The 72089-nt window shown below is 42.0% G+C and overlaps 2 protein-coding genes across 2 annotated transcripts; one reads left to right on the top strand and one right to left on the bottom strand.

The window, feature by feature from the left end:
- Positions 1-51584: 51584 nt before the first annotated feature.
- Positions 51585-57668, bottom strand: med10 (mediator complex subunit 10). The gene is made up of 4 exons (XM_078268113.1): positions 57407-57668; positions 57234-57317; positions 53308-53410; positions 51585-52424 (listed from the first exon to the last, which is right to left on the bottom strand). The coding sequence occupies exons 1-4, from the start codon at positions 57526-57528 to the stop codon at positions 52329-52331; spliced, it is 405 nt and encodes a 134-aa protein (XP_078124239.1). The 5' UTR covers positions 57529-57668; the 3' UTR covers positions 51585-52328.
- A 1196-nt stretch (positions 57669-58864) lies between these two features.
- On the top strand, positions 58865-71701 carry ube2ql1 (ubiquitin conjugating enzyme E2 QL1). The gene is made up of 3 exons (XM_078267983.1): positions 58865-59082; positions 59786-60701; positions 68967-71701. Exons 2-3 carry the CDS (start codon positions 59994-59996, stop codon positions 69096-69098), a joined length of 840 nt encoding a protein of 279 aa, XP_078124109.1. The 5' UTR covers positions 58865-59082; positions 59786-59993; the 3' UTR covers positions 69099-71701.
- The last annotated feature ends 388 nt before the right edge of the window (positions 71702-72089 follow it).

Below are 72089 nucleotides of genomic sequence, written 5' to 3'. Positions count from 1 at the left end.
GCACAAACACGTTCTCAGTTGTTTTTGTACGTCATTTTTTCCCTCCCTCCTTTTTGTTTTATCTGTCCTTGTTCTATCATTTCTTTTTACTGCTGACTTCCCTTTGTTTCAATTCTCTCACATGCTTTGGCCACACTGAAAGCAGAGAAAATAGACATCTCCAGAGCTTTTTCCCCCTTTTTCTTTTTCTCTCGCTCCAGAGTGCTGTAAAATAGGACAAAATAGACATCAATTCACTCTGCGCTGTCATCGTTCAGCATTTACGCTCACAGAAGGCTACTTTTCAAGGTCTGAGCTGTGTTTATAGAGACTGTAATGATGAGCTAGTGAGTGCTTTAGCTCCGCTACCTGCTCTGTCAAAATGGGGACAAAGGGGGAAAACACACACACACACACACACACACACACACACACACATATAGAGGCAATAGTCCTGGTGTGACCTTTATCTGCCCCTACAATAGAAGTGTGGATTGCAGATGGGGGCATTTTTCACGGTGCATGAGCACACAAACCAAACACACACACTGGGTTTGCTCTCAGTAGGAGAGCTGCTGGTCAAATACGTCCAGCTGAGGAAGTCACCCCACTACCATATGTCACACTCAAACCCCCCCAATCCCGGATCCTCATTAGTCATCCAACCTTTCCCTTCCCTCGAATCCAAACCATCCTCGTCCCTCATTCGCCCAACCATCCCGCTCCCACTTATGCTCCCAGCTTTATAAAACTACTCACTGAAGTGGTGAAATCATCCCTGTGCAACCTGACACTGCACTGCAGCATGACTGCTCTGTGCATAAGTAACCCGAGTGGCCGATTGTCTGCGACACTGACACCCAAAACATGGGCGGACATGTGACTCAACTTCCCATTTACTCATTGTTGGTGGAGATGGGACCACCAACAGCCTACAGTAATGTGAGTCAAGTCCTCTGACTGTTCTTAAATTTAGCAGAAGTGAAAAGGGTAAAAGGTCATTAAGTAACTATGAGTAATAACCTAATTAAATATTAAAACTAAATGCCAATTGAGAGTTGCTTGAAATGGTAATGTTAAAGGCTTAGAGTAAAGGCCAAAGAAATCAGTGTCTTATGAATGGTTGGGTTATCTACCATCAAACGGGCTGGTAGATTTTTGTTTATTTACTGTAAAATAAAACACAAGTACCATCAACACAATCAGAATAAGAAAAATAAATTATCAGTTTTATGTAGCCTACAACTTAAAGGAGAATTCCGGCCAACGCGAGTACTTTCGACCCGAAAACCCCGACCCGAATCAGTGCAGGTAACACGGAGGAATTGCAGCTACATGTACAAGCGTCCCCTGAGCTAAAACGGCAGTTGTCGGGGCAAGTTTTAGAGTGCCTTTGTGCCTCTTAACAGCCACAAAATGCAACTAATATGTCTGTGCCACATGAACAGGGCCCTTACGTGTCAACAAGATGCATTTTCAACTCAGACATTGTTTAAATTCACCTACCCTGGTCCCTGTCTCGATCCTGCCGGTAGCTAGCTTGCCCTGCTAGCTGATAGCCATTGGCTGCTAGCTGCCCTCCGGTGAGTGTATTCAGACAGGCTTCTGTGATAATCATCCCAATAACAATCCATGGAGCAGCGGTGGTCTGGTGGATGTCCTGCATAGGACAGATCATGCCTTCGCAGCGAGACGTTTAGATTATTTACTAGATTATATATTATTAGATACACACTCACCGGAGGGCAGCTAGCAGCTAACAGCTACTACCGCACTACTGTTTTTTTTAGGGGGAATAAACTTCAAGACGTGATATGACCTGTCCTCTGGAGGACATAGCCACACCACTGCCGCTCCGTGGATTGTTATTGGGATGATTATCACAGAAGCCTGTCTGAATACACTCACCGGACAGCAGCTAGCAGCTAACGGCTAACTGCTATCAGCTAGCAGGGCAAGCTAGCTACCGGGCAGGATCAAGACCAGGGTAGGTGAATTTAAACACTGTCTGAGTTGAAAACGCATCTTGTTGACACGTAAGGGCCCTGTTCATGTGGCACAGACATATTCATTGTGTCTGGTAAGAGGCACAAAGGCACTCTAAAACTTGCCCCAACCACTGCTGTTTTAGCTCAGGGGACGCTTGTAGTACGTAGCTGCAGCTTCTCCGTGTTACCTGCACTGATTCGGGTCGGGGTTTTTTCTATCGAAAGTACTCGCGTAGCAATAGCGATCAAGATTAACGTAAAAATTGGCCGGAATTCTCCTTTAATATTTTGGATACTAAAGCATAAATTGCATTCTAATGCCTAATACTGAAATACCCCCCAAAAATGGCAAGTTTGATATATTTAGAGGTCCAAACCCAGCTATGATGAGGCAACATAACACTGGAATTTTTGACAATTTTAAAGGTGTTCTAAGCGATGTTGGTTGACATTACTTCTTGTTGACGTTCGGAGTATTTTAAACAAAACGGAGGCTAGCTCACCCCTTCCTCCTCCTCATCCCGTCCCCTCCCCCTCCCTTCCATGCTTCCTTGCACTAACCCCCCAACCCCCACCCCCAAAATCCTTCATGTTGTTTCTTGTCTGGAACGCTGGAACACTGTTTGTTATGTTTGGTGGTGCAGGTTGGCGCAGTTTGTTTTTGTTGCCGTTTGTGGAGCCTGGGTTGTCTACAGAGACCGCGTTTTTTTTTACAGTGTGTTCAGGGGACAGGCAGCTAGCGGATAATGAGGAGATGTTTGCTGTATGTGACAAAAAATGTTGTAGCCTAAAAAACGCGTGACATCGCTTAGAGCACCTTTAAGATTAAAAAACCCATTGTAGTTGAAATGTTAACTATGTACATGGTTTTCCACAAGTAACCTTTTTAGATAGTCCTGAAGAAGACTGTTTGAAATGCACTGCAAAACAAAAATGACAAAACCAAGTATTTTATCTTCCAACAATACAGATAACCTTGTTACTTGCAAATGTCTTGAAATAACCTTTAGAAGAGGCTAAAATCTCTTTTGCAAATATTACAGTTACTGAAATTTCTAGAGGGCTTACAGCAGAATTACCTTAATAGGACTTTATTGCATCTTATTACATCATTTTTACAAGAACGACGAGAGACTGGAAAGTTCAAACATGGTCCTAATGATTTGTAAACCATGTTCCTTTTGGTTCAGATCAAATGGGTACATCCATCAAGACACTCTAACAAGCGGATGGCATTGATGTCTACACCATGTTTCAGTCATTTATCCCTCATAATTTCAATCAAATTCTGCCTTCCAGCACCTTCCAGCACAAGAATAATGGTATTGGTTGATGATATGTATGTACATGCAGAAAAGGTTCTGCGGGCTAATTCCTTGAAGGCCAGTGGAGTGTGGCAATGATTGGGCTAAAGTGAGCATTTACAAGTACAGGGCAGAGTGGGACTGAAGTGCCATACTTCCTTCTCTCCTCTTTCCCATTTATGACCATAATTCATTTCAGCATCACTATGGAAACTGAGAGGCCATAATCAGTGAGTGGCGTCCTAAGTGGTGCCTGAACAAAAAGATAATAATGAAAGTAAAGGCCGCAAAATCAGTTGAGTTCGGTGGGAGATGGGGAATGAAGAAAAAAACCCTGCAAGCGATGATTTTGAATAGTTCATAGTGAATGATTGGATAAATTAAGTATTGAATTTGAGTTCAATTTAAGTCCTTGATAATTTGAGAGTTATTATCCTCGAGACAATAAACAAGAGGCAATCAGTCATCCCTAATGAGGTGTGATTGGGAGCACTTGAACAAACACAGTTAAACACAGCAGCTTTGTGAAGGCTTAAATGTCTTTTCATTGGCCGGGTTGATTCTAACAGAGCCTGTGTCGCTTTGTGTACAGCTTTTAAAGCACATTGTGTATTGTGAAGACAAAAACTGTCAGCAATAAGACACACACATAGCCTGACAAGCCAGACCCACATCAAGATGTTGGGTCTGGGAACACTATTGACAGGGCTCAATCCGAGGGGCGGGATAAACGGTTGTCTTTCAAATTCCCTCTGCACGCAATAGTATAGCGCTACAACCAACCAGAGCAACGCTAGTTGATAGATTAAACGTATCTGGTCGGCAAAACTCCGAATACATCTTCCTTTTTTAAGAATGACTTCAGTGCCGTTCTTTGTTCTTTTCTCAAAGAAAAGCTTAACTCCAAGTCTTCCAGAGTCGCGGCCAAAGCCGATTCGAAAGACCGCTGTTCCCCAGCAGCAGCCATTGTCTTTGTAAGTAGAAGGGAATTCATGCGGAACCGTCATAACTCTGCCGTCATTATGTTAAGCCCGCCCACCAACTCTATACACAATGTGACTGGCCCGGCTAGAGTTTGGTTCTTCCAGCTCACAAGCCAACGGAGAGTTGCTAGACCCCCTGGCTGCAAATTACATTTGCTGCCGCTAGGGTGCGTCTAGATTTCTAGGCTAACACACACACACACACACACACACTTAAACACTGCCTGCACAGCTACGCTCGCACCTTTCAAATGGGAGGATGCTGTCAGCACATCATGTGGTATTAGAAGGAGGGCGTTTTAATAATGAGGCATAAACCCGTGTTGAATAAATGTATTATTTTGACTTTAGGGTAGTCTTTCAGGGTTTGATTATTCAGGATACATGTTATTTACTATCTTACATTATACTGATATAAACTGTAGGGGTGGAAATTACATAGTACCTCACGATTCGATACACGATACATGGCTCACGATTCCAATAATATCACAATACAACAATTCTGTGACAATCAATATATTGCGAGACAATCCTATAATGGTACATCACGATATTGATCTGACTGTGAATAGAAAATGCCTGTGAAAAGGGTCCAGACGTTGGACTTAAGCATGGCTGGGGCATCTGTTGAAATCCTCTTCCTCTTCGGCTAGTTAACTTCTGTTCAAGTTCCCCACATTCATGTGTTGAGCACCACCTCGAGGAGCCATGAAGTAGTGATGCTGGAAGTAGGGAAATCTATTTAGAGCGCCTTATTTGATTCATTAAAAAATCGATGTTTGGCGCCAGCGTTTCGATTCTCATATCGCACGAGGACAACGATATATTGCCGTATCGATATTTTTCTCCCACCCCTAATGAACAGACAAGGTGCTATAAACTGATACAAACAGCATCCAAATTTCTGCAGTAATATTTATTTCTATTGACAGTTTGCCCAAATGTTGCATCACATCTTTTCAGAGTCAGAACTAACTAAAAACATGCCAGCATCATAAACGCACTGGAAAAAGTAACCCAGTGATTAATGAACAGCTACTGCTTAGTAGCTATGAATTCCTATGATGCAGATTTGCCTAAATGCAAACAAGTGGTGAAAAACACAGAGGGTTCGTTTTAACTTTGATGTTGAGATATTCAGCGATGTTAATCCTTGCTAACTTTTTCACCAGATTTGTTGTGCAGTGCAGGATAAAGTTTGACTCGTGATTCACATTCTTGATTTAATATTGAATGCGGCAATTTGCTCTACTTGAAGGTAGATGGGAACTGATGAGCTGAAGTTTGTGACCTTCCTAAAATTGCAGATTTCTGTTGGTAGCTTTCCCTCTTTTTTTCATAGACAATTCAGACCAACCTTCTCTGGACCTCCTCTCCATTGCATGGACAACCACCATTTTTCCAAAACACATTGAGCTATTATGGACAGTTTTTAGCCTATAGGGAATGCAATGTTGGTCTGTCAATCGGTCCACCACTTCCAGTTCCAGACTGAAATATCTCAACAGCTATTGGATCTCAACATATGGATTACTTTGAAACTTTGAACATACATTCATGATCACAAGAGGATGAATTTCCCATTAAAAAGAGAAAAAAATCCTTCATCCCCACTGCCATCACCACACTCACTCGCCATTCACAGACAACATCAACAGCTTCTTCTTCTTCTTGCACTGTTTTTGCATTTTTCACGTTTGTACAGTCAATGTTATTACACTGTTTCTATATGTATATTTATGTTCTTAAATGTATTTTTGTCATTTGAGCTTGCCCCGTCAAAGACAAATTTGTGGTTTTCAGTGAAATGTCTCAATAACTAATTGGATGGATAGCCATAACATGTGGTACACATATTCATATTCCTCTTAGCATGGATTGTAATAACTTTGGCCATCCCTTAACTTTTTTATAACTCCATCTTTAAAATTGTCCAATATTTTGGTTAACAAGTAAAAACCTGCAAAACTAATTAAATTCCCATCTCCATTCCCAATTAGCATTCTCAAATGCCAAACTAACACGGCGATCATGGTAAAAATCTGCTACGATTATAACCCGTTGCTGAGAATTATTGGTTAACACATTTTTTGCATTACAAACCATCAACTTAATCTCTCATATTATTTACACTCACGGTAATGACCACACCCAAACTGGCATCCCAGGTCAACAGTGGGTTGCCAGATAACCAGAAATTCACCCTCACAGCTGAGTGGGCAGAGTGATAAAACATGGACAGACGCCCCCTCACCTTGGTGAGCAGATCGGTACCACAGCAGGACAGAGCCATGTCCAACGCATCCTGGGGAGGTGTGTGTGTGTGTGTGTGTGTGCGCGCGTGTGTGTGCGGGTGTGTGCGCGTGTGTGTGCGGGTGTGTGTGTTGAGCGTTCATGCTTGGCCATGTGTGTATGTGTGTGTGTGCACTCACGAGCAAGACAGACTGGCAGCCTTGAGCCCCCTATAGAGAAAGAAGATCGAAGAAAGAGCCAGAGAGAAAAGTAAGAGTGGGTGAGGGGCTGACAGTAGGGAGAGAGGCACCTAGAGAGGAGGAGTGAGACAGAGGATCCAGAAAGATGATGGAGGGGGGAGAAACTCTGCGATGAGACAGGGTCTGCTGTGAAAGAGAGGCAGATGAAAACAGAATTAAGGCAATGGGTGAGAGGAAGATGAAAGAAAGATGAAAGAGACGCTGTACTGTAGGGAGAAGGGAATAAAGAAACAAAAGGGAGAGGGATGTGTAATTGTGTGGACGGCTGGATGAGGGGGTTTAGTTATAGGGACAACTCTGAAGAAAACTTCTCCCCCTCATCTGTGCTTTTGTCTGGGTAAGGACATCATCACTGAAGAACTCTCTGTTGAATTATGAATCCAGACACGCACCGTAATTACAAAGTCAAGCATGCACAAAGTCAGTTTACCCACCTTCTTAGGGCTGATGTGAATCATTGATGACTTAAATTGTGAGATGCAGATGCAGATTTGAGGTCGTTTAAGGGAACACATACTGTATGTGAAGAATTGCTTTTTGACAACAATATATGGATTATTTTGTTCATACTGAAAGGTTTGTGTCTTGTTATGATACCAAAGCAGAGGTTTACATCATACACATACACACTACGCACACTCATCCATCTGACCTCAGAAAGCCACTGCGGGACAATGACCTTATGTTCCTATCACACACCCTTTAGGTCCAGATAGCCTTTATGGCCAAATGTCATTTTTCTTGCATCCTGTGTGTGTTTTGTTGTACTACTCTGACCTTCTGTGCCCATTTGTTTTGCTATCCACATGTCAGTGTTGACTCCGAGATGTATTATCACAGTAATATTATCATCCTGTCGCCACAGATCCACTCCCAGGGCTTTGCTATCACCACATAGACCTTAGGGCTCCTGAACACTGCCTGCATGGCGTGAGCGTGTCAGCTGCGTGGTGTGTCCAGTTTTTTTCCAGCTCCCATGTAAACAGGTTAGAGCTTGCCGAAAACACGTGCATGCTAGAAATAGGACAGACGCCTATTTTTCACGCGACACACAAGCATGTTGGAAGCGTTTAAATGACATTTTGATGTTTGAAAGTCTCTAGGTTTTGACATAAATGCAGATATAAATGTAATTAAAAAAAAATAATAATAAATAATTAGCGATTTTCAAATATTGCACCTGTCAATACAGAACGAAATATTCTGTAGCCTATTTTGCCGTCAATACTGTCGACGTTGTCTTCGCCGTAATCAAATCAGTATATATTATTTTATCAATGGGAAACATACATGTGTACAGACAAGGCTAGTAGCAGCAGCGCCGCGTCAGACACGTTTCTGGTGTGCAAAGACATAGAAAACGCCACGCAGCCGCCACACATCTGACACACAACAGAAATGCCACGCTCACGCCACGCAGGCAGTGTGCAGGAGGGCTTAGTGTTTGATGTCTTCATAACCTTATAGTCTTATTACACATTAAATATATTTTAGCATTGATGAGGGTATGAGGAATTTTCAGTGGTCACAAGTGAGCCAATCCGACACGCTGAATTGCATAAAATCCAGCATAAAGCATTTGTGAGCCAGAAGAATTTCAATCTAGATGTTCTATTCCTCATGTTACATGTGGAACTGTGACCGCATGTTTATGATCACGTAATTTTATGTGTGACTGATGTTTTTTTGATTGGTAGTGATTAACAAGCAAAGCGAGCATGGTATCTGTGATCATATTGTTCCTGACGCCAACCACCTCCTACCACACTGGCAGGAGTCCCTCCACTGTAGCTTGTAACGAAGAAGCATTACAGCAATTAAAACACACACACACACACACACACAAAGTGTTTGTGTGTGTGTGTGTGTGTGTGTGTGTGTGTTTTAATTGCTGTTTTAATTTTAATTTTTGTTTAATAATTGTTTTAATTGCTGCTGAGTTGTTTACATTTCTTTAAAGCAATCACAATCGCCTTGGTTGGCGCTAAGCTCCGGTTGCAAACACGGTGGCTCTGCAAAATGGACTCAAGAAGGAACTTGTTTTGGTGGAACATTTGCACCCCGCAAAAGAAAGAATACCACATACAATGTTAAGTGAAGTTAACTGTGAGCTATTTAAATTAGCTGGATACATGGTTAAACATAATTTGCTCTTACCAGTGTATCGCTGTGTGTATTTTGTCCGCAGCAAATCCCCACCAATCGGTACTAAAACGTCCCAGTTAGAGAGTAAATGCCGTAAACATATTCTTTGTAAATCTTTACAATCATTCCCCGAAAGAACCAAGCAGGCCTGCCTTGTTGCACAATGCAAATTGTCTTCAAAACTTGACATTTTCAGCATATAGCTTGCTAGCTCAAAGGTTGTCGTTTCCCCAAACGCACAGAGTTCTGCAAGGCGAGGGACATCCGGCGGAACATCCAGCAGTGCTTATTTACTGGTGATTAACCAGTAAAGGAACAGTCGTGGATCCAGACTACTCCCGTTATGATTACTACAACCACTGGAGGAAGCCCTGCACGTGCAAAACTGACGCTGCAGGGGTTTGACACGTAGGGCCACTGACCAAGCTGCCGTATTTGACAAGTTGGGAATGAGAACGGGTTGAATACACCCAACCCGGTCTGTGTGTGTGCTACCACCGGGTGAAAGTCCTGTATTGTTTGACCCATCCACCACCCCGACCAACCTCCCTACGCGGATTTTCTGCTTTTCATACTACTCCCTACCGTTGTCGTGCTGTGATTACGAAACATGCTTCCCATTTAAATACATTAAATTAAAATTCGTAATCACCACACGAAAACAACGACATAATCTTGTCCTGTTCACGAATCAATAGATTCAATAACGTAACCATTTCACGAACTGCCATGCGACTGGGCTGATATACCAGTGCCCATACCTACATACTGTCACAGTGAAGCGCTGTTCACTGGTCCCTTGAAATAAAATACACTTTCAACCATTTCATTACAACTAAGGACAATGAAATAGATTTTCTTGCCTTCAGAAAATGTTTGAAGCAGACCTGGATGTAATATAGTGGTCTGGATGTAATATAGTGTTGAATTATAGACATCAGTCAGGCGTAGTTTCCTGCTGCTGCACAAACACACACATCTACACACCTACACACACATGACATGGTGGGATGGTGTTACACTGTACACGGAGAACCTTTTACACCTTTTTGCCTTTCTTGGCTCAGTTAATGGTCTTCAGTGGAGGTGTGTGTGTGTGTGTGTGTGTGTGTGTGTGTGTGTGTGTGTGTGTGTGTGCGTGTGTGTGTGTGTGTGTGTGTGTGTGTGTGTGTGTGTGTGTGTGTGCGTGTGTGTGTGTGTGTGTGTGTGTGTGTGTGTGTGTGTGTGCTACCACTGTAACAAGGTTGAGTCTGCTTAGATTGCTCTGATCAATAATGCAGTGAGAGAGAGAGGGAGAGAAAGAGAGCATAATCTCTGATTCAGATGACTCACAAGGATAAGCTGGAACCAGGAACAAAAGACAGAAGAGGAGAAAGAGAACGAGGACAGGAGAAGAGAGCTCAAAGGTGAGAGGACTGAGCGCACGGGAATCACTGAAACACAGTTAGTGTCAATATATTTAGTATTCACAATAAGCTGAATATCACGGTAATGACTCTATATCATCATTGTGTGAAATGCTGCTAAATAAGGTTTTTTTTCTGGATGCACACACTCACACAATTCATTTTGATAGTGTATGGTATCGCCACATGGGGACACAAATTACTACCAGAATTTTTTTGCTTCATGCCCAAGGAAAAGAATCATTTGGAAATCATTTGGAAAATTCAAACGTTCTCACCTGTTGTCATCTGAAGAAGGCCCAATGATGATGATGATGATGGTACTACACAGAGCACATAGTGCACTCTGCCTCCTCCGCAACCCCCTCTGTCAATTGTCCGCTGTTTATTTTAAGGATTTTAAAATAATATTTCACCCCTAATCTCACCAAAACACTCACTCCCATAGGTGTTGCTGTGAAATGTTTTCTCATTAACAGAGAACACCAGCTGAAGTCAGCTTGGATTCATGACAATCTTTATGCGTGGTCCAATGATGATTGCAAGCAGGTGCATTGGCTTGCACGCATCATAGCACCAGTGTTTTTTTGTCAACATTTTAACATTCATTGGTTTGAATTATTATTGTAGTTTAGGCTCAGGTATGTCACATAAAAATGCCAAACAAGTACATCCTCTATAAATGAAACATTAGCCTTGTGTGACAGATTTAAAACCAAATGAAAGTTTCCTCCCTTGACTTGTTATTACAAAAATCACAAAATGCATGTGAGGGTTTAAAAAGTTTCTATGGGCTTGAAAACCATGAAAAAAAGCCTTGACAGTTGCAGTCCATTGTACACTTAATCTAAGCTGACCACAGTCATTGTTGTCCACAAAATAAATCTCTTTCAAGCCTACAGGGTTGAGTGTTTCATACTCAAACAGATTTTGGATGATGTGTTACTTTAAACCCTTGAAAAACTCAGCAAGAGTTTGCTAGATGTGAATGTGCAGGAGGCAGAGTTCCCCTTCAACACACCACAGAAAAAAAATGCAAAAGTTGATATTTAAACAGCTTTGGGAATTGTTTTCGTATGCTTTCATAGTGATTTGTAGGTCCTAAAGTGATGAGGGAAGCAGCTGTGGTTTTCTTTCATTTTGGTGTGACGTTATCACCATTGCTAAAGGCAATCATTCCAACTATTCATAAGCATTTGCTGATTTCTGTCACAGCAGCACATCATTGTGGTAATGATGAGCACTGGCTCCTGGACATTTTGCCCATCATTTTCTTTTCATCCATAAGCCAAGGGGCTTGAGGACTATGTTGTGAATCTTTACAAACAATGGATTCAGACACACAGTTTGCATCTAAAATCCTGCTGGATTTCTGCAGACATGCCACACATCCTGGACTGTTGAAAAGCCTTGTATTCTACTAGAAGTGTATCACAGGAGCGCTGAGCTCTGTCCAGCCTGCCAGGCCAGAAGTGGACAGTTACAGAGATTCATACATTTACACACAAGCACCAAGAACACTTGTGAGTCACTCTGCTCCTCTGTCCATCACCCTGACCCAGATACAGTAGCAGAGGGGGCCAGGGGATCTGCACCTACACAAGAGGAACAAGAATCTATCTGGGTTGTGTATTTTATCATGGTGTCTGAATTTCATTTCATGACTGGCTGCATTGACACTTGTTCCCTTTTACTGAAGCCGCTTCTATGTGGTAGATTTATCACCGTACAGGTATGTGTAAGGCTGGAAATATACTTGCATTATAACCAGATGCGTCGTGAATGGAGTTGTTTACATACTTGCCTATGTACTATGCGGGTTGCTGGAGGATTCCACTAGAGAGCACACCAGATAACTCAGACCGTATAGAGCTTCTGGAAGCATATTTGTCACTGTGCAGCAGCGATGACACATCGGTCTATTAGCTCGCTTTCAAAACTTTCCGCCATTGTTGCTGACGCTGCTGACTTGCCTACTGACCCCTGACCCTGTCACATCACCATACTGCCCCCAACATTTATGTGCGTATTGCGGACGCATAGTGTCGATTTCTACGGATGTGCATAACCAACGCTCCATACGGACGCAGGATATGCGAGGCAGCCATCATGCTCACTAGTAGCTAAAAGCAAGTTTATCTCCGGTTTTAGTGTGTCACCTGCTTTGAAGTTCATGTGGGGACTACTCGTAGGAAGTAGTTGGCAAACTACTGGCTCACCGCTGCAATAGCTTGTCAAGCTTCTTTCATTAAATGAAGAGTAACTGAGGAGCTAGCTAGTTTGTTAACTGTCAATTAGCAAGCTCACTAGCTTGGTCAATAAGTCCAACAAAACCGACAATTCAACGTTTTGGGAAGGGGGAGACTTCCTGGAGTCTCCACTGGATGCCTGGCAACTGCAACAGTGCCAAGTAATAGTCCTATGGCATGACAAAGCCAGGAGAGCAGTTTCTCCCTGTTTCCAGCCTTTATGCTTAGTTAAGTTGACCGGCTGCTTGCTGTAGCCTTGTATTTAACAGACAGAGGCAGGCACACCGTATTTCCCAATTTCATTAAACATATTTACCAGTTGCTGCAGTTGTCGGCACTGCAGACCAACAGATAGTTGAATTCCTTCATTCCTGCTGCCATTATAGGCCCTTACATGCTGCTGATGGCGGCAACTTGTAACATCCAGAGCTTGTAATTCTTTGGCAACCAGTGTGTGCTTTGCTGCTCTTGCCTGGGTTACCCATTTGTTGACCTGCTGCTACTGACATATTGATTGCGATGGTGTTTACTCTGCTCTGTTTTTTTTTTATGTGACTGGTTGACTGCAAAATTGAATTGCCCCGTAGGGATGAATTAAGTTGTTTGAATTGAATTGAAGAAGACCAAGTGGAGGATCCATCTCTTTAAACAAGAAGAGACGTCAAAACAGCGAGGTGTAAAAACTTGAAAGTGCAGAGGGAGAGCATTCTCCTTAGAGAAATGGTACATGACTCAGACATCCAACCACATAGAACAGACAAGATTTTAGAATGCTGGGTAAGTAAGGGGTTAACATTATACTCACAACTATTCAATAATAACTCCATAGAATCATATGAAACGCTGGTGACTAGATATTTAGAACAAAAACAGTTTTTTAAATACTTGCAAGTAAGGAGTTATGTTAAACAGAATAAAGAGGGGGAGCTAGACAACTATATATTAAAATTCATAGCAGAAAATAGAATTAAAAGCACCCTAAAATTAGCAAGTATCTATTCAATCCTGCAAAATGCAACAGCTATGGAAATTAAGAAAAAGACACAATGGGGGAAAGAGTTATGTATAGACATTCCAGATGAAGAGTGAAGAGAATCCAAAGATATTTCATTACTCCAGCTAGATGTAAAACAAACAGCAAAAGAGGGAACAAGCCGCTGGAGAGGATGCGGTGAGAAAAAAGCAAATCATATATATATATATATTTTATTTTTTTCTTTTCACACGTTTTCTATACACTTGTACATAGCGCAACAGTGCTGCCATGTACATGAATACACAAATATACAGCACAATATACATTATCTACACAAACGTCTTCTACCCACTCCCCACCCTCCTCATAACCTATCCGTACAAGTATACATTTGGAGTAAAGTGAGCCTACATTTTGCCGCCCACAAACAAAAAGAGAAGGTAGGGTATATCCTACACACAGACAAAATGATACATAAAGAAGCATAAGTAAAGAAAAAAAAGGAAAGAAAAAAAACAAATAAAAAGGAAAAAAAGAAAAAAAGTTTAAAATAAAAATATAAAATGAAAAAGTTAAATAAAAAAAGAAATAATTACATACAGGTAAGTGATTTAGTTATCCTCAAGGTAGCACTACTCCTCTTCCCAGTCTACTGCAGAAACCTCATCAAAATAGTCCATGAAAGAACCCCAGGTAGAATAGAATTCTCTCACTCTCTGAGTGATGACGTCTTTAAGCCACCTGGTGTGGGATGGAGATTTTAGGCCTTTCCAATTCAGCAGGATAAGGCGTCGGGCTAGTAAAGTTGTTAATGTCACCACTGTGTGAGATCTTCCTGACCATCGGGAGTGGGAGTCAACAGGCTTGGTCCCAAATAGGGCTGTGACTGGATGGATTCTAGAGAGGGGAACAGTTTTGCAAGTTTCACCCTGGAGAAATGCAAGCCGTGTCTGGAGCATGGTGAAGAAACATACACCAGTCTCACAATTTTGCTCCATTCATCCTCTGAAAAGCTGAAGACCAGGTCCCTTCTTCCCAAAATGCTCTTATGTTAGCTACTGTCTGTGGGTTTATGCGGACGCACATATTTTTTACTTGCTCAGTAATTCAGGTGTTCTGGCAAAAGGTAATGAGCGATATTAAACATTTACTTGACATTACAGTTCCACTCACACCTGGAAATCTTTTGGGTATTAATACAAGATCAACGCTAGGTACAGATACATATTTAAAATGTTCAGCTTAACGGGCACTGAAGCAAGTGACCAGGCTTTGGTAACAAGCCAAATCTCCAGATCTTCAAGCATGGTACAAGACAATAGAACAAACACTGGGAATGGAAAAACTCATTCTAACAGTAATCAAATAGAAAAATGGAATAAATTGTATCCAGAGCATACAGTTAGAAGAATAATTAAACTTTCTAATAAGTGCATACTGTAGATGGATATGCATGCACGCACGCACGCGTACGCACACACACACACACACACACACACACACACACACACACACACAGTGGAGCTGCCCCCTCTTTTTTTTTGTGCGTTTTGTTGCTGTCTTTTTTTCTGTCTTTCTTATTATTTCTATTTTTCTTTTTTTTCTCTTCCCTGTTGTGTGATGTGATCCCCCTGTTCCCCCTTGGTGTTTCTATTGAATGTTAATATGGGGGGGGAATGTAGTGCGATAAATAATGTAATGCTTTTAGCACTTGACACTAAGAAAAGTACTACAATAAAGTAATAAAAAAAAGAGATGGAAACCTTCCATCACTAAATCTCCCTCCCATCCACCTCTTGCCTTGCTGTCTGGCCTGTCTTCCACCCTGCTGGCTTCTGGGTTGGTCCAAAATACAGTTAGAGAGGTTTAAACAGCCAGGCGTGAGATTAGGTCGTTCAGTCTCCATGTTCTCACTGGCCCTGGGGGTCAGGGGTCACCGGTAACCCATGGTGCTATTGTGACACCTCATTACTCTTCCCCCCTGCTGCCCGGTCACTATGTCGAGTTGGTATGGCAACGACAAGACAGAAAGCTTATCTAGATGCTTAGAAAATTACACCTAAGCACCGAGCTCCAGGGTGTAGCCTGTGTAACATTTGTGTGTCTGTGTGTGTACGTGGCATATGGTGTCCGCTGCATGGGGAGGTGGTGGGCAGAGATGAGAGGAGAGTTCCTCTCATGCTGTGTAATGTCCATACACCCCCACAGTGATGGAGGTTTCCCAAATAATGGGGAAGAGGCAGAGAGGCAGAAGGCCATGCCCGAACATCAAAAAAATTTATATTCATGGCTAAAATCCTGACTGGATGGCAAAGAGATTTGGGAAGGTGAAGAGTCAGCTTATCATAATCAATTTCCATGATGTGTGTGCAATTAAATATCTCCAACTGCTACTACACTATAATATTTATTCAGATGTTTGAAAGAATACTGCACATTCACTTAATTTTTCCTAGAGGCTTTTTCACCACTGAACATTTCCATATCCTTTCTATACAGTGCAGTAGGAAAGGATTTCTATATAATAATACATCCACATTATCAGTTTGTATTTGAAATGGCATGGAGTTGTAGAATTGAATAGAATAGAATACACTTCATTATTTAAACCAATTAATGATATCCAGTAAAGTCACTGACTGGAGGTCTTTCCCACACACGAGAAGTGACAAATTAGAGCTGAGTTCAGAGTGAAACAATACAAGTGCGTCACCTAATTAGCTGTCGGTAAGCTTCTTTCACAACCAGCTGGACTCAGCTCCCCAAGACACACTAATACTCCTCACACACTGCAGCCACGACTCAGGACAACCGTACGTTTGCCATTGGTGTGAATGGTTCAACATGGATTATACAACCTGGCTCCACGACCCTGCTCCCATACTGGCTTCAATGACATTATTCAGCATTGGTATGAAGGAGAGACATCAGGGAACTATAACATGTATATGTATTGAGAAATTGCAGCTCTCACTCACAAAGATGATTAAACATGATTGTAGAAAGCAAGTTTCTTATTGCCTTAAAGGTGCTCTAAGCGATGTCACGCGTTTTTTAGGCTACAACATTTTTTGTCACATACAGCAAACATCTCCTCACTATCCGCTAGCTGTCCGTCCCCTGAACACACTGTAAAAAAAACGCGGTCTCTGTAGACAACCCAGGCTCCACAAACGGCAACAAAAACAAACTGTGCCAACCTGCACCACCAAACATAACTAACAGTGTTCCAGCCAATAACCGACAAGAAGGATTTGGGGGTGGGGGTTGGGGGGGTTAGTGCACGGAAGGGAGGGGGAGGGGACGGGATGAGGAGGCGGGAAGGGCGAGCTAGCCTCGTTTTGTTTGACAATACTTTGAACATCAACAAGAAGTGACGTCACCCAACATCACTTAGAGCACCTTTAAGTTTTGATAAAGGCACCCAAATCACCAAAGTAAAGAAACCCTTAAATCAGATCTGCGGTGTTGGCTGTGTTGAATGTCAAAATAGAAATGTTGCAAAAATATAAGTATACAATATAACTATTTTTTTGCAGTGGTGTGTGACATGGTAACCTCCAGAGGCCTGTACTACGAAGCAAGATTTGGCGTTAACGAGGTAACTTCAGGTTCAACCCAGGGGTTTTCTGTACTATGACGGTGGATCACTTGTTACCGGGTTCAATCGCTGTGGTAACTCATGCTGAACACCTAACCTGGTCGGGAGCAGGTTAAGTTGGAGATTGGAGATCAACTGGTGTAAAAGCACCGCCTACTGACCAATCAATGCTCGATTGATAACGCCGTCACCGTTATTAGATCAGGAGGAGCTCGGTGCACAGAGAGAGAGAGAGAGGGAGAGAGAGAGAGAGAGAGAGAGAGAGAGAGAGAGAGAGAGAGAGAGAGAGGGAGAAATAATAGGCTAAAGCAACGACAGTTTATGGAAAGCACACATGTAATTATGGTCAGATCTTGTGCCTGACTGATGGGGAAGTGATATTAATACGCGTTGTGATTTATGCATTTACAGCGTTGGCTATTTTTTGCCAGCTTTCCTCCTGTTTTAGGAAGCAGCTGTAGCGACTGTATTGCGTTTTGCCTGTTAAACCGTGTCAGTGTTCTTCATATTTATGTAGAATTATAGTTTGCTCTTCTTATGTAAAATATGCGGCTCTGGTAGATGTTTGTGATTGGTCGTGCTGTGCAAACACCGCCTCTTTTATGTGAACGCGCGCTCCGCTGGATTGGGAAACCCTGGGTTGATTGAACTAGTTGTTAACCACCGTCGTGACACAGCTTATGCGGGACCGCGGTTTTTAGGTTAGGTGAAGCCGGGTAACTGAAATAAATCCAGGGCATGTTGATCTTGATTCGTAGTACAGGCCTCTGGTGTTAATCCGTGACCAATGGTCTGTTATGCATGTAAAGTGGGTTTTGATGTGTTGTTGTATCACTCTTAATGAGAAGAAACAGCAAGAGTCATGTGTGACTAAGCTAATTAGAAGACTGAGGAAAATGTGTGGAGAAACACAGAGGCAGCAAATTATTGTAACTGTTTTTAAGTTGCTGATTAAAAAAAAAACGTAAACTTGTAAATATGTAAATAATTAACTGTGTAAACAAACATTACCCGGAGGAGCTGTATGTGAGAACGCAAATATCTGGATCAACTGGATCGGACACTACTCCTAGTGCAAAGTCCCAAAGAATTCACAGCATGCGAGTGGGCGTGTAGATGGATTGATGGATGGTTTCATGCAGCTGGCGCAGAAACCGCAGGAATATAAACATTCATGTCTGCCTTGCGAAATGCCATTACCGATGGTTTACAACATCGTCTTTCAAGTCTCCTGGTGCAGCTTGGGCCAGGAAAATGCTAAATTGCCAACTTTAAACAGTATTTTAAGGAAAACTATGATTTATTACAACTTGGGTTTTGTTTGCATAGCTCGGGCAGTTAGTTACGATAGCATTGCACTCACTAGTGTGATTAATGAGATCTCAGAATGTGGTGACATCCCTAAAAATAGGTCCAACAGGGCAAAAGTCTTTTGGTTTTAGGCTGTTTATTTGACAAATCAAGCAACGTGAATATTAATGACTTCATTAAAGGTGCAGTAGGTAAGACTTCTAAAACTAACTTTCTGTCATATTTGCTGAAACTGACCCTATGTTCCAGTAGAACTACATGAAGCAGGTAATAAAAAAAAAATCTGGCTCCTCTGGCACCACCAACAGCCTGTAGTGCGATATGCAAAAATCCACCGCTCCCTGTTCAGATGCACCAATCAGGGCCAGGGGGGGTGTCTAACTGCGTGTCAATCACTGCTCATGCACACGCATTCATTCTCCCTTGTAGGGGGAGGGGCTTAGGAGACCGTTTTGGGCTTTACCTGAAAGGGGGGAGGGACTGAGAAGTTGTCGATGTTCAAATAAGTCCTGGATCTTCACAATCCTACCTACAGTATCTTTAATTAAGAAAAAAATCAGCAGGTTAAGTGATAATCGTTAGTTGCAGCCCTAAATATATTATCATTATCATAACTGATAGAACTGATGGGCTGAGTTACTAAAATAATCAAATCATTTAGTAATTATGATTCGATAAAGCATAACAGAACTAATCCAAGAACACAAATTGAGATGAACTCTAATACTCTAATAATATAACTTCTGTTCATGTCATGTAATCTCATTAGTCCACACAGAAAGTAGCCCCATCTTTCCCCACCCTTAATTAACTAATGATAATGACTCTCCTTTTATAGCTAATCTCTATGTTGCTGGCACTGATATATGTCCTCTCCCTTCGGTTGTGTGATTCATAAACAGAAACACACACACTTTTGGATGGTCAATCACAGATAAGGTGAACGGAAGCAGAGAGGGTCAGACTGTTTTTATCTCTCTCCCTCTCTGTTTGACAGTCCCCTTATTGTGCCAGCCGATAACTGATTGTTGAGGTAGACAGTTTAAGGAATCGATGTTCATTTACAAGTCTGTAAACACCCGTCACACACATACACAAAGCACGCACTCAGTCTGACTTAGATCTAGATGGGAGTCAGACAGAATGGATAGCTATTCCTGTAAGGGGCTATCGACTGCACTCTATTTCCTCGTTGCAGAGATACAACACGCCCACCCAGAATAGTTTGGCCTGTGGATGAAATCAGCTGATAGGGCCAATGACCTGTCCGTCAAACTCTAATGTTCCAGTCAAGCCTCTATTGAACCAAAACCAATCAGTCAGACAGATTGGAACACAGCTGGCATGAGGAGAGGGACTGAGTCACTCCTCTGCAATATCTTTCCATTTTCTATCCCTCCCTCCTCCTCCTCCTCCTCCTCCTCCTTCTCCTCCTCCTCCTCTTGTCTGCTTTCTTTCATTTTTTTGTTATTTCATCAGGTGTTTTCATTCAGATTGAGTTCCATGTCTGGAGAGAAACATGAGCACAAAAGAATCCATAAAAATGATAATCAAAATAAACAAAACAAAGCAACAATCAGACAGGGATGCCATTTATGAAAAACAAATTCAAACCTCACAGAAAATGTGAGATGTGAGTTAATTTAAAGTGATTTTGCTCTCTCTCTCTCTCTCTCTCTCTCTTTCTCTCTCTCTCTCTCTCTCTTTTATAAGATGCATAGCACGAGAGAGTCTTGCCATGTTGAGAACTTAGGTGTGTAGTATTTGAATCTGACTCGCAGTGTGAGCTGAAACTATAAATAATGGATTTTGGAGCAACACAGTAGTTTGAAAAGTCGAGCCTGGTGATTACTTTCAATCTGATGCAATTCATTTCCCTTCCAGAACACCAACTTTGTGATATCAATCTCCATGGTGACTGTGAAATGAAACACTGAAGGAAACTTCCCCCAGTATCTACAGACTGGAAGGCATGTGAATAGAAAATGGTTCCATAATCAATAGCAGGTACTCTAAAAATTGAAAAGGAATAGTTCAACATTTTGGGAAATATATTTATTCCCCTGTTTTTGCCAACCCTTAGATTCAATTTCAATTCAATTCCATTTTATTTATAGTATCAAATCATAACAAGAGTTATCTCAAGACACTTTACAGATAGAGTAGGTCTAGACCACACTCTATAATTTACAAAGACCCAACAATTCCACTAATTCCCAGTAATAGATGAGAAGATCAATACCACTCTCTTGTCTGTACCCTAAAGGCTATCTGCTAGCATAGCTTAGCATAAAGACTGGAAACAAAGGGAAACAGAAATGGTCCCACACATACTCCCTCGTAAAGCTGCAACGTTTGTGCACCTGTTTGGTGTTTTTACCAAACGTTTGAGCCAGAGCACAGTTTTGTTTATGGGCCACTGTTGGAGCTGTGACCCCCTAGAAAGTTACCAATGGGCCTATTTGAACCAATCCCAAACAATCCTGGCTCAAACACTTCTTACACATTTCTTATAGGCATTAAACAAACAAGATAATACATTTGAATGTGTGAGCTTTTAGAGGTGTTGCTAGGCAGTTTCCCCCTGTTTAAGTCTTTATGCTAAGCTAACCAGCTGCTGGCTGTAGTAATATATTTAGTCTACAGACATAAGAGTGGTATTGATCTTCTCATCTCATTCTAACTCATCTAACAGCAAGAAAATCATGTCTAATCATGTCCAGTTTTCCCCCTTGGTTGCTTCCCTTCGCTGTTTCCTTCGCCCCTTTTTTTGTACTCAACCCTCCACACTTCGTCCACCTCTCCCTTCAAAGCCTTGACTGTGTTTCTCCTTCACCAGGAAACACTTGCTTATTGCCCTTCTCTTCTGTGCGTAATGCTCATTAGCTTCTCCTAAAGCAGACTGGCCATAGTTGCCATGGAAGCAGTGCAGATGGAAAGAGAGTGAGTGATACATACAGAAGCTACAGGTGCAACATGCTGAGATGTAATTGCATTATGTTGGTCTCAGTGGATACTTTAACAGCGTACTGTACTGCAGTCCTGATTTTACATTGAGAAAGGCTTTGTGTTGAATTTGAGTCACACTCAAAAGTGGTGAATTGTTTTGCTTTTAACTGGCGGGGCAAGTCAGGCCATGAGAGGTAGAATAAATATTTTATGATCTTCAAACCTGTCTCGTTATTTTGACTCAGCCAAAAAAAAAGAAAACGTACCAGCACTGCACCGGCATCCACAGCCAATGCACTTTACTGCTAAATTGAACATTTTCAGTTTCATTCCAGGACCGCCAAAACACCACAGGCTTATCCCTGAGGTCATCAGGGATGTCAATAGCCTGAGTAGATAGAAATCTTTCATTAACCTTTCATTTCATTGCAACCTCCACGAATATTCAACAGAAATGCAAAACCGTAGCGTTCATACTGTCCCTCAGCAGGAAGAGGAAATGGGAAGAAATAATGTGTTGGAACGCTGTTATGTTGTTTTAGCTGTCGAGGTGTTTGAGTAATTCTGAAAAAAGTATAGCGACAGCATTATTGCCTTATTTAAAAGCAGCACAGCCTGTTCCACAGGACTTAGGGGCACGTGGAGTAGGCAAACAGAGACTATGAATCATGCCGTTACAGTGAGTACAACAAATTGGTGCATTGCATCTTTCTCCAGTGTGTAGTACTGATGTACTGTAGAGCCAGTATTTAATACCGAGGCCAGAGTGAGAAAAGAAACTGAAGGGCTTTGGATGCTCCAACAACAAAAAAAGCACAACATCATAAATAGCCAATATGCAATATATTTTATTCACTAGCTCAGTGAATCCAACAAATCACTGGGGGTAGGAGCTTCTATCCTGTTGCAGAAATGAGAGCGGGGGGGTGCATTGTCGTTCCCTAAAATGACTGGATAAGATTCACAGTAACCCAGAAAACACACCAGCAGACGTGATTTTTCTGGTTCAAACTCGGATGATTTCCACTGAGTTTTGACCCAGACTGAAATAATCTCTGAGAGCAATTTCTACTCGCAGGTCATGAAATATTCACCTTGTATCAAATGAATAATATATCCAGTATTACGCACTTTTACTCAGATGCTGTTGCAGTGCTTTGTCTCACTCCCGGCCTATTGTCACCACAGGACAATATATGAAATGCATGACATGTAAGTTATATGTCATCGGCACCACTGGCACCATTCTTAAATGTTTTGTATTGTTTTTATATTTATATATATATATATATATATATATATATATCGTACTGTATTGTGTTGTCTCTATGGACCTCTGTGTCTTGAATAAAGTTGATTTATTGATTGATTGATTGATATAACCAATAACGCTGCTCGGATATGTTTCCAAACCAAAGCCGAGATGGATTATCACACAATTCTCCAGCAAATCAATGAAAAGCATGTTTGAATGATTTTTAAATAATTCCGAGTGCAATAAATGGATACCCTTAATGGAGAAGATATAAAATGCTGTTCTCAGGTCCCCCCACACCTCCTCAGTAACTCCCCTCTTTGCTCCTTCCACTCTCATTCCCTCTAACACTATCTCTATCTCATCTGTCAGTCACCACAGCGAGCAGTCATTTTTCATCCGTCCTTCTCACAGTGGGATCCATACCGTGCCACTGATTATGAGAGAGCAGTATTTAGTGGGAGACCCACACAAGGGAATCCAACCTTGGCTTCATCTGACACAAAGCATAATAACAGACACAGGGACGAGCGGTACCACAAATGGGGTTGTGTTAGCTCCAGGAGCAAGAAGTGTTGCAGTACAAAGGCTTGTGTGTTCTAATGCCAAGGAAAATTACAATCATGAGTGCACTGAGCAAACATTCTGAATTTTAAATCAATTCACTTTCCAGAATGAGTCAATTTTGGTGTGCTTTTTTTGTTCCCTATTTTAAAGTTGAAGCATTCTGAAGTAGCTACAGCTCTGAGGCACACCCTTGACTGGTTCTTTGTCAAAGCAACAGGCTGGCTGAGGCCCATTGGTGATATTATAAAGGACAAAATGACCACATAATGTTTAAGGTGTTGGTCTTACGCCGATTCCCCACTGGGCGCGTCTATGCTGTGTTCCGGTTTTGTTCCATCCTCCGCCACGTGCCATACAACACCGGCAGCGTCTCAGAAGCGGATCGTCTTGCTGCCCGACTCACAGATTATATTGTCTCTACAAGTACTTTAAAGAATAATCACGTGTTTATTAGCTAGCATCTATCTTCCACCCTAAGCACAATGTTTTTTTAACCTCCAAGATGAATCTCTTGTTGTCCCAACAGATATCTTGCATAATTTACTGTAATAATGGATGGGGACTTGTATGGGGGATGGTGGTGCTCCATATGGCCTATTAAGAGTTTGAAGACCCGACAGGTAACGTATTTGCCAGTTAATTAATGCACTCCTCTCCCTCATGTCCTTCTCCTCCCTCCTGCCTTTTCTCCCTCTTCTTTGTTACTCCGCACTTCTTTTCTTTTTTTCTTTGTTCATTCCTAAACAATAAAACACAATAATTTGTGCAAGGACCCAGACTGCATGGCAGGAGTTCACTGTATGACAGCCCAGCAAATGTTAATCACTGTCTCTAAGTAGCGCTGCTCTCCCCAGCCCGCCATTTCCGCCCATCTCAGTCCTTTTATTAAACCATCCTTTTCTTCTCCTCCAAGGGTGCTTTTTCAGACTCTTTGTTCGCTTCTATTAACGCTGTGCATCACAGTGGGTACGGGCGCCGCAGCCCTCTCCTGACAGGTTGAGTGGTTTTTGACAGTCAAGGATGGTGCGAGGGTGTCGTTGCGCCAGTTTAATTCTGAAATAATTCACAACTTCCTAACAGCACCAAAACTATATTACAGTAGTGCTTTTAATGTGCCATAACAAGGTGGCACTTAATTGTAAGATGCCGTTTTGTGGCCACTCAATCACAACACTCCCAGTTTGTGAACGTTTTTATGTTGAAGATGCTCATTTAGATTTTGTTTGTTTTGTTCTTATTTATGCTAGAGTTTCACTGCTGTGGTGTTTTTGCACAGAGCTTGCCAGAGATCATCTGCACATCAAATACTCTGTTTGAATGTTTATGAAGACTAACCAAACACTGAGGGTCCTGACAGCAATTCACTTTCATGAATGGCTACAGATTAAGGAAAACATAATTATATTTTTGAAACTGTGACATATCCGTATTGCACTTGTTTTACCTGCAACAAATTGTGAATTTGACCATTTTGTCCTCTGAGTTGCATCAGAGCAGCAGTGTGACTCCACCAAGGGAAAAGAGCGAGGGAAAAGATGATTCAGAGTTTACAGCGTCATGACAGCAAAGTCAAACACCAGCAGACATCCATGAATGGATGGATGGATGGATGGAGATGCAGACAGTCTGTCCGGCAACACCATTTCTACCACTCCCCTGAGTGCAATGTGGACTAAATTGTCTACACAGCAGCCGAGGAGTGATGCTATGATAATGATATGATAAATGGGAGTAAAATAGGGTTGAAACTGAACATCCGCCTGATGCACAATCACTGAGGAGTCTCAGGCTGTTTGATCTGATGTATGCTAATTCGAGACATGTGAAGCATGGTAATTTGATAGCATTTCATACTCGGCAGGGCTACCTCCCACCCCCAACCCAACCCCACCCTACCCCCAACATATTAACCGTTCCTTTCTGCATACCTCAGCACTGTCAAGATCTCAGGACTATTGTACACTGCACATGAAAACAAAGGCAATTACTTATCTTCTGGAAAGAATGGGAAATTAATGTAAATTTAAATTTAAAAAACAAACAAATGAAGGATTGAATCATTTCTCATGTGGGCCAGTATTTACACTCTAAGCTGCTGATTTTTGGTCTCCTCATTCTGACGGACTGAGGGTGGATCCACAGCCACACAGAACAGGAGAAACGGGAAAAGCATGTCATTTTTTTTGCTGCTTTGATATTGTTTTTTGTGATTCATTTAAATGAGCAGCAAACAATAATTGGACTATTCAAAAATAACTTTTAGAAGCTTACTTTTAACTCCTACTGCCAATGCAGTCGTTCTCCAAGCATCCTTTTTGAAGTGTTCTTTTGTTTAGACCTTCGAAATGCTGCCTATGTTCAATTTCTTCTCCATTTTGCATCTGCTTAACAGAAATATGAATATATTGTTCATAACTGCCATCTAATATTATACATATTTTATTTTGTTATAGGTTGTATTTTAATTAATTAATTTTATTTTACACGTGTATAATACACTCACCTAAAGGATTATTAGGAACACTATACTAATACCGTGTTTGACCCCGTTTTGCCTTCAGAACTGCCTTAATTCTTTGTAACATTGATTCAACAAGGTGCTGGAAGCATTCTTTAGAAATGTTGGCCCATATTGATAGGATAGCATCTTGCAGTTGATGGAGATTTGTGGGATGCACATTCAGGGCACAAAGCTCCTGTTCCACCACATCCCAAAGATGTTCTATTGGGTTGAGATCTGGTGACTGTGGGGGCCATTTCAGTACAGTGAACTCATTGTCATGTTCAAGAAACCAATTTGAAATGATTCGAGCTTTGTGACATGGTGCATTATCCTGCTGGAAGTAGCCATCAGAGGATGGGTACATGCTGGTCATAAAAGGATGGACATGGTCAGAAACGATGCTCAGGTAGGCTGTGGCGATTAAACGATGCCCAATTGGTACTAAGGGGCCTAAAGTGTGCCAAGAAAACATCCCCCACACCATTACACTACCACCACCAGCCTGCCCAGTGGTAACAAGTCATGACGGATCCATGTTCTCATTCTGTTTACGCCAAATTCTGACTCTACCATCTGAACGTCTCAACAGAAATCAAGACTCATCAGACCAGGCAACATTAAGGTCTTCAACTGTCCAATTTTGGTGCATTGTAGCCTCATTTATCTATTTTTAGTGGAGATGAGTGGTACCCGGTGGGGTCTTCTGCTGGTGTAGCCCACCCACCTCAAGGTTGTGTGTGTTGTGGCTTCACAAATGCTTTGCTGCATACCACGGTTGTAACGAGTGGTTATTTGAGTCAAAGTTGATCTTCTATCAGCTTGAATCACTCGGCCCATTCTCCTCTGACCTCTAGCATCAACAAGGCATTTTCACCCAGAGGACTGCCGCATACTGGATGTTTTTCCTTTTACAGACCATTCTTTGTAAACCCTAGAAATGGTTGTGAATGAAAATCCCAGTAACTGAGCAGATTGTGAAATACTCAAACCAGCCCGTCTGGCACCAACAACCATGCCACGCTCAAAGTTTCTTGGATCACCTTTCTTTCCCATTCTGACATTCAGTTTGGAGTTCAGGAGATTATCTAGACCTGGACCACATCTCTAAATGCATTGAAGCAGCTGCCATGTGATTGGTTGATTAGATAATTACATTAACAAGAAATCTTACAGGTGTTCCTAATAATCCTTTAGGTGAGTGTATAATATATATATATATATATATATATATATATATATATATATATATATATGTATATAGTATATTTATTGTTTTTCAATCTTATTTGTAATTTCTAGCATATTTATTGTTTTTTTCTGTATGTGTGAGTATGTGTGTATGTCTTTGTAACTTGCTGTCTCTTTTTTACCTTTATTTAACCAGGACAAGAGTCATTGAGATTAAAAATCTCAGTGACAATGATGCCAAGTCAGGCAGCAGCACAACCACACATACACACAAACACAACACAACAACTGAACAGAGTAATTTCCCAATTTGGGATTAATAAAGTATATCTATCTATTTTTTATTTTTATTTTTTTAATTTATTTCGAACAATCAACAACAATGTTGCAAGACAAAACGACAAAAAAAACGAAAACAAAATTTTAAAACCATAAAATAAAACACAATCAGATTTTAACAAAAAAATATATAAAAGGGATTAGTTCGAGAAGGAGCAGGAGGAAGCAAATAGCTTATTTGGTCCTGCCCCTATTTCACAAAATCAATTGATACAAAGTAAGTAGATATGCAAATACAGCATACACTGTTTTCAGTCTTACAATAACTTAAAACAGTACAACAATATACAACAATACCTTTATATTACAATTCCGTTCCTGTATTTCGGTCTATTCTTTTCTGTATCGGTCAAGTAATGATTTCTTTAATCTATTTTTGAACTGAATGATATTATGGCTCTGTTTGATCACAATGTTCAGTCCATTCCATAAGGTCACTCCACAAACAGAAACACATACTTTTAACATTGTTTGAACATACAATGACCCCTTAGATGATATCCCCCGTGTCTTTCATTAAACATTGTGTGTATGTTACAAGGTAAATTATTTTCTTTAACTTTAAACATAAATTGTGCAGGTTTGAATGTAACAATGTCCATACATTTCAGCAAATGTGAATTAAAAAACAGATGATTAGTGTGCTCATAATACCCGGTGTGATTTATTATACTGATTGCTCTTTTTAGCAATGTGCAAATATTTTGTAAGTTACTTCTGTAGGTATTTCCCCAGACTTCTCCACAATATAACATATATGGTAAAATAAGTGTGCAGTACAGAGTATGTAATGTATTTTGGTTCAATATGTATCTGGTTTTGCTCAATATACCAATACTCATGGCCATCTTCATTTACAGATATTTAATGTGGGGCTTCCAGCACAGTTTATAGTCAAGTATACTTTGAAAAAATCGTATTTTGCACGGCTAAATGTAAACGGGAATATTAGCGGAATATTCACTTTCATTAGCCATGTAAACAGCTTAGTCGGAATATCTTCGTTTTTCTGAATAAGGGCAAAAACTGGAACATCATGTGCATGTAAACGTAGTCAGTGTTGCCATGTTTCCCTGCCTTTGCACAAGTGTACAATTCCAGCCACATACCTTGTCAAATTATTGTCAGGGTCTGCTACCACCATTTCCTTTCACAGATGGAGGGGTGTGGCAGGGATGGCACCTACATCTGAAATCTGATTGGCCGCCCCAAAAAGTAATGCTGCTGATGAACCATCAAGTCAGTATGTTTCCCGATAAACATGCCTTTGCAGCCATGAAAAGTAAAAGACCAATTCATTGCTCCTTTAATGTGACGGGGAGGGGGGGGCTTTCTATTACTGTGTGTCCTGCCTGGACCTGTCTGAACACAGTACTGCATGACCATTTGCATCTGTTGACATCTTCACGCTAACTCACATGCACTCCCAAATTGCAGAAACAACACAAAGCCACAGTGATTAGTGCATTTTCACACTTTTATGCAGACATTTATTAAACTCTGGTTCAATTTTAAACCTGTTACTCTCCTGGGCCTGCACGGAGAAACAGATTACCAAGCTATAAAGAGATGAGGAGGCAGACAGGCACTCTCACTATGAAATACACACAGATACCTCATGCGGAGCCAAGTGAGGATGTAATCTTTAAATAGCCATGCAATGACATGGCATGGCAACAGTGTTTTTTGCTGTGTCACCTTCAGCCGTTTGTCAAATAAGGGGAGAATCACCAGCGACTCATGAGGCTGCATAAAGCCCATTACATAAGAGTTGCCCTGAGCAGGACTGTACCAGGTCACTCTTAACATTTTCACGGCCGGCAACAAGCAGCTATTTTTTGAAAGTATTCATGTGATTGGATTGTGTGTTTTTTATTATGTAAGGGCAAACTTAATTAAACCTTAAGGAGATGTAATGCCTCTATTCAGGGAAATAAAATTATAGAACGTTGTTTGGATCATTCGCAAAAACATGAACTTACTTTAAGTGCTAGAAAAACACGTCCTTGATGACTCTCTCATGGGAAAAAAAGCTTAGCCCCATTCCAAGATCTAGAACTGTGTGTGTGTGTGTGTGTGTGTGTGTGTGTGTGTGTGTGTGTGTGTGTGTGTGTGTGTGTGTGTGTGTGTGTGTGTGTGTGTGATTAAGCCTATTATTAGGGCTATTCCTGTCTGTGCCGACTGTAGCACACAGGTGCTTACAAAAGCTTAATAAGGGGATGAACTGCTCTGAGTGACCAAAACATTGTCTTTGGTGTGTGTGTGTGTGTGTGTGTGTGTGTGTGTGTGTGTGTGTGTGTGTGTGTGTGTGTGTGTGTGTGTGTGTGTGTGTGTGTGCGCGTGTGCATTTGTGCGGAGTCGGGATGACATTCAAACAAAGCAGAAGGCCAGATGACACTCACATTATGAACCCCTCTGCGTCATTTATACGCTCCACACTGTCTGACTTCACTGCACTCAATCTGTGCCTCTCTCACACACACATACGCACATGCTCATTAGGTGGAAATTATAGGTGAGGGTGTATACATAGCATGCATATATACAGGCCTACTCTGCAGATGTGACTGCTGAACATGGATTAATCAACACATATAGAAGGCACGTGCACACAAGCCCATTAATCAGCATGCAAATGATCCCACCAACACCCTGGCAAGGGTGATATGGCACCCATATTCATGCTCACACACAAAACGAATCATGCAGAAATTATGGTCAATTGAAAGCGTCTCTATAAGTGTGAGTGTGATTATGATAAGCAGAAGAGTGTAAATGCGTGCGTGCGTGCGTGCGTGCGTGCGTGCGTGCGTGCCTGCGTGCGTGCCTGCATGTGTGCATGTTGTGATTTGTGTTTAACATGCCTCATCTCTACCCCAGCGGCATCTATAAGGCCTAACTCTGTTAACCTCCATTACAGAGCAAACTTCTCGAAAAAGACTCATTGGAAATGTGATTTGGGCATACACACACACACACACACACACACACACACACACACACACACGCATATACACTTAGCCTACAGCGAAATGGTCCACAAACTCAATGTGTTTGTGTCACTGGCTCCCAAACTAAAAACAGCAGGTGGTCCTTTTTTTTTAGGTGGCTGAGTTCAAAAGCGCCAAGGGAGTCTGAGGGTCACAGCGGAGGCTGCAGTTCTGTACCTTCACATGTCTCGCTTTAATGTTGCCACATCAGATGCAACCAGATGGCTGTATGTGGTCCTTTTGTTCTATATTTCTGTCTATCTGTGGCATTCAAACCATCTTCTTTTTCCTCCCAGTGTAAGCATCCATTTCTGATTTTCTATCTAATATGTACAATTTAGATCACAACATTATGGCAAAGACGCTCATTCACATTATTGCTGAAAGTTAAATGAGAGGATATGACGCTATAGCCAGCAGACTTAGCTTATCTTAGCATAAACACTGAGAAGATGTAGTCCTTGGGCAGTGACTTCATCCAAGAAATGTTGCAGCATATAATCCTTCGTAAAACCACAATTTGTAATTTTTACACTTCAATTTTTGCATGGATTAAATGAACGATGCATAAACTAGAAGGGCACTCAGAGAGCGCAAACTTCCGATGATAATTCTGACACCACGTGAATGCAGAACAAACTACATCTATTTTGCAATGTTAACAAAAGTATAAAATGATCTGTGTATCTGCTGATTCGGATCTGTTCCAAAATGTAATGGGTTCTTTCTTGGCCCATGCTACATGAAAATCAGACCAGTAGTTTTTCCTTAATGCTGTTGACAGACAAACCAAACCCAAAACATAACCTCCTTGGTGGAGGTTATTTTTATTTGTGAGCTTCAGAGGTGCTGGTGCAGATTTTTGACTTTGGTCACTGCGACTTTTCCTCTAGGGCCTATGGTAAACGTTTGTGGTTTTGAGTGAATGTTGCGATATTGGATAGCTTGCCATAACATTTGCCGCAGACATTTATGTCCCCCTCAGGATGAATTGTGTATATTTTCATGATCCCTTAACTTTTCATCTAGTGCCATCATCAGGTCAAACCTTCCCTTTGTTCAATACTTTGGTTGAACCAATATTCTGATCAACCTCAGGTGTAGGCTATTTTGTATCTAGTGCTAAATAGTAAATGTTAGCATCCTGACAAGCTAAACTAAGATGATGAACATGGCAAACATGTCATGCAAACATAAGCATGTTAGCAGTGTCATTGTAAGGTTTGGAAGTTGCAGTACACTTTTGTTAGAAATGTGGACAAACATATCTCTGGTTACCTTCAGGAGGTGGTCTAGACTGCTCTTGGATCCACCCTGATTGCGCTGTGTGCTTGCATTTAATGTATTTTTCTCCATCACATCACAGTCTGATCATCCTGCAGGCCTGTTGGTGTCAGAAGAAAAAGATCAGCTGTTGCCTGAAGATAAAGGGAACTTGTGACCAGAAAGTTCAAAGTGATGAATGGGTTATCTCCTCCCTCAATAGCCTCAATCAAGGTGCCCTTCTGTAAAACCCTTAAATCATTATGTGATAAAAGTAGGTGACTGTAATAGTACCACAGAGCTGCTAATGAGTGAGCTAGAACAGCGATACATGTGAAGTAGTCTGTTGGAAAACAGTGTGCATGCTTATTATTCCTCTGTGACTGTGAGAGTTGTCTGTCTTAACCTTAGAAATCTCCAAAACAAATTCAAATTCAAATTGTATTTGTCACATACACAATCATACACAGTACTATGCAGTGAAATTCATTGTGTATATGTTCCGGCTCAATAAAAACAATAACAATAAAATCCATAAAAATAGTAATATACAACACAGTAGATGATAGATGGTAAACATGTTGACATCGTCAGAGCTGCACTTGAACATATCCCAGTCTGTGCGGTCCAGAGCGTCCTGTAAGGTGGCCTCTGATTAGTCAGTCCAGCTGTTGTTTATATTTGGCATGAGGAAAATTGCAGCATGGTCAGATTTGCCGAACAGAGGGAGAGACTTTGTTTTGTAGCCGTCCTTGAAGGGTGAGTAACAGTGATCCAGGGTTCTCTCTCCTCTGGTGGGGCATGTGATGTGCTGCCGAAGGTCAGGTCTGACTCTCTTCAGGTTAGCACTGTTAAAATTCCCGTCTACAATGACGGCTGCATCCCGATGTTCAGCCTGGTGGTTAACAAGAGCCTCATGTAAGTGTCAGTGTTTGCTTGTGGTGGGATATAAATGCCACTGATGATAACTGAGGTGAGCTCCCGAGGAAGGTAAAACGGTTCTGGGGTCTCATTTATAAAAGTGAGACAAAGGTTGTGATTTATAAAAAAGAAACTTGACGGGAGAATGTGCTGTCCTCCACGCAAACTCTGACCCATGCGTACGCACATTTTGGAGACAAAATAGGAATTGGCGATGCAGATGGTGAGGTGGTGAACCGAAGTCAGACTGCAGAAAGTAAATGTGGGAAGAACGATTACTCGTAATATTTTCAAGTATTGATGCTTCACGCACATTTTTTCACTCCTTATCATCCACGTTACCATGAAGATTAAATCCAGCAGTGTTGTTTCAACCCGGTCTCACGGCAGTTCGTGTAAATGTCACGTTATTTTTAATCCATTGATACGTGTTCACAGGGACGTTGTTCTCGTTTTTTTTTTGTGGTGGCCTAATAGGCCGGGAGGCGCCCGCTGGGGACGCGCGACAATAACGGGACGGTTGTGATTAGGAAGACTACGGGGAAAGGACGCCTCACACGCCAGGAGACAGTCGTGGGGGACGGCCGCTGGGGACGCGCGACAATAACGGGATGGCGGAGGTTGGGTTTGTACTGAGGGATAATTGTTCCATAAACACCTCCAACTCAAATCTTAAATAAAAATGTGTTCTTAATGTTTAATTGGCGCTGTCTCGCCATCACGTTGTCCGCTGGCAGGAGGAGGAGATGGCCCAGCTGCATGGATTACAGGATAGCATCAAATACCCCTATCTAATGAGATAACGACAGAACATAGTGTAAATAACTAATTATCTGTCTTTAATACTGTGCATCATCAAATGTCAAAGTCCGAAAATACAGCCGTTAAGCTCTCGCGCAATCGTTACCCTTAATGTCCTCGATATCAGTCCGAACTTTAATACTGTTTGTGACAAAACCTGCATGAAGAAAAGTGTGTTTGCCTATTAGACTTTCTTTCGTTTTCAAATTGTATCTCGGGGTGGGGATACCACTAGTTGATGCTGTGTTGGCAACAATCACAAATTGTTGTAAACATATATACTGCGGTGACCCCCGTGCGTAATGCTGCATGATGGCACTGATGGCCCTGCAGGAGGACTACGCTAATGGAAGAATCAGGAGAAAAGGAGACTTCAGGGACCATGATGATATGCCGATTTAGATTCCCTAAAGCTGTGCTCTTGGATCTATGTACTGAAATGGGTCCAGTAGCGCAATAACGCGCCAGAACCGTGCCATCCCAGTCAATCCCGTTCCAAATACAGGTCCTCGCCACTCTGGGGGCAACCGGCTGTTTCCAGAGGGAAATGTCAGACAGCTAAGTGTTTTTTTTTAATAAATATTTTATATAATCTTCAACTTTATCACTAAGGCTTGTTTGGATATAATATATAGTTCTGTTAAATCTTATTATATACGTCTGGTATATCGAAGCTGTCCCTGAGTGCCGTAATGCCTGCCGTTTTGGACGTATTATTAATACATGTAGTTATAGATCAGGTTCCCCTACACTGTGGAAGAACAAGCTGAAATTATAATTCAATTTGCAGCAATTCCTGAACGTCTGAGAAGTTTTTTGCTTTTTCTTCGCCAGTCCTCATGATTCGGTCTAACAACTGCCAGTGTCATTCATATACTGACCAGCATTCACGAGGTGCTTTGCATTGACTATTTATGGTTAAAAATAGGTGTGTACAGGGCGGGATAAGAGGCTGATCCACGTACGCACGCTTGTAGGTAATCTCTGATTTATAAAGGGAACTTTGCTTACAGGTGTGCGTACACATGGTTTTATAAATCTGACTTTTTTTGGCGTACGCCATTTTGGGCTTTTAGGCATATGTACCCTTATAGTAAGGATCCTACTCACCATTTTATAAATGAGACCCCTGGACACAGGAGTTCTGCTCGTTACAATCAGCACAACTCCCACACTGATGCCAATGGCAACAATGCTTGTGAGAGTAATGCTTAGTGATGAAAAAAAGGGTTTGGTTTAATTCATAAAGATTAGCCTACTTTTCTACAGACCAGAAGGAAGCCCAGGCCCAGACACACCACCATCCATTTGGAGTAGTTTGACTTTTACTTTATTCTTTATGTTATCAATGTGTTTCTCTGCCTCTGTAAAGCACTTTGAGTGACTTGGTGTATGACTTGTGCTTTACAGATAAACTTGCCTTGCCTTGCCTTGACTTCAGTTTTACTGTTCCAGGAACCTGTGTGACATACTTCCAACACGTGATTATTTATTTATTTCCAACACGGGATGACATCCTAGAGCATGAATTCATGACGTCACCGTCTAATCCATCTTCATCCCGTCCATTCCTGTGACTAGCAAGGAGTAAAGGAGTGATGGTGACCCATGCTTCTAAATAAAGATGCAGGACCTTTGGCAGGTCTTTCCATAGACGTCATGTTGTTTGTTTTCAACAGGATTTTCTGTGAATATCTTACTCATGTCGAAGCTATTTCCAGGTCTGTGCTGCTTTAAGCACCTCAAAGCCACACAGTGTGATGGCTCTTGTGATATTTTATTTGTGAAACTTTGATGAGAAACAGAATCCAACAGATCAGACATGAAAGAGCAGCCGCAGGTTTAGATGAAAGGATGATTTCTAATAAAGGCTTTGCATAAGAATGATTTTTGTGATGAATATGTATAAAAAAAAATGTGTTTGAGTGCATGCATGCCCTTTTGTGCTTGTGTGTGGGTGTGAATGCATGTGTGATGTGAGAAAGGATTACAGTTGTCCTGACTCTAAAGTAGGCAGAGAGTCAGATGTGTATAAGTCATACAACATCACCTACATTCGCTGTAATACAGTCTCAACCCCCGTATTCAACCATGGGAATTAAAACCTGTAAACCCAGACAGATTAATTGTCCTAAATAAGCTTATGGACATGGATAAGAACAGCCAAAGACATCCTTACCATGGCACTGCTTGTGATTTTCATTGTGTGGAGGCATGAGGAGGGAGAAAGTGTATTAAGGGGAAAGAAAGATAAAGGCAGAGGGGCTGAAAAATGAAATGCAAAGCTGCTCGTCTTTGGTTAGGGATTAGTCTGTAGTTCCTGCACACTTACAAATGATCTGAGACAGTTTATTTCCAAGCTATCATGTGAGAATGGGAATGGGAATGTGAAAAGGGATGAATAGATTGATGTACAAAGACCTGTGATACATTTTTCTGGTGACGCTGACCCTGCCCTTACAGTATGTCATAGCAAATGACATCAGCAGCTTTTTTGTTCTACTAAATTGTTAAATAATTTGTAAGTATGTGTTTCAAATGTGGGGACCACATCCTAATTTGCCTCCTACACTCAACTCTTAAAGAGACATTCCTGAGATATTTCACAGAATAAGTGACCTGTTGATGGCACAGGATGAAAAGTTAAGGAATCACCAAAGTCATTAGGGTTCATCTTCTGGGAACCATGGATATCTGTTGTAAAATTTCATGATAATCCATCACATAGCTGTTGAAACATCGCAGTCTGGACCAAAATGCTAGTGGCCGACCAACCAACATTGCCAGCCAGAGAGCCATGCCGCTAGAATGTTCAAAAGATAATGGTCAAAATGGACTTTTAGTCCCTTGAATTGGTCAAATACTAATAATGCAGCCAATATATTTTCACGAGACTCTCCTGGCCTGGGAAATGCACATCCTGGTAAATGCCCAACTCCATGTCCCCAGTTTGTTATGCAGACTTTCTGTTGTCAATTTGTCCCATAGCCCAATCCAAGATATAATGAGTATTTAGGGTTATTGCTTCAGACTTGACAAAACTCCTCCAGAGCCACAGTAGTCATTACACAATTGTTTTCACAGTAAACTGACCATTATGTGTGAAATTGATAACCTGATGTGCCAAATGGTTTTTTAGAACCATCTGAGAAACTGTCATTGGAAACTGTTTGGTAAAAGGGCAGGTACAAAAAATACCTGGCAGGTGATTGGATGAACCTTCTGTCTAACCCCGTCTAACTTCAACCAATCATATCAACAAACTACTTGAGCGAGCAAAAACATCTTTACCATAAAAAAGCCTTCAGTGCCATTATTTGTTCTTGTTTCAGTAAAGACATACTCTCCAGTTCTGATATAAGTGATGCTATTGCAGCATCTATGCTAACTTCTTTAGTAGCCGTCATTGTTGTTTTAAACAAACGGTCCCCTTTCAGTGTCTCTTAGCTGCCAGTAGCTCTTCACAGGCCGCTGATTGACACAGTCACATTACTTGAAGCCTGACAAGATAGATGTTCGCGTGATCTCGTGATTATCGCGCGATCTCGTGAAATCGTCAGAATCCAGCTACCATGCAAGGTAATGAAGTCGGTGCAGTGCCCCTTGAATTTTCTCCAGTAAAGAGGAATAAAGTGAGGGTGATCTTTGCTGATTGGGAAAGGCTTGACAAGGTTTCTCTTTAAAAACTGGTTTTCCAACTGGACTTCCCTTACTCCACCTTATTCCTCGGCTCTCTTAATTTCTCTGCACGTGTCTGCCCTGAACAGCAAATCGCTGACGTTGTAGGAAAGTCAGCAGTTCGCTGCCAGTCTAAATTTGGCCAGCTCACGACTGTGCACTTTAAAATAACCCCCTCCTCTCAACCTCCCCCTACCCTAATACTCTAGAGACTGAAGCCTGAGCAAGGCAATTATAAATTTCCTCCCTTGTAATTTCTAAACATCACACAGGTAGAGCTGTCAGTCACACAAGCACGATCACAGATGTACGAACACACACACACACACACACACACACACACACACACACACACACACACAAACAAAAAGTTCCTGATTTTAATGCATTGTGGTGCCTGGTGTGCAGCAGGCATGTGAGGCTGCACCGAGGCCTACTTTCAGCCTGTCTGGAAGAATTGTTTGGGGCATGCATCATTACTGAATGCAGGTGTTGTTGCTTCTCTCTACTGCTTTGCTAATTCACAGTCATTGCTTTCTCTAAACCTGGAGGAGACACACCACAACCACAGCCACGGCCATAAATGGAGGAAGCAGGACAAATCAATGTCCTTTTTAACCATTTTCAATCCTAAAACCTGCACAAATATAACGTATTTATGAAGCTGACTGAGTGCATTCTTTTTTTTCTTTTTTTCAAGTGTTTAATCTTTAATATGTGATGACTCTGTCGTTGCAGGTTTTTCTCAAGTCTAATGAGTCAGGCGGTGATTCACCACAATGCTTAGTGAGGCTCCTTTCTGCAGCACAAATCATAATTTCAAAGAACACTGGTATTACATTACAATTATGTCTCAAAGTGTTCCAAGAACAGCAGTGTCCCAGCTGTGAGCAACAGAGAAAGGTTACATCCAGTTCCATGACGTAGCGTTATGTAACTCTCCTTCCAGTGCAGGATTTAGGTTTTTGGCACTGAGGTCTGTTGGAAGCAGCCAGTGAAACTATTATGTGACATGCTAATACCAGCAGCGTTTGTTCCCTTAGCTAATACATTTCGGACTGGCTTAGTGTGATTCCAGACTTAGCTGTGCTTGGTCGTGTCCTAACAAAAAAACACTCCAGTGCCTTCCAAGAGGCAACTAATAAAAACTCTGACAGGTCTGACCAGTGGTTAAACAACAATTAAAGCTTCTTTTGCATTCTCGAAAGTCAAGGTATTCAGCCAAAGGAGCAGCTAAGTCCCTAAATGGGATTGCTAATTGTATATTTTTTTTTATCAAACACTGTCATTAGATTAATTTACTTTCTCATTCTGCAGTTGACTACTAATGAAAGACTTGTTTTAATAGGTCATCAGCAATCATGACTGATTGTAATCAGTTACTGTAATTCCACTACTTTTAGCGGTAACGAGCATGTAACAAAACACTTTTTTAATCAAGTAACGCAATTACAATTACTGAAATTTAAATGAGTTCGTTACTGTCTTTTGTGAAAAATGAACGCTTGCAGACAAGAAGACAGATAGGCCTACTTTAGCTGCTTCTGATCTAACGTCGCAGGACCTTATGGTGGCGCAATGATACACCAATCAACAATGAGCATTAAACCACAGCATGGCCGATGAGTGCGTGAGTGGTGAGTTGTCAATTACGTGCAGGTGTAAAGAATCTATCCACATCTAAGAGTAGCAATTCAAATCTTATGAAGCACCTGTTGAAGCAACACGTTTCGACAAAGCTAGTAGCGAAAGTCCCCAGCCCTACGGATGCTGAAGGCGCCACTCCATGCAAACAACCAAAGCTAGATTTTACACAGACTGCAGCGCAGCCGATAAGCCAGGCAGATCTGAATAAAATGATTGCTAGGTATGTTGTTGATGACATGCATCCTCTGTCAACTGTCGAGTCCAGTTGCTTTCAGTCAACTAATACCTGCACCTGAGAAGCCCCGAGCAGATCAGCAATGCTTCGCCTTTCTGAGAATATAGTTCCCAGTTTATATACGGTTAGAAGATGGCTCATGTAACCTTGTTATTTGTACACGCTGTGACTATACAAATCACAACATGTAAATAGGAACATGTTGGCGTTATTTTGTCACTTATTCGGAGCAGTAGGCTAGTTGGAACCGATTACCTTCAGGATCCGTGCTAGGCTAAGCTACCGGTGGAGGTGTCGGACAGAGTTACAACACGCACGGAGATGAGAAGGGTATGTATGGACTTATCTAACTCTGGGGGTTATGGTAAATAAGCTAAAGTCCCAATAAGTCGGCGTGTTCCTTTAAAGTTAGTTATGACATTTCAGTCGATAGACCCTCATCAGATAATATTCTCATCTCATCAAGTAAAGAATCCTCCCCTAGTGGTCAACCAACCCAAATGTCATAAAGCGGGCGTTCAGACTGGGCTGCGTTAGAGGGGAGTTACCTGGAAGACAATGAGAGTATGAAATACGGAGTTTTAATTGTTTAAATCTGCGGAATATTCTGTGAAATTCTGCGTCTACTTATTCTGTGTGGCCCTGCGTTATCAGATTCCTGCACAGCAGTTTGGAAAGAAAAGATTTTACTGCTCAAGAAATGTATCACTGCGGCAATGATTTCATCTTTTCACATGATGACAGGGAGGTAAACAGTAGAAATACTGGTGGTTACTGTACCGTAATCCACCCGGAATGTGCACTTGTACATATTTGCTTGGCCAGTGTAGCACCTTGCCACATTACATCGCATTTCTTTACAGCAGAAGTTAAGTCAGGTTCATTTTTTTTTTTTTTTTGGACGAACCTGGAGACCTCTGCATCGGCTGAGTCAACGCAGTGGCCTCATTGGAATGAATGAGGGGGCTGCATGCATTTCCTCACACAGTACTGTTGTCTGTCTGAATGCAGCCAAATAAAATTAGTACAAGTGACTAGCAGTGCGTAGGATTTCTATAGTGTTAATTAAAGATTGTAGTTATCTTTAAGGTTATGACACAATCACCTTTATGACAGACACAAACAATTGTTGACCGCTAGCTGAGACAGGACGCAAACCACAATCAAGGATTCATGCACTATTTAGACCCCTCCATTGCTAAGACTTTTTTTTTGCAGTTTAAGAACATCATAACGCTTCAGTCTTTGCTACTTAACTTGTGTTTTTCACACAAACCAATGCTGTCTTTGTTAGAGACAACAATCAATAGCATGAACACAATCTCACATTACCCATGCTTGAATTTCCCAGTCAAGTTCACAGTTCAAACATTCAAAAAAATCATGGCCTTGAGCGACATTTACTATCCAGAATGAACAACATAACTCAGTACAAATCTCGTTCCCATGGAGTGTGAGGACAGCATTAGACATTCAAATTGGAAATTAAACTCATCCATTTTGCTGTGAAGTTGAGCTACTGAGCCTGTAAGCAAACATCTTGCCCTCCTCCAGAATCATTAGGACTGTGATGAATTCTGCTGGAACATCTTGATCAAAAGTCATTAAGCAAGCCGTGGGCACACATCATGATCCTCCCACCGCAGATGTGGACAGAGAGCCTGCGATGATGACACAAGTTAAAAGACAGGCATAAAAAAAGATAGTGGGAGACAGAGAGAGATGAGGGGTGATTAATCTTCTTTTCACTACTCCATTTACTACTTTAGAATAAGTCAAGTGTAGGCAGCAGGTGGGTTCGGGCAGTATGGCTTTGAGTCATCCATGAGGAGGTGTGTGTATTTGCGTGTGTGGGCAACACAGCACAAACTGCCTCTGACCTGATCAAATATCACACGTAATTGTTAGGTGGATCTAGAGAAACTGAACAAATTGTGTTTATCAGATTACCACAGGTCTCTCTACACCTTTTCCCAGCTGGAAATATGGTGGGCTGTGTGTGTGTGTGTGTGTGTGTGTGTGTGTGTGTGTGTGTGTGTGTGTGTGTGTGTGTGTGTGTGTGTGTGTGTGTGTGTGTGTGTGTGTGTGTGTGTAAGTTGAATCAGAGAGTAGCGATAGCTGCTACTGGTGTTTTATGATGTTGATGCCACATAAAGCCCCCCAGCTACACTTTGAATTAGACTACTGTGAAGACCCCACCCTGTCCCAACACACACACCAGGCGAGGGAGTTCACACACTGATTCACATTTATTTAGGCCGCTACACACAAATGACTGCACGCACGTACGCACGCACACGCACACACACACACACACACACACACACACACACACACACTGAAGAGGCAGACAGAAAATGCATACATGCAAAACAGCCCAGCAGAACAGAATAAGAATCCACACACGCAAATCCACACGCTCTAGACAGTGATTAATGAGCTTTTGTTGCTGTGTAACACCACATCTGCTGCCATGGGGACTTCAGCACGAGTCGGAAACAATATGGCCTACTTGGCCCATTATACAGTGGCCAGTCGTATTGACACATGCATACACGCACTTCTGCCCTCATTATGCTGGTGGCAACCTAATTTTTGTCCCAAACCCCCCACCCCTACACACACACACACAGAACAACAACCCCTGCTAACACACGCATATGCCCATTATACGTTTTGTATCAATCATCCCCCCAAGACCAGGGCAACCTGCATCCCTAAGAACTCCCAGAATGCTTCATTCAGGGTTTCTACAAAGACTCCTATGTGTTGTGACTTGCAGACAGTCAGCCCTACAACACTTCAGACCGTAGCATTGACCAAAACAATAATACTTGTCACTTTTCATGTTCAAGAACAGCAATAAAGTGCTTAAATAAGAACTAATGAAATCAAGGGAGAATGCATAAAAAGCAAGTAAAGGATGGTTGATCCAAATACTACCTCCTGTTTTGAATTTGAATTTGGAGTACTGAGTACTGAGTTCCTGTGTGTTTTTGTCTGTATCCTCTGGAGATAGTACTAGATAGTTTTGCCTCTCCATGTCTTCTTGATGTATAGGACTGGCTCATGGTCAGATGTGGAAGTTTGTGTCACGTGCATGTGGCCAGGTCACCTTGTGTGTGGTGGGGTGGGGTGTATGCTGCATGTTTGTTGGGTGGTGGGGGAAAGGGGACCAGCTTGGCATTAATGTGATGGCCTCTGTGGGGGTCACATCAGAAGGCAGAAGTTGAAGCCAAATGGCAAAACAAAGACAAGGCGTGGCTGTGAGTTTTATGGAGCCTGGTGTGTGTGTGTGTGTGTGTGTGTGTGTGTGTGTGTGTGTGTGTGTGTGTGTGTGTGTGTGTGTGTGTGTGTGTGTGTGTGTGTGTGTGTGTGTGTGTGTCCATAGGGATAAAAGAGACACCCTGAGGACAATAGAGGTTGTGTGTAGCAGCTGACTATATGGGAAATTATACAAGAAACAAATTAACATTTCTCTTGACCACTTGGGACACCGCCTATTAATCTCACATAGCTATCGTAAAACAATCTGCAGCATTTTCCTTCCTGTTATAATCCAACTGTGATTCAACTTGGTTTATTCATATCCAATATTATTTTCTCAATTGATCATCTGGTTTATAAAATACCAGAAAATAATAGAAAATAAGTTGCAGTCCAAAACCCAAAGATATTCAGTTTTCCTCCTCACATTTGAGAAGTGTAATCTAGATAATGTTTGGCATTTTTGCTTGGAAAATGACTTAAACAAATTGATTATCAAATGAATCTATTATAAATTGCATTTGTAGTGCAGTACAAAGTACAGAATATCCCCCCAATGTAATGTTGAAGTGTAAAGCAACAAAAAAGGGAAATTAGTTGATCAAATAAAACCTTGGTGGCCAGCATTAGCAACATTAGCCACAGTATGTACAGTATACAGAGAAACAGAATTGTTGTTTTAGCAGTGCTGAGGTCTTTTTTACAGCAGACACTTTGTTGTCATGTTACAGCAGGAAAAGCATAGCCCATACAATTCATAATGACTGCTTTCCATTTAGGTGAGCCAGTTCCAGCGTCCTGCTATTGTGTATGCTTGCTATACTGGGACGCTTGATTGGACTGAGCCATCTTTAATGGCATTAGTTACACTTGAGCTTTTCATTCTACAGAGAGTCACAGTGTCTGCTGTGAAAAAGGTGTAACAGAGAGATGAAGAATAAAATCAACTACAAGACCAACATCAGAAATATAGATGAAGCAGAATCCTCCCAGTACTTGCCTGGATATCCTGAAAACACACGGCCTGAGGCCCAAACAGCCTCTGGCGAACACCAATAAAAATGTGAGAATCTCCACTGATTGTCTTCCCATGCATTGTTTAAAGAGGAGGGATCATTTCGAAGCTCTAATAATGCATAAGAGGGAGTGCTGCACAAGTGTACAGTAAATCATATCTATGAATATGATGGCTCATTGATTTGTGTAATCACACGGAGACCGCAGGTGATGAAAATAATCAAATCCTTCTTTTTAACTGTGTAATGAGCGAGGTTTAAACATTACAGTGGGATAAGGCTATTCCCTTTCCTTAACACACAGGGAAAAGAATATCTCGTAGACAGATATACACACAGACGGCTAACATTCTCACCTCTAACACTTAACGACAAGAGAGAAAGAGTATGGCTGTCTTCAGACTCAGATAATTAAACCAGAGGGGAATTATACCCCCCCCACACACACACACACACACACACACACACACACACACACACACACACACACACACACACACACACACACTTTCTCTTTTCTCTCACTTTCTGTCTTGTACATTCCCGCTCTTACTGCTTGTCAGCAAATCAGTCCGACTGCAGATGAAAATGGCAATCCAAAAAGAGAGAACAGCAGGATGGTACGCATGTCGGCATTTGGGCCCCAAGATGATGATAAAGATGAGATGAAATAATATTTTTCCATCTATTAACTTCCATCTGTGGTGGGGTTTTTTCAGCTCACTAAATCAAATGCTGCTGTTGACAGGTGCTTTGCAGCGGCAGGTGCGAGGAGCAGACATCATTGGGCTAATTTATAGTTTTCATTCATGGTCTTTATCACCCCATTATTGGCCATTTTACACACACACACACACACACACACACACACACACACACACACACACAGATATTCAAACAGACAGCGGCACCCCTGAGAGGATCCACAAGGTATAATAGCCCTGCGTGTTGTGTGTCTCATTACTGTTTGCAACACTGAGCCCTGCTCACCTCCGCAGCAGGGCTCTTTGACTTGACTCACACTGTGTGTGTGTGTGTGTGTGTGTGTGTGTGTGTGTGTGTGTGTGTGTGTGTGTGTGTGTGTGTGTGTGTGTGTGAAGTTAGCAGAGAGCAGTGCGTAGGAGATTAAACTCCTCCGATGTGATGTGTTTTACAATTCATATCTGAGCCCTGGAATACTGTAGAATAAACAACACAAATCAGCTGTGATGAGACAGGGCCTATTACCCCAACACACACACACACACACACACACACACACACACACACACACACACTTTTAACATTTACCATGCGGCACATACACACAGGAAAGGCCATTGTCGGCGAATGGGAGGGGTGTTTCCATGGTGACCAGGGCGACAGAAGGAAGCGGGGGTCGCCTCCTGACCTTCATTGAGGTGATCTAAGCTGAGGCAAGACAAGCAGTAGTCACAACACTAAAGACAAGAGCAAGGGAGAGAGCCTCATGTTCAGACCATCATGGCTGTGGGCCGTGTGAGCCTCGGCGGCCAGTCTGAGGCACTTAGCATTAGCATCAGAAAGACATTATGCTAATAGCCTCAAAGGCTGCAGCCCCCCGCTTTTGTTTCCTGGGCCGACCCAAGGGCACGGGAGGATTTTACATTTCAACCACCGTTCCAGAAACTCCAAAAAACATTTGCATGAAGAAAAAATAGGAAAAACATGATGCATTACACAAAACGATGAAGCAAGGCTGAGCTTCTAAAGTTCCACAGGCGCTGAGATTAAAGGCTTCAAGGCAGGAGGGTAAACAAAGCTAAACTCAGTACGTGCTACACAAGAGTCAAAGTGAAATCACAACTTCTGCTTCACTTGTGTTCCAGTGGTCGAAAACCTCATTCAAAAATCTCATTGACATTTGTAATAATGCAATTAGTAAAAATCCCAACTGACGTTATAACCTTGCTCAACAGTATGTCGTGGTTCACTTCATTTGTCCAGACAGGGATGGTACTTTTTAATGCAATTTTGTTGTCTATTTCTTATTTCTGCTTTAAAATGCCTTTGATGAACACCATTCCCCACAAGCCCCAGACATCCGCCACCCAGAGTGACACACTGATGCCAGTCAGGTGACAAGCTGCCATTAGCACCATAATGCTAACAAAGGGAGACAGAAGAGCAAATAAGCTGTTAAGGCTGGTCTTATTGACAGGGATGGAAAGAGTACCAGAATATTTTATAAATACATTGTACTTAAGTAAAAGTAAAAGTAGTTGCGTAAAAAGTAGGTGAGTTAAAATGTATTCGTAGTAAACGTTACTGCATATTTTGCATTTCAAAAGGGGAGGGGGGGGGGGGGTATATGATAATAATAAGGTTAAACATGATGAAGTGCCCTCTAGGGTGGCCTTAAAATAAAGAAAATGCAATGCCGTTCAATATAGGCTGCCTCAAATGCTAAAAAACTTTCTGCAGCCCGGTGCCCCACGGCATGCAGCCTGAGTCCGCCACTCATTCATTGTTGACAACCTTTTTAAGACATGTTTATCATTTAATGCCTTTCTTTGACCTACATACATGTTTTCAGGGAACTGAATTAACTATTTAGAGACTGCAAAGGCAACTGATCACCTGATACTACACCAAATACTCCTTCACAATGTGATACCTGCAGGACAAAGACAGCAGCGCGCCACACTCATGCCTTTGTTTTTTGAAAAGCAATTTGTTGGGTGTCCCATTTACACCATGAAATGGAAGAATGGAGGGCTCTTCCCGCAGACCAAATGAAATATCACAGGCTCTGGCTATTATTACAGTTTTTACTCCACCAAGCGTGTAATATGAACTCTGTCCTCGTGCGTTAAAGCACCCTTCAAGCCTATCAGAACGACTTATAAAAACATGACTCATGTTAATCAACAAGGATGACTTTCTTCCAACACACCACTGCTCCTCAAGGTGTGCGGAGAAAGATGCCACAGAAGAAGAAAAAGCGTTGGCTATTAAAGCAACACTAAAGCACTTTTCCCGCTTCGGTCCCCCTACAGGTTGGAAGCGAAATTGTCCATTACCGCTGTCGTAATGTCTCATTATGTCTCATTCGAACTACAGATCCGCTACCCGATCTGGCAAACTTGCATTATGTAATGTAATGGACAATTCCGCTTCCAACCTGTAGGGGGACCGAAGCGGGAAGAGTGCTCTAGTGTTGCTTTAAAAAAGTGGGAAGAAGGAAAGTCAGGTAAAGGAAGCTGAGGAGGTGAATAGAGGGAAGAAAAAGGAGGAGAGAGAAAGACTCAGTCACCTTGGCTTGGATGAGTCATCCAACACACCTCAGCACTTCATACAGAGACACATTTACTGTACAATACTCTCCCTCTCCTTCACCGGTTAGTCAAGCATCACGACGCACATACACACACCGAGTCTGTGTCACCCTGTGACAGACATTTCACTGGGTGCAGACACATTCACAAACTGGGTAAAAACAGCATTTAATTGAATTTCTCCTCCCTCCGAATTAGCTTGTTATTGGATTGAAAGGGTGCCCTTGACCAGGCCGCTGTGACTCACTGCAGTGAGGATGTTCGTCATCAAGAGACAGAGAAGCGTTGTCAAAGGGTAAAAATAGGCTAGAAATGAGGAGCAGAGGAATAGAGGAGGCTGACAGCATCCGATAAATGATGCTCTGAGCAACCAGTATTGCTACTGCTTTTGGCCGCACATGCTTAATAATGGTGGTGCATCATGCTGCTTGTGCATGGTGTTCGCTCACTTTTTGGGCCTGTTTAAGTTGACCACATTTTGGATTGGGTCTAATTACCTCTCGGCCCATTTTGGATCAGGTCTTTTGTTTTTGAACTGCGTTCATAAAGCGCTTTTATCCAAAGCATCTACAAATACTTTAATAATAGTACTGAATGAACATAGGAACAAAGTATTGAACACAAAAGAAAGGTACCTGCACGCTGGAATCACATCTACCTTAAGTTTTTTTAAGCAAACTGAATAAAGCTTTCTTTTATTTAGTTTCTTGTATCTACCACCTATCCCATATCCCACAAAGGTTTTGGAGATGTGCACAAAACTGTCCTTGCCAAAAGCAATTCTCAACAAGAATAGTGTGTGTGCTAATTGCATAATTTGCTTAAAAATGTGCCCACAGTTCAGAATAGTTTGACATTTTGGGAAATACTGTATGCCTATTCGCTTTCTTGAAGAGTTAGACGAGAAGATTGATACCACACCTGTGTTTGTATCGTAAATATGAAGCTGCAGCAGGTTAGCATAGCACAAAAACTTGAAACGGAGGTAAACAGCTAGCCTGGCCCTGAACGAAGGTTTCGAAATCCACCTATATACCAGCACCTACTGCGCAAAAATCTAAGTTTAAAAATGGCTGTCACAACCCAACTCAATGCGGGACAAATATGGGACAAAGGAGTGGAGACCAGACATGAGTTGTAACTAGTAACGAGTATTTTACAAAACTAAAGGGGAATTTAGTAGCCTGGTTGACACCAGACCCTTCTCAATTGTAACTGAGAGTGGGTCTGGGGAAGGTTCATTCACAGCCCATTTCCAAAGGGGCGTCACCAACGGACGCCGCTCAAATCCCTCTGGGTGCAATTGGATAGACCTAAAACCAATCAGGGCGATGAAGGAGATGACGTATGCAGAGCGACGGAAAAACATCTCAACCAGCGAGCATGTTGCACTATAGTCAACGGTTGTGATTGGTGCCTCGATTTGGAAAAATTGGAAATGGGCTTGAATGGGCTCTCGGTCAGACGGACTTGCAGAGCAAATCTCAAATTTTCTGGAAGTTCGTCAGGGTTTCCCAGTCTAGGACTTTAGTGTAATGTTAAAGGTCCCATGGCATGAAAATGTCACTTTATGAGGTTTTTAACATTAATATGAGTTCCCCCAGCCTGCCTATGGTCCCCCAGTGGCTAGAAATGGTGATAGATCTAAACCGAGCCCTGGGTATCCTGCTCTGCCTTTGAGAAAATGAAAGCTCAGATGGGCCGATCTGGAATCTTCCCTTTATGAGGCCATAAGGAGCAAGGTTACCTCCCCTTTCTCTGCTTTGCCCGCCCAGAGAATTTGGCCCGCCCATGAGAAAGAGACATCATGGCTTTCAAACGTGCAAAGTGGCAGTTGGTCAAGGCCACACCCCCACTCTCCACCTTGCCCCCCCCTCCCCCCTCTCCTCCTCAATAGCTACAGACACAGAAATGGCACTTCCTAAGGAAAGCTCATTGTGGGACTAGGTCTACTGGTTGTAATTCTGCACCAAGGCTGAATTTTGGGAAAGAGACTTCAGATACAGTATTAGGGGACCACTAAGGCCTATATAAAAGAGACTTCAGATACAGTATTAGGGGACCACTAAGGCCTATATAAAAGAGACTTCAGATACAGTATTAGGGGACCACTAAGGCCTATATAAAAGAGACTTCAGATACAGTATTAGGGGACCACTAAGGCCTATATAAAAGAGACTTCAGATACAGTATTAGGGGACCACTGAGGTCTATATAAAAGCGCCTTCAGATACAGTATTAGGGGACCACTAAGGCCTATATAAAAGAGACTTCAGATACAGTATTAGGGGACCACTAAGGCCTATATAAAAGAGACTTCAGATACAGTATTAGGGGACTACTGAGGTCTATATAAAAGAGACTTCAGATACAGTATTAGGGACTACTGAGGTCTATATAAAAGATACTTCAGATACAGTATTAGGGGACCACTAAGGCCTATATAAAAGAGACTTCAGATACAGTATTAGGGGACCACTAAGGCCTATATAAAAGAGACTTCAGATACAGTATTAGGGGACCACTGAGGCCTATTTAAAAGAGACTTCAGATACAGTATTAGGGGACCACTGAGGCCTATATAAAAGAGACTTCAGATACAGTATTAGGGGACCACTAAGGCCTATATAAAAGAGACTTCAGATACAGTATTAGGGGACCACTGAGGTCTATATAAAAGCGCCTTCAGATACAGTAAGAGGGGACCACTAAGGCCTATTTAAAAGAGACTTCAGATAGAGTATTAGGGGACCACTAAGGCCTATATAAAAGAGACTTCAGATACAGTATTAGGGGACCACTAAGGCCTATATAAAAGAGACTTCAGATACAGTATTAGGGGACCACTAAGGCCTATTTAAAAGAGACTTCAGATACAGTATTAGGGGACTACTGAGGTCTATATAAAAGAGACTTCAGATACAGTATTAGGGGACTACTGAGGTCTATATAAAAGAGACTTCAGATACAGTATTAGGGGACTACTGAGGTCTATATAAAAGAGACTTCAGATACAGTATTAGGGGACTACTGAGGTCTATATAAAAGCATCCAAAGAGCACCATGTCATGGGACCTTTAAACTAAATTTAATGCCGGGTTTGTGCTTGATATTTTGTGTCACGATAGTAGATTTTCTCTGACCAATCAGTGGTCTGTAGTGTTTCAACTCCACCTTTTAGTATCGGCTCAGCTCGCTTGGAACCTCGACCGAGATGGTACCAAAAAAGAAAAATACCAGGAACCAGGTACTACCCACAACCAACAAAGAGTGAGTTACGTTGTATGGAGTCGTGCCGTACCATGCAGTGGAACTGAGGCAATAGTCTTGCAGTTCCTGATGACCCGACGCTACCCATCAGGCTCCTGGAGGCAGAGGCTTGCTCTGCTGGCCTGGCACAGTGACTTCCTGGAGTAGGAACCTCTACTACTACTAGCTATAGCTTTACATTTATTGTACAGACATGAGAATTGTATCAATCGTCTCATCTAACGCTCTGCTAAATTGTGAATACGTATATTCCCCAAAATGTCACTATTAGTCAAATATTCCTTTATAAAGCAAGAATGAAAAGACTCCAATTTTAATATTCCACAGAAATATGATTAGACTATAAGTATTAACCAGGTGTATTTTAATGGAAGAAATTAAAGTATTATAATGCTTACAGTACATGCATAAAAAGCAAGTTGAGAAACGAATAAAAGACCAAATTCTTTGGATGCAAATATGGCATCTGAGACTCTCCTCCTCCCCCAATAAAAGATGGAAGCTGAGTCCTCACTAAACCACAGCGGACTAAATGAGGACGTGTGTCTGGAAATCCTCAGGGAGGAGTGACAGCGAGGGGAGAGGGCTGTCTGTATTACTTTGCTGCATAGCTCACAAACCAATAACAGGGCTCATTTCCCTCCTTCTGTCCCAGAGGATCGGCCTCCAGGGTCAGAGGGGCGTGTCACCCTGGTTTAGCCCCAGCAGGAGGAGGCGTGGTGGGCCGTAACCTGCCTGATAACGCAGTTCTGTCTGTTTCCAGAACATCTGTCCCTTTCTTAGACACACACACACACACACACACACACACACACACACACACACTAGGAGGCAGTGTATAGTTACAATGCGAGATGTTCCGGAGGAGACTAGAGCTGAGTGACCACGAACGTTTCACTGATACGTCATCATGTCTCAGCACAACATGACTTCGCGTAAACATACACACCCACTTTCTTAAGCCAAGTGGCATGTTATGTGTACGCATTTTGAGCTATCCACGTATATGTCTACGCTGTATAGAGCAGACGTAAACATCGCGTAAAAATGCGTACAGATAACACGCCACTTGGCTTTAGAAAGTGGCGTGTTATCTGTACGCATTTTGAGCGCCGTATACAGCAGACGGGTTTGGTTTAGTAAAAGAAGAAAGCTACGGTTGAGTTTAGGAAACATGACACGCGGGACACAATCCCCGGTCTCCTGGGTGAAAGTTCTGTGTTTGACCCATCCTCCACCCCGGCCAACCTCCCTACGCGGATTTTCGCCCTTTCATACTACTCGCTACGGTGTCAATTCACACGCAATCGCAAGGTAATGTAAGTCAATGGAGGCCAAACGGCGTTGATAAACATGCTAAAAAGCGAGTATGCGTCTTGAATTGGCGTGTCATACATACGCTAATTCATGAGATCAGTCTGGTCAGCAGGTGGCCAACTAACACATGTACAGTAGCCATGTTGCAGTTCTTTATTTTGATTATCTTGTTTCATGGGATTTCAAAAATGATTACGTTTTCTTTTTAAATATTGTATTTTATGTTATTTTTAATAGCACCAGGAAGGAAAAATAATACAAATATTAATATAGTAGTGAATATACAGTATATACACAAATAGTATTTCAGCAGTTGTCAGTGGTGATATTCTATAGTATTTTTACAGCTTTTTCAGCTAAAATAATATTTTAGGGAAAACATGTACAAATAATTGAATTTTAACTTAAATGGTCAAATACTATAATGACATTTTATATTGGCATTAAAAGTAATCCACCCTAGTGGGTATTAGCCCAACTTAAACTGTACATCTATATTTGTTTTACATAAAATACAAGATTTACTAGAGGTAAAGATAGTATACCATTTGATTGTTGCCAGCAAATGCTATTAATATATGATTCAAAGTGTTACCAAAAACATTGTCTTTTTATTATTGTAATGAAACAATGTCAAAACACACCATCAGTCCAACAAGGATCATTTTTAATAACAAAAATGATAATACAAACAAGTTACAAATAAAGAGTGGACTCATTTCTGACCATGTCGAGTGATGTCGAGTCAGAATTATCATCAAACAGCATTTGCATTCAATAATCGTGGCCATTAGAAACCTGAGCTTGATACAAAATGTCATGAACTGTGTGTGTGGTACAAATGCATGTTGCACAATGATTAGGAAGCATTACAAAAGGGTGTGTAAGAGTATAAATATACTGTATGTACAAGTGATGGGAGTAAATTCCTTAATGCAGAATCAGACAGGTGCCTTGCAGCGCCTGGATGTTTCCTCCTGTACAGTTGGGAGTTGTAGATACTGCCTCTGCTGCCGACTGCCCATGCATCAACAGGGACGTTAAAAACAAATGTGTCTCCTGCCAACATAACAACCCAGTGCTGAACATTATTTCTTTCTCCTCTCTACTCCTCCCATACACTTGCTATCGATTTGTATTTCTTTTAAATAGGTTTAACTGTAAAGAAAGGAGAGGATTGGCGGAGTCAGGGTGCTGCTGAGCAGAATTTTTCTTTTTTTTTTTAAACGTCTTCGTCAGCAACAGCATCGCAATATTTATGAAAAATAATAATGGGTTATCATCCTATTCTGCGGGCGCCCACAGAGGAACCTGTTTGGTCAAGCTCCATTCAGGCTTTCATTTCAAGGGTCACAGGTTGCAGGTCAGGGGTCATGGGTGCAGCAGTCACTAGGAAGGGGCATCTTCTCCATGTATAGCCTTATAGTTTACCATCTCCTCTGGAAAGACTTTGCTGAGCTCGGAGATTAGAAGACTCTTGAATTTCTGTAATAAAAGACATACAACAGTAGAGGTCGGTTTAGTACTGATTCATAACTGCTTTTCATTTCATGTAGAAGAAAATAGACGTATTTATGTTTATGTCTAGGACATAGTAGTCTCACTTTGCCAGACCCTCCTCCACAGCGCTGCGGAGGAGGGTCTGGCTAGTCCACACAGCATTTCGGGATGGGAAAAGAAAACGTGCTCTGGTTTATTGGCATTTCTTTAAACCAATCACAATTGTCATGGGCAGCGCTAAGCACTGGGCGGAGCCACAGTGCCGCTGCAAAATAGCCTCGGGAAGGAACTTGTTTTGGTGGAACGTGTACGTTCAAAAGTTGTTTTAGTCGTGCAACGGAAAACTCAGATTGGACAGATAGTCTAGCTAGCTGTCTGGATTTACCCTGCAGAGATCTGAGGAGCAGTTAATCATAGTCCTCAGAAATCCACCGGAGTTTAGAATTCCAACATGAAGAAAGCGGAAGGTGACGGACATCCAGCTAAAAAGAGTGAAATCTGGCAGAAATTCCTGCAGGAACAGAGCAATCCCGGAAGCAGAACGTCGTGGATATAGACTAAGGAAATAGTAACGGAAGACTTGATCAGACCAAAATAAAAATCGGCCTTGTGCCCAATTGCCTTACCAAATAACAAAGAAACACATCTGAATATCAAATAAACATATCAAATATCTGATCTGTGGAGCAGAGCTTCTAGTACGTGGCTCTTTGTATAATGATGATCCTTAAAAAGGGGACATTTTTATCTTTTAAGAAATTCCTAAAACTGCTGGGGAGCATTTAATCAGTGAAATAGTTTGTTGGCTGCGTTTCTTCTTGCAGTGTCACTGGTGGGGAATCTCAGTGGCCCTGCCACTATCTCTCACCGTCATGGTGTCGATCTTCCCTTTGACCTGCTCGTTCCTCGCCAAGGCTCTCTCCAGACATTCCTTGGTGTACAGCTGAGGGTTTCGCCCTTGGTCAATGTATCTGCAAACGCAAGGCATAATAATCAGTCGAGGGAACCGTGATGAAGCTATGAAGCACAGGAAAGGAAGTATTAATTCCATTGGCTCAATTTGGTAACTTGGCCTTCCTTCTTGGCAAAGGCACACGAGGAAAAACGAGACTCCAGATTTTTTTCTAAAACATTTTCCGTCACTTTCTGATTTGATGATTTACTTATTTCGGCAAATATTTTGCTTGCTTACTTTTTATTATTCCAACAATCCTCCACACAAATACAGTACACAACACAAAGCGTGAACCAATTCTTAAAGTTGAAAATGTTATTTTAGCAACAAGGCAATTCATAGTGCTTTACATCAAACACAAACAGCTTTAAGACAAAGTGCAGAAGAAAACGCACTACAAAAGTACAGTGTGATGGTGTGCACCACGGGGTAAACATGAAACGCCATGGTATAGTCTATATTTTGTATTACTTTGTAATCTGCAAGTGCCTTTATCATTTCAAGTGTTAATTGTAAAAATGAATATTATTTTTATGTGGTGCAACAATCCGTTCTCACTCCGAACTAGGGGTGCAAGATATATCGACTCAATATCATTCTCGCAATATCAAGTTGCGCAATATTATATCGAGGGTTGCAAGATATATCGACTCAATATTGTTATCGCAATATATCGAAAGTGTCGCAATAAGTATGCAATATTTTGTTTATTTTGTGCAGCGCTGCGTCCCGTCTGTTGGCTGTGTGGCTTAGTTGTGTTTGATTTAGAGCCCGCTTCAAACGCTGTAATGATCATGTTTCATTGGCCAGTTACCGTGCCACTTGCACATGTTAGTGCACGTCAGCACACGGGTCCACTACGTGACAAACCCTATGTTGCGTACCACGTGTGTGCATATTTCGACAGAGTGACAGTGTAAGTGAAGAAATAGATAGAGACAACAAAACGGAACGAATCAGAGAAGCGAAAGAAAAGTTGTGTCCTGGTCTCTTTATTTATTTATTTTATATATTGTACACCAATAAAACATGTCCTGTTCTGTAGACATGGTCCTCATTTATTTATTCATGTTATACCAGTCCAATATGACTGTCAGTTGAAATAAACCTTGTGTTGTAAGAAAACTTGTTTAATTTGTTATTAATCTATTTTGATGCGTTTTCCCGTAACTTTTGTAACTTTACATATGTTTAAAAATATCGAAATTAATATCTACATCGTAATATTCATAATCGACATCGCAATATCACATTTTGTCATTATCGTGCAACCCTACTCCGAACTCAAAAGTAAAAAAAAAAATGCTTGGGCAGTGGCTGTCAGCGTCAGATACGACGCAAAAACAACCCTTCAGCACGTGTGTAGAACGCGCCGGGCAGAGCAGCAGCTACGCGGCGCTTGACGATGAAGTCGTATTAAAAGGACAATTCCAGCACAAAATGTAAAAATGTAAACCGAAGCATTAAGAACTTTGTAAGTGTACAGACAGTTTATTAAAAAGATAGTTTATAAAGACAGTACCATTCGCGTATACAGGCAGGCGCCATCTCTCGTCTTGACCAGTTTACATGTAGGGACCCTCATTATACTACTGTGGAATAGTGTGGTGCTATTTTGAGCCTTGTTAGTGGTATAGAAATAGAGATTTCTTTTTAGTTTACCAGTGCCCCGACTACTAGCGTTACAAGCTAATTAGCGGTTTGCGCTAAAACTGGTCACATTCAATTAGCATGAAAACATGTCCCAGAGAACGGTCGACTCGGTGTGTTATTAACCCCTAGGTTCATTTTACGCCGGAATTGTCCTTTAAGAGCGACAACGGTAGCGAGTAGTAAGTAAGCCCGAAATTCCGCGTTGGGAGGTTAGTTGGGGTGGTGGGTGGATCAAACAACACAGGACTTTCACCCGAGAGAGACCGGGGTTCGTGTCCCGCGTGTTACTGTTCCTAAACCCAACTGTCCCGTTCTTCTTTTCCTAAACCCAACTGTCCCGTTCTTGTCCTGTGCGTCACGGAAACGTACCTTTTATAAGCCCACCCACAATCTTGTCCTTAGCCTAACTGCGTCAAAAGTGACGCAGCACGTTTAGATAAAGCGTGTTTAGATAGGACGCTAAAGGAGACTTTTAGCGTCAATAACACCAAAAGGCACCTGACCAGGCGTCCATATTTTACGCGATGGGAGTGAAAATGTGTTGGGTGCAACGGCATAAGCCGATCTCTGGAGTGGTATGCTGGTCAGTACAGTGGCATAAACAGATTCCCTGGCGGCTTGTGGTGCTTACTACAGCGGCATACGCCGCTCTATAGAGCAGTATGCCACTTGTGTTCCACCAGCACATAACTGTTGTCTAATGGCAGGTGCCACTTGAGAGTTGTTGGCTACCGTCAGTGACAGATAGTAAAGTAATTTCCTATATCCTTGCCAATGTACCAAAAGTTAATATTACAACTAGCCTTAGCTAACATGGCTATTGTTAGCATAGCCACCGTAGCCAATCTGACTATTCAATAACAGAAAGATAAGAGCAAACTTACGTTAAATAAAAGGATTGTATACGTTTCTCGCCCCAATTTTACGTAATTTCCTGTATCCAGGGGGTGTAGCACAAAATTCTGGGCCGTGAAGAAAGTTATTCTCTTAAGGCCTCTCCCCGCATCCACAGCTATTCATTCAGGCATCTGGGTAATCAGTAGGGCTGGGTATCGTTAAAAGATTTTCAATAACGGTACCGGTACCAATACTGTGAAGTGAATACTGACGAGGCATTGTTCGATACTCAATACTTTGTAGGCAATTCAGTCGGTGTCTAAAAAGTATTGAATTCGGTACTCAGTCCTAGTAATCAGTCCCATTTCCAGCCCCAGTCCGACACCCCTGTCTGCTGTGTCACGTGGGTTTTACCACTGCCACACCTCTTTAGGAGACTGGCGGCAGGTCCTGACTCTGAGTGTGTTGATTCCAATAGGAGAAGGAAACGTGAACACAGATTATGACTGATTCTTTCACCCCATAGTAGATATTGGACCCACTTTTCACAAGCCACATCTCTCTGGAACATTTGACACTAGAAATGGCATTAAAAGACAATAAAAAAAAATAAAAACAAGCTAAAATAGAGAAAATATATGTATAAAATACAACAATAAAAAAGTTGCTGTGCGACGTAAGAAATGAATAATGATGAGTTAATTAAAGGCAGCGTCAACCAGAAAAGTCTTCAACCTTGGTTTGAAGGAACTGAGAGTTGCAGCAGACCTGCAGCTTTCTGGGAGTTTGTTCCAGATATGTGGTGCATTAAAAACTGAACGCTGATTCTCTGATATTTAGTTCGGACTCTGAGGACAGAAAGCAGACGACCTGAGAGGTCTGGATGGTTCATAATGTAGCAGCAGATCAGACATGTATTTTTGGCCCTAAACCATTCAGTTCTTTATAAACCAACAGTAGTATTTTGAAATCAATTATTTGACAGACAGGAAGCTAATGTAAAGACCTCAGAATTGTTACAAGATGCAATGTGATCCACTTTATAATGATTAGATATTTAAAGTATGTGTATGCCGAATACGAAAGCGGCGCTCAACAATCCAGAATAAAAGTTGAATGAGGCATGCAACATTACCAGATGTGCGGACAAGGAATGACACTATATAAATCGTCAGATTTTCGAAGAGGGTTTGGCGTGGTTTCACGAAAAGTATTCTCTCAAACCCAACAAATGTGTGTTTTCACAGCAAGACAGCAAGGCAGATTGTTATATAGGTCATAAAGCCGGACAGGCACAACAACATCATCATAGCTAGATATAACGATAACGTTAACGTCAGTGGACTCACTCAAAGACCTCCAGTGGTACGTTGATCTCATGGAGCTGTTGACGGCACTTCTCGATGTCTTGCAGTCCAGATATCATGTAATTCCTCAGAAGAAAAAATCAACACAACATGTCAACATCATGCTTATTTGCAGATTCGTGTCGTTATAACGTTCTCAATCCAACATGACTCACAGCTTCTGGTTCAGTCCTGCTTGGCTGCTGGGCTGGAAGTCGCTGACGATGATTCCCAACTGTCGAATATTCTCGATAAATTTCTCCAGATGCTCCTCCAGGTTATCAAATTTTTCAGCCATGTTGATCAACTGTTACTAAACTACTAAAAATGAATAGAAATGACTCCGTTTTGGAAGAATCTCTTTGTCAATGAATCGCTGTTGACTGTTCGCCAACGACTCTACGACAGTCACAGCCGAGGTGCTTTACGGCAATAAAATAGCCAATCGCTGTGGGTTCTGTTCGGCTACCTAGGTAACAACCAATGACAGATTGCCGTTAACTAACTCTCAAAGCCTTAAAGTGTCGTGCGGCGAGTTAGAGAGAAGCTTCTTTGTCAAAAACATAACATGAATTGAGTTCATTAGTGCAGAGTAAGTACGGTGACTTGACTGCATCTAAAGCAGTATTGTACAATCACAATCAAATATTAAGACTATATTATTTAATATGGCAATATGTGCCATAAAAAAACAAAAGAGGCAAGTGTCCTGCATTTTCCAACGGACCTCTCAAATAAAGCTGAGCTCTGCTCCCAGTAACAATATAGGGTAACATTTACTAAGTGTAAACACAAGTGCTGATTGCATGGGGATACATGGGAAACTAAAAGTGAAAGTGAATGTCACTGACGTTGAGATTACATTCCTCCGGCATGTTCTTTCTGCCTAGCATGTATTCTTTCAGGTTAACAGAGCAACACCAAGATACACAGATTTAGCCAGAGTAAACCACGTTCAAATGTACTATCAACCTTCAAAATAAAATTAGTATTACATATTTGCATACAGTATGGCACCTTGCACGGGCCGAGGGTTGATGTAGTCCCTAAATTTAAATATTTAGGAACGTTTTATGTGTAGTATAGACAATTGCTGGCCTTTAATAGCCTATATGTTTTCGATATGAAGTCACTATGATTATAAATGGTGCTATTTTTTTTCTCCGTAAACTTTTGTTAAACAGTTGTGGAACTAATCTTAATGTCGTGCCATATAGTTTCATATTTCCATTAATTGTCTTGGTGCATTGGAATTATTGGTAGGCTAGCGTAATGTGTTATGTGTAGGCCTATAGTGTGACTACTACGTTTTGCGAGGCTATTCATGTTCTATTTTCCCCTGTTGCTTGTTTTCCATGTAGCCTATAGCTTAAAAGATGTAGGTAGGCTGGGGAGTTTTAGTGGAAAATGCAATAATTTAAAGTAGCTTAGCTGAGTTGTTATGATCCTTATTGTAATTGCCAACCGGAATATGTCAATGCTGTAATTTCAATATACATCATTTTCTCCATAAATGTAGGCCTATAGCTATTGGTGCTTGGTTTGCCTTGAATGTATACCTTAGGGCTTTTATTTTGAAATGGCGTAGCCGTAATTTGCGGCGCCTCACCGATGAGAACAGACTGGCTGAAAAGAGTTACCGGGGGTTGGTTTGTCCTGGGCTGCATTAAAGCTGGAGCTGCCGTAGCTGCACACACATCAAAGCTTTCCTACTCTCCCTCACTGCAGCTCCCACCGACGGCAGGTCTACTGGACGGTGGAGCCATTTCTTCTTTTTACACACAGCGGGATCGGTGTCCGGTCTACATACGGGGATATAAAACGGACATACTTCGAATTTTACCCGTCTACGGTAAGCACGGGCTCCTGTCGGATTGCTGGTCTAATATTGGGTTTGTGTGGGCGGGAGAGCACACATAAAGGCTGATATTCTTATGATAAGGATTCACAGTGTAGGATATATGTAGCTTATGTTTTGGACGCATATGTGATCATATAGTGACTTAATCGGATATAGCATTTTAATCCTCTATAATAATATATTCCGTATTATTTACCAACATCATATCGTGCATATAACCGTATTGCCTGTTTAAAGTTCCATTGGTAATAGGGTATACTAGTAATGTGTTTCTATATTATTCCTATAGGCTACATAGTGTGTCTTTTGTAATCATTGGTAAGAACATTTGCTATAACAACCTGGTGATGCATATGGTGTGTTTTTCTTCTAATCCTTTTCCTTCCGTCTGCCTATAGGCTATGGTTTCTTTTATGATTTCCCTGTAGTATATTTCTTTATCCTGAGTTTTTGTAGCTATGATATGACGATGCACCCTTCTGCTAAAATGTATTATAACATCACCTCAGTGCTTCTGCGTAATGTATCGTCCTATCATTGAACAACTGCAGTCACAGTCGTTCGGTCCGCTTGTGGGGGGGTGATTGAATTCCATCGATTTATTTAGACAAAACTGTTTTGTTTTTGGTGGTGTCTGTAAGAGAATCTTTATCTAAACTCGCATTTATTTGTTGTTATACTGTTGTTTCTTTAGTCGAGCCGTGTCGAGATGGTGCTCTGAGGAGAAAACTGCACAGGCTCCCCGGTTGTGTTCATCCTGAGGCTGCAGTGAACGGAGGGGGGGATTGCGGTACAATAATCAGCATCAATAAAGGTCTTCTCTGTGAACGGGGACCGACTTCACGAGGGTGATTCTTGCCCCTGTGCGGGGGGATCGGCGGAGAAATAGATCTATAAAAATTATGGCCACCCTACTGCGGAAGATCGGTCTGATCCGCCTGCACGACCGAGACACCGAGGACCCAAAGCACCATCAGGGCTCGCTAAAGGGGACCAAGGGGAACCAGAAAAACAACGCCAACAAACACTGTCAGACCGCCAACGAAACCAACATCCTGAGCACCCCGGAGATTAAGGCCAGGAAGCTGGACCAGCTCGGCAAGGACAAGCCGTCCGGCAAGGATAAGCAGGGCAAAGATGTTGCAAAGGAGAAGCAGCAGACGGGAGGAGGCGGGAGTAAAGCGACCAGTGCCTCCTCGATACCACCGCTGGCGCCTCACCGGCAACACTGCACCCAGGTCCGGACGCGGAGGCTGATGAAGGAGCTACAGGAGATCCGGAGGTTAGGGGACAACTTCATCACGGTGGAGCTGGTGGAGGACAACCTGTATGACTGGAACGTCAAGCTGCACCAGGTGGACAAGGACTCGGCGCTGTGGCAGGACATGAAGGAGACCAGCACCGAGTTCATACTGCTTAACGTCACCTTTCCCGACAATTTCCCCTTCTCGCCGCCGTTTATGCGGGTCCTGACGCCCCGGTTGGAGAACGGCTACGTGCTGGACGGCGGGGCCATATGCATGGAGCTGTTGACCCCCCGCGGATGGTCCAGCGCCTACACGGTGGAGGCGGTCATGAGGCAGTTTGCGGCCAGCCTCGTAAAAGGACAGGTGAGCGGAGGAAGGGCTGGTTGGGTGGGTGGGGGGTGGGGGGCTTGCATGGCATATCATCAACCATACGGCTTGTTAATCATCTCTAGTGCATTTATTTTCAGCCATGACACATCATTCATTCATGCGTCATGCGTAATTAACGCGTAAAACTGCTTTTACGCATGTACAACATATGTCCACCATGGTGAGGATTTTAGTCTATTACGGAGGTTTAAAGCAGTATTTCGTTTAATGCAATTCAGGATGGAGAGGGGAATGAAAATATGTTTTCGGTAATTTCATCGAATCAAAATCATCATTTTCTTGAATGAAATGTCATTTTTGGACACCAGTGGAGTGATCTCCCAAGATAACATGTGTATAGGAAAATTCATGAAACAAGTGTATCCCAACAGGAAATACGTCCAATCCTTTTTATGCCTTAAAGAAAAAACTATAATTACAAGACAAAATTGTTCAGTAAAATGTATGTGTTTGCTATATGTTTAGCCTTTGTATGGCCTTTATAAGATATAGGTGCTATACTGTCATATCACAGGCCAGTAGTCTCCTCATTCCCCCTCCTCTCTGCTATGAGTAAACCCACGATTATGAATATTATTAATCTTTATGTGACTTTACCGCAGCCATTTCATGCAGTGCAACCTCAGTATCTCCTTGATGCCAGCTCTTCCCTGCAGTCCCGGTTTGCTCTCCTTTTATTGCCTCCATGAATCAACATCCTTTGTCCATGCAATGGAACAGTCCTAATACAGTACAGGCTCTAATACAGTGTATCTGCACTCCTATCGGATTATTCTGAAGGAGGAATAAGACAATTAATCAACACGTGTGATGTGTGATGATGGATAGAAAGACAGATGAATAAATAGAGACAGCAGGTATATCCTACCTACCAGCAGTCCTCAGACTGACTGGATTATGTAATCCTGTCAAATCTGTTTTTCACATCCTCAGTGCACTGCAGCAGCAGCTCTGTAATTCCGATGGAAATAGCTGCATCTCCAAATGCACTCCAGGCTATAATCGTTTAAACTCAGAATAGATTTTCTATTTTCCACCCAGATAAGAATCCCAATTTCCAATAGTGTTTTGAAATGCTCACAATTGTGTTATATTTCCATTTCATCTATAGTCTGCTTTTTTTTTCCTCACTGACTGTCTGACGTCAGCAGTATGACGACGCTGTGGCAGGATGAGACCTTACGTAAACTGTCACTGGATTCTCCTGCCCAACCCCCCAACCTTTAGTGCTCTGATGATATAACTGAACATTATTCCTGAGTCCTCTGTTTTCATTAAGCATATGTAACCATAGAGGGCATGCAAAAATTGTACCCACAGCAGAGAGAGAAAGAGAGAGAGAGAAAAATGTGTGTGTGTGTGTGTGTGTGTGTGTGTGTGTGTTCATCTTGATTTGCTGCTTGAGGAGATGAGTTAGCAGCTCCGCATTGCTCCCTAATTATGGTGCAGTGTCTTCCCTCTCCAGTTTGCTAATGGAAACAATATTGATTAATTATTCCTGTGTGTGTGTGTGTGTGTGTGTGTGTGTGTGTGTGTGTGTGTGTGTGTGTGTGTGTGTGTTTCTGCACCTCTTTCTCTCTTTGTCTGCCTCTTTTGTGGATATGTGCCTACACAGGCGCTTGCATGTGTTTCATGTCCTAATTTTCTGAGAGATGTACTCATCTGTCATGCATCATGACAAACACAGAACTATATATAAACCTTAATACGCAGAATATATTTATTCGTCCTTGGGCACCGGTTCACTATGACAATAGTGATGGGTCTTGTTTAGAAGCTCCCTACCTATTTTTAGTGTGAGAGGATACACACGGTGACAAAGTGGTGAGGTGGAAGTCAACAGAGCTAAACACGTCTTCGCTCGCAGCTGTGAGGGAACACAGACCCACATACACACACACACACACACACACACACACACACACAATCACACAAGCTGAGATGAAGTGGCATTACTAAAGGTAATCACCAGTTCACCAGTCTGGCCATCATATACTTAACTATTTAGTTTTAAGTCTTTTATGAAGACAGGAATTAAGCCTCATAGGGCTGTGCAGGTGGTAGGCTGGGGGGGGGGCAAACTCAGCGTCATGTTCAATATAGGTGTCTTTGTAGTGTGAGCCAATTGATAACCTGTCAATCACTCGTTCCCACATTGACAGTGTTTCATTCTTCAGACCTTCCTCGCGTACAACTCAGCTTTGTGACGCAAGTGGTATGGTGACAACAATTTTGAAGATTAATTCATCTTTATGAATCACTTGCTACAATTTTCAATTTAATATGATTGAAAATACAATATTTTTGACTAAAATTCAGAAAATAATGTTTTGCCAAAGAAACTTGCCTTGGGGGCTTTTTTAAAACTATTTTTAAAACTAATTTATAGACTAAGCGATCAATGATGATTATAAAAACTATTATTGACAGATTGATTGATAATGAAAATAATCGTTTGTTGCAGTCCTGGATCTAAATAGATAATACCTGACAAAACCAATTTGAGGTTGTGTACCAGTAATTTAGTATCACTTTCATTAAGTTTTGGGGACTTAAGAGACAGATAAAAAATTGTCTAAATTGAAGTGGCATAAATTGCCTTTCAGTCCCCAGTACTATGGGTTAGACCACAAAGAATCTGGATTCTACATTTCCCATAATGCAACCGGACAGTGTTTTTCATAAGAACCACCAACTCTTAAATGCCCACTTCTCTCAAAAGCCACAACTCCAGTTTGTAATGCAGACCTTCTGTTAAAAATGTGTACTCTCCGAGCCCAAGCCGAGATTCCCCTGATGACATCATCAGGGTTATTTTTTTTGTACTTTGGGAAGTTCCTTCAGAGCCACACAATACACTATACTGTTTAACTGTCTAACTTACACAGAATTTACTATGGGAAATTGGTGGAGTTCCTCTTTAAAGTTTCCTGTTTTCTGTGATGGATTGTATTGGTCATTGGTATACTGTACAAGGATGAATGACAGCAAAGTGCTATGCTGTCTGTCTGCAGACAGAGGAAGCTAGACCAACTTTACTTCAGTGACCCCCCCGCTCAGTCCCACAGGGCTCTCCTTAATGATCTGATGAGGATGGTAATGACATTGATCCCTGTTTGTTTATCCCGACCCCGTTAAGCACATGTCTGCTATATGCAATCCCGCCCCCCCATCTCCCAGAGATGCTTCCCAACATGCACTGGGGCCTTCCCTCCTCTGCCCATTGACTGATCGCCATTCACACGATTACCCAGCAGCCACTTTACACGAGTGTGTACCTCTCAACGAGTGAGCGCTTAGCTGAAATGGATAAACACTGACATGGCACTGTATAGGCCCAGGGCGCTCACTCAGCTGAACCCGAAACACACACACACTCACACAGACACACACTCTCACACACACACACACACACACACACACAATCATACTCTTTTGTTTGCCCATTCTTTTTTTTCTCACGAGCAGATATTACTTTCTCTCTCCGTCCATCTTCGGATGCATCACACCGAGCCATTCTTGTAGATGACTGTGAACACAATGGCACTAATAATGCCCAGTTTCACCTTTTCATACTGAAGCCATAGACCTTTGTGGAGGCTTGTGCATCAATACACACATTCACAAGCATATTTTCACTCTTATTCACACACTCACTTCCTCTCTCCTCCTATCTTACTCTGTCTCTCTCACACACTCAACCACTGTTTTCAGTGTAGGCATATGCAGCTGGAGTCCATCTAAGCTGTCCACACACACACTGCCCCATGTTCCCCTCATAGGGAACACACCAATGTGAAATTGCCAGCTATTGTGCGTAAAAAAATATTTACATAATGCACACTGTGATTGGTTTAATGACAACAAGATGAGGGTACCTTCCTCCCTGCCATCTATCACCATGGTAATCACACCTCTTTAACAATGGCCAATTGCCATAACGATATCCAGGGCAGCGGCTGCCATTTTGAGGCCCTTAAAGACATGCATGGTTATGAGGTTGCTTATGATTTATAAAGAGAACAACATATCCCCGCTTTTCACCAATGCACCGTGACAGTAGCCAAGCGGTGCATTATCTGTGTTTGTCAGCCTGGGTAATCTGTGTTACAGGCCTCTGGCTGCACAGAGAGCCAAAGCAGGTTCCAGGCAGCGCTGCTTAGGTGGCACCCGGTTGATTTGTTTTCCATTTTAAAGGCTGTGTGGATCAAAGCGATTCCCCCAGGAACGCTGCATATATCTATCTGAATGAGTCACTCACTGCGTCATTGAGTTGACTTATTCAAAAACAAGTGGGAAAAAAAAAAACCCTGTCAGTGATGGTAAGGTTTTCTTGTTTCCAGTGCAAATCAACTTCCACAATCAAATCATTGTCTTCATACCAGTCATGTTGTAGTCATGTTCTGCCTGGTTTCAATTGTCTGACTTCATTTGAAGTGTTTCATGCATGAAATGAAACGACTTATCACGGTGGACATTTGTAGGGGTTGATTTCAATATTGATTGAAATACAAGTTGAAACAGCAGGACAAGCTATTCAAAATGTGTGTGTTTGAGAGAGAGACACAGAGACAAATTGGGAGGAAGAGAGTGAGAGTGTCACTAAGCTCCGCAGTGAAATGAGGCCAGTGTTGCTACAGGAATTTAAACTGTATCCCTAATCTTTAGATCGTTCAATGTTATCACCTCATCTCAGTTTATCCCCTTCATCACTTTTGACCCAAAATAACCGAGCAAATACGCAATAGGACATACTGATCTCATCCCTCAGATGTCATGGGAGCAGAGAATTAACGCTGGACTATGGTTGATGTGTCTCATTGCATAGAGAAGCATGCAGTTCAAAATGTTTGGTCTATAAAATCAAATTTTTGTTAAAGGAACTGAACAGTGGCTGCTTTAAAACATAGAGCACTAATGCTTTCCCTAGGCTAATGTTACATAAAATACCGTTAACTTGTTTAATCTCTCTCTAAATCTTTTTTTTTGTGCTTTCCGTTCCTGGTGTTGAGACAAAAGTAGGGAAACTACAGTGAGCTTTTGTCTTGTGGACCCAGGAGTGTTTTACAAGGACGCAATGTCCAATGCAAAAAATAACCCCTATTTTAATTGTGCTTTTTAGTTCAAAACAACTCATTCAACACCTAATGGTTCCAAGAACTAAACATTCAATTCCCATGAAAAGCACTAGTAAGGTGTGCAAACAGTACCAAAGCCACTGTTAATCAGAAACAATAGAAAAAGAACAGCAGGAAAGAAAAAAACTGAATAAGGTAGATCCAAAAACCCCATAATTCTATATCTTTAATCCAGGAAAAGACAGATTGCTAATCTTATTGTAAATCAGCAGGATTGTTCTTTGACCCCAAACCTTGAAAAGTTCTACAATATATCTTTCATTTTTAGCAGTTTGTTTAAGTTTTTTTTCAAGTATTAATTGTCAGTAATGGGAAATAAGGCAGATTAACTTGTTTTACTTGTATCAAATTTGAAAGGTATAAAAGACACTATCTTAATTAGCACTGATGCAAACTAGCAATGCATCCCGATCAGCCATGTTTTAAAGTGTTGGTTCACCAAATTACAAAAGAAATGTACACATTTACTTATGTTTTCTTACTAGCGATATCTAGCCATACAAAATAGTTTGGTTCCAATTGGTTTTAGTTGACATTTTGTTTGCGGTGTTGACAGCATTGAAAAATGTAATTGAAAAAAATCTAAAGCATTGTGTCTCTCCAGAAACATTGTCCCAGACCGGACTTAGCTCACTTCCCAAAATGTCGAACTATTCCTTTAAGCACCAGATGGAAAATGAAACGGATTGAAAAAAGTTGATCAATGTTGTCTTGTGTATCAGACATTAGCCCTGTTCACACCTGGCATTAACATGCATCATGGGTGATCCAATCACAAGTGGACAGCTCTAAGTACAGGCGTGTTCACACCTGGCAGTATGATGTGTCTCCACATGTGATGGGATTTCACTTCCCCACTTTATATGCAAATAAACACATACATCATTTCTGTTCGCAAAGACCAAATGCAGTGTTGTTTTTGACCAGCCGATTGCAGCAATGGATTTCCTGTGCGTAGTCTACCAGAAATTAAGAAGAAGAAATCTCAGTCTATTCCCTGGGTCTATACCTTGGCGTGTTCCAGGCAAACCAAGTCAGCCAATATGTTTGACATACTCGTAATATATCTCTATGGGCTTTTAGAAAATGTTCAGACGTTGTGGCCAAAAATCAGCTTGCGTGATTTGAGAGCGCTACGCTTACGCAGAGGGAGTCAGTTGAGTAGGCGGTCCTTCAATGTGGCCCAGGACACATTCGCTTACACACTCCTAAAAGAATGTGGCCATATGCAGCTTTGACCACCTGAATGTGGTCTGAGCGATTGGATCTTGCATCCTCAATGCATCTTGATGCATTCACAGCTGTACTTAGAGCTGTCTACTTGTGACTGGATCACCCAAGACGCATGTTAATGCCAAGGGTGAACAGGGTCATTGTGTCACTACATAACAATGAATAACTCCTGGCTCCTCAACGGTGGGATAATGGCTCCATTTATCCAGTGTTTTTCTCCTGAAAAAATGGACAGGAGCATGTAGCTGCAGAACTAAGGTGCAGGCCATGGATGTCTGAAAATAAGAGGGTATTTATCTGTGCTGCACTGCAGCATGCAGAGGAGCTCACCATCTAAAAGAATTCCATTAGTATAGGTTTCAGTGGAGCTGAGTGGCCTCAGTGCCATTTTCTCCCTGCCAAGAAATGCTTAGGGTAGAGGCAAGTGGTGCAGTGTTACAGGCCGTGTCCAAACAAATACAGTAAAGTACCTGGCATATTATACAGCAGCAGGCTCATGTCCAGTGAGTCGACTACAACAGAATGTTTGTTAAAGCTGCAGTATGACCAGAGATTTACTGTGTGCAGTCAGACCTGTTTGTCACAACCTTACATTATTGAGGTTTCTGTGATTCGGAGGGGATTTTTATAAATGAAATGAGGCACTTCAAACAGTTAGTGGCATTCATATGAATCACACATGTTGTCATGGCTGTGTACCAGAGCTGTGTTTTCATGTGAAGACAGTTTTCTTTTTTTAATTCATCCTCCCACACACTCTTCTTTAGGGAAGACTTAGCACCGCCAGCAACAAAAGAATAAGCAGCTTTATATGATCACACCCACTCCTCCTTTCTCCATTTTTTTTTTGTTGCCCCCTGTCATCCCACGCTTATTATTATTAGCTCCATGTTCCAAAAAAAAAGAAAAGAAAATATATATAAACTATTGCTTAAAAAACCCACATTTGTAGGAAGTAAACTCCTCAGGTCTAAACCCCCAAATCCCCAGAGACGTTATGAAAGAGCTTGCTGTCCTTATTGTTAAGGCCCTGACACACCAACCCGATTATCGGCCTTCAGACAGTCTGGCGAGGTCAGTGACTCGAGTCTGTTTGGCGTGTTCCGTGCTGTCGTCAATCAGAGGAGCTGTCGGCCTTCATTTGAGCAGATTTGACAGGTTGAATCGGAAGGCGGGGAGTCCGACTCAATGGCCAATCTGATTGGTGGAGCGCTAACCCGGAAATGACGAGCGGGATGAGCGTGACTAGAGTCTCTCAATATCTGACAAAAATCTTTTAAACTGACCTTTATCGATCTGAAATGAAGACAGATTCAGCAACTGTATGGCCTATTTTTCACTTAAAATGTTTTCAGAAACACGTTTCGGTGAACTATTTTAGTACAATATGAGATCGTATTCTAAACGAGCCATTAAGCAGCCAGACCCATGTGACGCGTTCGTCCAATCAGCTCCCAGTTTTCATTTTTTGGGCGACAATACAGATTACGCCTCGCGCACGCGCAGAACGTACGCTCAAGTTGGCGTCGCTTCGGTGTGTTCCGAGGCACTTTTTGGACCTCGGGAAGGCAGTTAGTCTACTGCCTTTTCTGCCGAAGGTCGGCCGTCGGGTTGATGTGTCAGAGCCTTAAGCTATACCTCTGTCATGGTGTCCCCCACTGTATGCAATTGAGATGATGTCTTTATCAAACAAAGTATGAATGTGTTTAGACCCCAATAAGAGCCTTAAAGAAATGAAGCAACGGGCCAATCTGTCCCAGTAGCGGACAGTATGATGCCTTCTCTATGTTGTATCTTTCCACACAATCCTAACCTCATCGCCCTCTCAACCCTTCCCTTCTCTCTGTATCTGTGTCTTCCCTCACAGGGGCGTATATGTAGGAAAGCAGGGAAGTCTAAGAAAGCGTTCAGCCGTAAGGAAGCCGAGGCCACCTTCAAGTCCCTGGTGAAGACCCACGAGAAGTACGGCTGGGTGTCCCCGCCTGTGTCCGACGGCTGAGTGCTCCCCCGCCGACCCTCCGACCCCCTGACCCCCTGCGCTGGCCCAGCTAGCCCCGACACGCAAAACGACACACCACGCTAACTCAACAATCTTCCATCTTCACCTTTTGCTGTTTTACTCAAAAAGTTTTGTTTTTTTGGGGGGGTTTTGTGTGTCTGTGTTATTATTTTTTTGGAATTTGTTTTAGTCCTTATCTCCACCAAAACTCTCGGAGAGCAGACACACCGCCATCATCGTCACTCCTCCACCAAGAAGAGACTTTCGTTCCCCTCCCTCTCGCCCACGGAGATTCTTTCCCCCATTTTGGAAAGACCTGAGAGGGAAGTGTGTGTGTGTGTGTGTGTGTGTGTGTGTGTGTGTGTGTGTGTGTGTGTGTGTGTGTGTGTGTGTGTGTGTGTGTGTATGTTTCTCACTCACTTGGATATCAGCTGGGAGTATGTGCATGTGCATTGGAGTGTGCGTTACTATCGGTGGATTTCTTTTTCAGATTTTTTTTTTTTTGTCGTAACGCACACCCATGAACATAAGGGATAAATCGGACAGTGTGGACTTTTCCACCCATGTGAAAGACTACTGAATGAAGAAGACTCATCCCACTCTCCTGTCCTCGCCATCCCATCCTCTCCCTTCTTCTCTACAGCACTGAACTGGCATCCCTTCCCGCTGTCTCTCTCTGTAGCTGTCGGGTCATTTGCATATAAATGAAGCTGTTAATGTTTAATAGACGGGCACCGCGCTGGCATTTCTACTCATTTACTCCTTCATTTCCCCTTTCTTTCGACTGTGCCGTTGCTCACAGTTCAATGCAACACGATTGTAATTTACATGGAGCTGTGCTCTCTAGCTCTAGCTCGCTCGTTCACTTTGTTTCTCATTCTTTCTCTCCGTCTCCTGTGGCTAAATTTAGAGCTCACTGTTGCTTTGATGGATATTGATTTCTAATTGAGAAATAAAAAGTCACGTTGCTTTATGCAGAGACTATGTATGATAAATATAATGAAAGTCAATCATCTCTCTCTCTATACTCTCATGTTAGTGTGTGTGTGTGTGTGTGTGTGTGTGTGTGTGTGTGTGAGGAAGGAGACTGTAATTCCCATGATTTAGATACCAGATGGTACAGCTGAAGGCTAGGCCTAAGTATGTGTGTGTGTGTGTGTGTGTGTGTGTGTGTGTGTGCGTGCCTGCGCGCGTGCGTGTGTGTGTGTGTGTGTGTGTGAGCAAGGGAGACAACCCTTTAAACAGAGAAGAGAAGAATATAATTTACTGTGAATGACCCTAAGGCCTAAAGGGAGTGCTGTATTCTTTGTTGGATTACTTGTCGCTGTCTTGTTCCTCTTTCTTTGTCAGATCATTAGCAGGCCTACTTTAAACACGTGTGGTTGCAACTGAATATCTCGTCTGTCTCTTTCCGATTCCATGTAAAGAACTAAAGGTCAGTAGAATATACGCTTTGGATGTTTAGCTGTGCTCCAGACGCACGCACATACACATGAAAGCTTGCCCACACACTCATGCATACACCTGTAGCCTTTACACCGGCGGTAACACCTAGAAATGAATACAGATGGAGGGCTTGAGCTCCGCCGGGGATGGAGTGCTGCTTTAAATGAGCATACACTTCAGAGCCCGCCTGATTGATGTCCGCTGGAATAGAGAGACTCAAGGTAATAGGGAGAGGAGGAGGAGAAGAAGAACAGAGGGAGAGGAGGGAATTGCGGGAGCTTTGATCACCACTGGCTGCTTCTAGAAATGTCAGGTGGCTTGCAAAATGGCCGAAGACAGATATTATTTGCTGTCCCCGCTGTGATTACTTAAGAGACATACAGTTCCCGAGTTCCAACCTTTAGTTCCAAGGACTTTATAAATATCTGCTCTACATCTGCAGCAACGTCAGTCTTAATCAATCGGACGCCTACTAGCCACCGACTAGCTGTCGTCCAATCCAGTGGGCTCCTTGTGTGTTTGTTTTGCTATCTGCTAGTTAAATGTCAGAGGGAAAGCTGCTAATTGGTCTGACATTTCAGCAGAGTGTCATTAGAGAAGAGCAGCTGAGAGCAGAAGGATGGAGGATGTCAAACCTCCCGCTCGGCACTGACATTTTGTCACTTCCCGCTCCTGCTCCGTGTTTTGGGGGAAGGAGTGTAGGGAAGGCAGACAGCGGGTTAGGTGAGGAGAGACAGGGGTGTAGGAGCATCTGGATGCCAGTCAGGTCTCGGCAGGCCCAACCCTAATCCTGGAGCAGAATGTTTAAACCGCTGAGCTGAAGCCGAGCCGTGCTGCCAGCATGCCGCGTTTGGATCGGGCTGCGCCGCGTTTCAAAGCCCCCCCTTGTGTCGCGTGGTCGATAACAAATGTCCGTCTGTGTGTGAGTGCATGTGTGAGCAAACGTGTGTTGCACTCCCATCGTGAAAAAAAGAGGCAAAAGAGTATAAAAAAACAAAAAAACAACACCACCATCTGGTACGTGATTATGTATGAAAGCGTGTTAGTCCTCTTTGAATTTGGCTAGTCATTTCAGGGTCGATCGTATGGTGATCAATCGGCTTGTCAGCGGAGAAAACTGTAAACTGAATTATTGTTAAGACAAAATATCTCAAAAGCTAAGGTTTCAAGAGAATCATTTTGTGATATAGTTTAGATTGGTAGTTTGCAGACACTAACTGGGTGAATTGATTATGTTGTATTATATCTGCATGTGATATGTGATTGGTAGCTAGCTACTGTATATCTTTTTTCAAGAAAAGCAAGAAAAAACTACGGTGAAAAACAAAACTGCAAATGCTTCTCTTTTCTTGTTTTTTTTTATTTTTTTGGGTTCTGTATTGTATGTATATTTCTTTTCTTTCGAAGCCTCCTAAATAATGTCACATTGTGTTATATGAATGTTTGTGTTTTAATTTATTTGTGGTGGCCAAAATGACTATTTGAAGCATGTTGCAGGTAATGTCACAAAAAAATGAGAAGAAAAAAAAAACCTTGCTAAGAACG

This window comes from Sander vitreus, chromosome 14, assembly GCF_031162955.1.
Source record: "Sander vitreus isolate 19-12246 chromosome 14, sanVit1, whole genome shotgun sequence".
Lineage (NCBI taxonomy): Eukaryota > Metazoa > Chordata > Actinopteri > Perciformes > Percidae > Sander > Sander vitreus.
This window is presented reverse-complemented; position numbering and strand designations above follow the sequence as displayed.

What these genes read in the sequence shown, in the direction of transcription:
- med10 (XM_078268113.1), bottom strand. Translation starts at nt 57,528, where the DNA reads ATGGCTGAAAAATTTGATAACCTGGAGGAGCATCTGGAGAAATTTATC. An exon ending in GTACCACTGGAGGTCTTTGA is followed by an intron (nt 53,411 to 57,233) that starts GTGAGTCCACTG and finishes TTGCGTTTGCAG; the next exon opens with ATACATTGACCAAGGGCGAA. An exon ending in GGAAGATCGACACCATGACG is followed by an intron (nt 52,425 to 53,307) that starts GTGAGAGATAGT and finishes CTTTTATTACAG; the next exon opens with AAATTCAAGAGTCTTCTAAT.
- ube2ql1 (XM_078267983.1), top strand. Translation starts at nt 59,994, where the DNA reads ATGGCCACCCTACTGCGGAAGATCGGTCTGATCCGCCTGCACGACCGA. An exon ending in CCAGCCTCGTAAAAGGACAG is followed by an intron (nt 60,702 to 68,966) that starts GTGAGCGGAGGA and finishes CTTCCCTCACAG; the next exon opens with GGGCGTATATGTAGGAAAGC.